Raw genomic sequence first — 72,089 nt, 5'->3', positions numbered from 1 at the left:
TTCATTTTAAAATATCTATACTGTATTTTAAAGTTCTACTCTACAGTTGGATTGATTATAATTTTTTGTAGCACCTATACATTCTCCCTGTCCTGTCTCCTCCTATCCTCCCTCACTCTGAATTATAAAACATCCCTGTTTTAAAAATCTGACAGAGCATCAAGCAGAACTCTTAACATGCAGTGTGCCTACAGGTTAGGAGCTGTGGTGTTACTGTCAAGCTAACTAAGCTATTAAACAGTGTCACGCTGAACAATTAAAGCAGCGTGGTGTAAAATGAAAAGGACTCATAACTAACAACTTACATTGTGATCTTGTGTTTGAAATGTCACTCTTTCTGATTAAGATGTCAAATCTATCCTCTGTGACAGCAATCCCTGCTATGTGCATTAAATTTAAGTCCGCCTTAGCTTGAAAAGTCAGGGGTGGATTGATATACGCACCTTTTTAACAGAATATAAGAAGTAACGATAAAATAAGCGCTCCTAGAATCCCAGTTTCAGCCCATCAACTTTTTTCAGAGTTTAATAAGATTGATAAGTGATGTTTATGTTACATTTTGTCATAAATAATAATGCATTATGTAAAAAGTTGCAGCGGCAGCACTCATCCATTTAGTGCACTACTTCTAAATAAATATAGGAGAAACACAGCACTGCAAACCAGAACACTAGGGATGTTCGGTCCCATTTGTCTAGCCATCACAATCTCACCACAGCAACTTTAAGAACAGACTGCTATCTGCCTCATATGACCCACACCTTAACAGGTACCATTATTATAGGATAATCAATGTTGCCGACTTCACCTGTTACTGGTTAATTTTGTGGCTTTATATTTTTGTGTTTGTCTATATCACAGTGTGCCAGTAGGCAAATGTCAATTCAATTGTGTTTGTACACGTGTCCTTGTCTGTGTGCTATATGTGCTAAAGAGACAATGAGTGAAAAAAAAAATCAAGAGACTAAACCTTGTTTGATGTGGAAATACAGAAGCTGTATTGATTATCCACTTTATGCTTTTAATGTCCAGAGCGCCTCCAGGAGCACTGAATGTCTTATTTGCCCTCCACGCAATGACACAAACGAGCCCACGCAGTGTTACATTTTTAAATGTAAAAACTATAACCACATCAAATTATTACCTTAATCCTTTATATTATAGTACTGAACAAAAAACAGCAACACAATAAATGCAGACACAGTAAGCAGCAAGCTTCTGTTTTATATTTGTAGCTTGATCAGTTTTTCCCCTTCTTCCTTGTTATCCACTTTTCAGTCACCCCTTTCTCCATCTCCACCCAAGCCAATGCCCTTATGACATAAAGACACACAGGTATGCACGTGCACACAGGCTTAAATTAATGTTGCATTGCCACTCCTCCCATGCACACAAAAACACACTTTTGCACAAACAATAGCATGCACTTGCTCGCCCACAACTATGAAGCCCAGCCTCTTTCACACACACACCCACATAACAACACATAGACACAGTGCTATAGGGCTATTCATCTGTCTGGAGCAGTGGCTTATAAAAGGTCACTCTTTGAGTTATGACAGAATCTCCTGGCCACAACAACCTAAGCATGGGTGGCAGAGCAGTGACACTCTGTGCATGTGTATGTGTTTGTGAGTGTGTTTGGTAAATGATTGTGTGTTTGACAGAGAGACAGAACAGGGGCAGACCTGTAATTAGTGTGTGGTCCTGTCACAGAGCAGGAAAGGGAGAAAATGAGCGCCGTGCAGGAGGAGTGGGTCTACAGAAACAGTTTACCTCAGTGCGCGTGATAGAAAGGACAGCTTAAAGAGAAGACAAATAGAGTGGAGAGCTGGAGAATTGAATATGATTCAGAAAGACATGCCTTATGAGAGACCGAGCTGTGGCAGAGATGGAAGAGGAGAGACAGAGAGGGTCAGCAGAGTGATAAAATGCCGGATGTGAGCCAGGAGAGTGGATGGACTGGCACTGGAGACATGGGGCTGGGGATAAATGAAAGATTGTGAATTATCTAGTGTGTATCGATGCATGTATGTCAAGCTGTGTGAGTGTTTATGCACATCCACGCATGAAAGAGTATGTGTGTGTGCATGTGCGCGTGTATGTCTTGGCAGCAGCGGAGGGGCAGATGCTGCCTGCGCTCCAGGCCTACTGCTTTACGGCCTTCTGAGGAAATGTTGCTGTGCCAACCTTAACATTCATCCGCAGCCAATCGCACGCCTGGGCACACGGTACAGCAGTGTTAATGCATACGCAAAGACACAAATTTATACATACATTAACAGGAACACACGCACACACACACACACACAAAAACTCAAAGTAAGACGTTCACTGAAATTCCATAATGAGAGACAAGGTTAATAAATGGAAAGTGTGTGTGTGTATCAGTGGTGGTTCTGTTCATTAATGTGCAGGGAACAGTATGTGCTTGTGATAAAAGGAGGCTTTTGAAACACGCACATACTGACTAGAAGGGATGCCTTAAGGGACATTTAAAGATGTTTTATGACAGGTAATTTAAAGCTGTTCTAACCTCTGAACTTTGCTGAGCGGTAGCAGCATTTTATGGGGAGAACTTTGCATATGAAATTGAACAAATCTACATCTTTTTAACTACACTGCCAGACTTTACTAAAATTCCTGTCCCCTCTCATCGCTGGAGAAGTGGAACCTGATTCTACATATCACTCCTGTTCAATATGAGGCTGTCGCTTGGCTGCTGCTGCCACCTCAGTCTGCTTCCAGAAGTCCAAGAGGAATTGGACATGAAGCACCATCATCCAAAAGTACTGTAATCCTTGTGATTCTAAAACACATTTTCTGCGTTGAATAAGCATCAACAAATGTATTTCCTTGAAATTGCGCCTCTGTCTTGTGCTGTATCGCATTTAGTTTTTGCACCTGATTCTTCAAATATAAATTATTTTTAAAAAAATGTCTGAGAGGTTAAAACAACCAGCATGAAGCAAGAGAATGAAAGTAAGAGAAAAACAAAAGGGGGGGGGGGGTTCAGAGAGAGAGATGCAGAGGGCAAAGAATGATGTCACAGAAGGAACAACAGTGAAGCAGTGAAGAAGAAGATTAAGAGAGAGCAACAGAGAGATCCAGATTTTTAAAAAATCCAAAGAAACGGAAAAAAATGATTCAAACAAAAGAGAGGTTGAAGAGGTTGTGAGGTAGACAGACAGATCATAGCCAGGCTGAGACTAGCCGACAGCTGTGAGAGCAGAATTTGATACTGCAGAACAGACACACAAACACAGAGGTGCACACACATATGCAGACGCAGACACGTGAATGTGTGTATGTACATGCGCACGCATAAACATAGGCTCACAGGGGCACATACACATGCTCACACTATCCAAAAGAGCCACATTACACATGAAATATTAATGGTGCAAAGCAATCAGCAAAAATGGAGATGGGGGAGACAGAAGCAAGGGGAGTAAGAAAGGGATACGGATGAAAGCAATATGTCTTTATTACCAAGCTGGAGTGGCATGTGGACAATCAGCAAAATGATATCTATTTTGAATCATCGACCAGGAGCATGATCAACCCACAGAAGCAACTTATTTTCATCCAAGGCGGTGTTGTATTTATTCCATCAACCAACAAAGCAAGGTCATCTTGAGTGCCAAAATGACCTAATGCAGATCCTCTAAGGCAACAATAAATATTTTTTAAAAATGCATATGTGTGCATGTTTGTGTTCATCAGTACTTAATGTGTTAGAAATTAATTTTGCTTCCCAAGCATGGCTGGCTCGTGTGAGTCTCAATAAATCATTAATGAATAATTTTCACAGGTGAGTGAGTGTGCGACAGAAGAAGTTGAAAACAAAATTGGGTGAGAACATACTGTCTTTCCTTGCTAAATGCTAATGTTTAAAAAGAAATTTGGAAATGTTGAATGTGTGCGTGTTACTTTGTGTGTGTCTGTCTGTATCGTGTGTGTGTGTCTGTTATTTCCTGATGATAAAGCACAAACAGTTAGGTGTGTTTGTTCTCTTAAGCACCTTTCTGTCCCTTAAAAGCTTCATGTAATAAAACCATCTATCACCAGCTAATATGAACATGTGTGTGTGTGTGTGTGTGTGTGTGTGTGTGTGTGTGTGTGTGTGTGTGTGTGTGTGTGTGTGTGTGTGTGTGTGTGTGTGTGTGTGTGAGACAGAAAGGTCAAAAACAGGAGGAGTTTGCAGAGACACAGGAGGTATCGCTTCACTGCAGGAGCTTAATCAGAAGGAAAAAATATGCCAGCTTGTACAGACACATAGGCAGACATTGAGCTACACACACAAACAGAAACAAGTGCCCAGGACATGAACATCAGCAGAGTACATGCATTAGTGCACAGCAGTAGCTCCTTACTAATGAAGAGGGGAAACATTGTGGAACGGCGTGTCTAGGCAGGTGTGAGGAGAAATAAACAAATAATTGGATCAACACTGCCAAGATTACAGCACATTCATTACAGCACTTAATCTGCTCCCTTCAACCACTGACTTCTTTATCAGACAAGATCATCTCTTTCTGGCATATGTACTAGGACTGCATCTCCCACATGTTTCATTAACTTCATATACTATAAAGCCGATGTTTATCATTACATCATTACCTCCAAGTGTCACGTGTTGTAGACCAGGAAGCAAAACCGATCACTGGGTGCAACAAGGAGTTTTTCTCAGAAAACTTTAAGATTTATGTATTTTGTTACAAAATCATGTGTACAGGGAGTTTTACTGCATGGCTTAATCCAAGACACACAGCTTGGTCTAGTCTTTATTGCAAAACATTTTAATAAGGTTCATACACTACTTGCGCAAATATGTAATGTTTGTTGCCCAGTGTACACTGTTTGCCCATGGCTCCAGTCCCAGTGCACAGGACATTTGCTAATAAAGAATAAGAGCCTTCTGATTATTTAATACTGACGGAAAAAGGATGCTGCAGGTTTTGTTTACAGCACACTGAAGTCATAAGAAAGAAAGAAATATTTACATATTTGCTCTAAGTTATATATGATAGTAGGGGCGGCTATAGCTCAGTTGGTAAAGGCAGTTGTTTACGGACCACAGGGTGAGTGGTTCGATCCCCGGCCCTGGCTATATGTCGAAGTGTCCCTGGGCAAGACCCTGAACCCCTAACAGCCCATTTCCCCTCCCCAGTGATGCAGTGCCAGTCCAAGCCTGGTAGAAATTGGGGAGGGTTGCGTCAGGAAGGGCATCCGGCGTAAAAACTGTGCCAAATCAACATGTGGACAATGATCCGCTGTGGCGACCCCGAACACACGGGATAAGCCGAAAGGAGAGTAGTAGCTCTAAGTTATATATGATAAACACCAAGTCAATGAAGAGGATTATCTTTTCAAAATGACAATGCTTGGATCAGACCAGGACATTTTTTGGACCATTTGCAACATCCACTATACTGAACTGTTACTCTAAAGCTACAGAGTGTATAATGTAGATATAAATCTGTGCAGAATAGCTTAAGACAGTCCACTGAGGTTAGAAATTGATGAGGTGGCCAAAACATTAGAACCACCTCTTCCATTCCAGTACAACTCTACTAACCACTTTGACCTCAATAATAAACACATGATCACCTTTCTGACTGAGAAATTATAAACTTGTAAAAGTGGAATTTATGGCACAACCAAAGTATTGGATTGTATTAAATTGCACAGGTGGTCTTAATGTTATGCCTGATCAGTGTATATAGTAACTAGAGTGTTATGTTGAGGAGGATTTTATCATCCAGCAACTTATACAAGAAGCAAAACTGTTTAGTACTTGCATCAATGAGTACTCATATGTAGCAAAAAGATAAAAAGGACCACTTTAATTTACAGTCTACACACTCTTTAGTTACTCTTTACGTATGTGGAACAATAAGGCACATTTAGTCAGTTTTACAGAGAAAACTATAGCAACAGTATTTTACTTTCTTTTACTTGAAACATGTAAAATGCTCATCCAATATCACAGTTTGCTGAAGAAGTGAGCAATCACATGCAACACAATTTATATGGTAGTCTATATGGTTATTTTGTAATAAAGCCATAACAAATTTCCACTTTTGTTAGAATTATTTATCCTGTACCCTGTAATTATAAAACAGTGACCCCATATTAAAAATAGCTACAGTGTAAGTTCTCATTATATTACCTGCATAATATAAATCACCTTGTTGCCAAGTCAATGGTAAGTATGTATTTTATATGTACTGTACAGGTACATCATTATTACAATAAAGTATGCTGCTTATTCAGTTTAATTGGAGGGTAAGTCATAGGCAGTAATCTAAAGTGGCACCAAATTTTGTTCTGGTCCTGCCTTTTATTTGCAGGAGGTCTGTAACTTTTTGACAGCTCGTGCTGTAGCAGTAAGTTTCCAGTGGGGTAAGCCTATGCTGTCTGTGCCAGCTTGCTTGTTATTCTGATGATGGAGAAAAAGGAGGGAAGGAGGAAAAGCTTCCTGATCTTCATTAAGAATGACTCAGCTGCTTTTTTCAGTCTGTCAGCATTTCTAAAGCTGAAGACGTTCCAGGGTCACTGCTGGGAGATCTTTTCAAGACAGGAATTCAGAGTTAAAGACTACCCTGCCACTTATTAAAATAAACTATTATTGGCAAGTATGAGAGACACTATATATTTTTACGATATTACGATATTAAGTAAGAGTGTGTGTGTGTGTGTGTGTGTGTGTGTGTGTGTGTGTGTGTGTGTGTGTGTGTGTGTGTGTGTGTGTGTGTGTGTGTGTGTCAAAGTTACATTCCCATAAGTGCTGCATATTAATATTTTCAAACTGATAAAGAATTCTAGAAAGTTGGGAAATAATTAAACTCTTATTCTCTGTAATATCCCAAGTTATGTTTTTTTAATTGCAGTTTTGTTTTTAAAAAGAATTTATAAAAATGCAAAAACTGCAGCACAAACAATGTTTTATTTATTAAAGGGAATCGGGTGCATAAACTCCACCTATGTTTTCTACTCAATTTTCTCTGTAGAGGTACAAAAGTTTGTTTAGTCTAAACTTTGGAGATCTGACACTTCTGGCAGCAAAGAAGACAACACATTTTGAATGCTGAATGCATGGGGCAAATTATATTGATGGAAATCAACCACAATGTGGGTATTTCTTCGAAGAAATAATTGTTAAACTTTTTTTTAAAGGTTTTTGACTGATGGTTATTTAGAGTGTTAACTAAATAATTAAATGTTAACTTGTTTATTTAGTTCGTTCAAGCAGATATATAAAACTAAACATAATTCAGAGACTCCAAGGCTGTAAATATAAAACACTATGATATAGTGGATTTTCACAACAATGCTGACAGGTTTGTTCAGCATTATGTATGCCTTTTTTGCTTTCCACTGCACCAAAGCTGGCTGAATTGCAAAGTAAATGGGCCACTCTGCTGGATCAAGAGGGGTTTCATATATTTATTTATTTATTTCAAAGAGACATTAAAGCTACAATTTCACTGTATATGCAAGCTTGAATGTAAAGAATGGAAGAAATATATGAATCAATTCCCAATAACTTGTCAAAAAAAAGAATGGAAAAAAGAATGTGAGACATCTTTATAGACAGCATAAGACAAGGTTAGGAGGGAGGCCTTGGAGAGGGATTCAGAAAGATGAAGGATCACTAGGAAATAAAGTAACAGACTTTAGTGTGTGTGTGTGTGTGTGTGTGTGTGTGTGTGTGTGTGTGTGTGTGTGTGTGTACCCCCGCTCATGCGTGTGAATGTGTATACTCACTGCACTGTCAAGACCTATCTGGTCTTATGCCTTTCTTCCAAACTTGGTGGGAAGTAAAAAGTAGAAAAGGAGGAGAGGAGGAGAGAATGTGTGTTTGTTTGCATGCATGTGTATGTGGTTGTGTGCATGCTTGCATGTCTGAAATAAGTAAGAGAGAAATAGAGAGATAAGATACTAAAAGGAAACAAGAATAGCATTTGTGCAATAATGTATGTTGTGGATCCATTTTTGAGACCAAGTTTGTTTTGTATGCGTGTAAGATGACTAGAATTTCCACTTTCTGTGTGTATGTGTGTATGTGTGGGTGGGTGTGTGGGTGGGCGTATGTGTGCAAGCATGGGGAGGTGAGAATGGCTGAGAAAGAGGGGAAAGAGTAAAACCAACTCTCGCTTCGTCTCTCACTTTAGAGTCACCTCTGAGATTTATCCCCTGCAACACTGCAACCACTTTCCCAGGTTCACCAAGCAACATTAGAATCCTAATAAACCTATGCTGCAATAACTTAAAATTCAAAAAAGCATATACTGCAATGAAATAATGAATTTGGTTTACAGGATTTCTGTCAAAAATCCCTACTGTGGATAAAAGAGTTAATTTGAAAACTTATGAAGAAGAATTTTGCATAAATAACTGCACTGAGTATTTGCTCCAATAAAGAAATATCCCTTCATAGGGATTCATCTTTATTGGAGCCTCTATAGGGATCTACAAAGCTATAAGTCCCATTAGGTCTAAAAGACCATTTACCTAAGGAATTAGAAAATTTAAATGTTGAAGATTATGTCTAAACACAAAGGCAAAGCAAGATTATTCAGCCCTTTGAAAACAAAATAATGTATACAATAGTGACATAAGATAGATGCATTGATGGTTGGACTTTTGTGTGGTTTTTGTGTATTTTTCTCGCAACTATTAAAGAACTTGCCAGTAATAATGTCAGCAATCCAATACAAGTTGAATCACAAGAGGTAATTTCTGTTTTTCTCACAACAAAATAATAATTCAGAAGTTACAGTATGTTTACAAGGCGCACGGCTATTTTTTCACCAGGAATCCTTTCTTTATGCCTTAAATAATTTCCTGACAAGAAATAAGAGTAGAGTGAGTAGGGCAACCACATGGAGCAAAACGACTAGTCCAAGAAAGGGGTTAAGTATAGAGAGGAACCTATATTGAATTACCACCTTAATCGAGATTTCTTCTCAGCTCTATGGATCACTATAGCAACTTTCATCTCCCTGCTTTGGTTTTGTTCCTGCTGCTCTCATGGCATTGTTTTTAGGTGTATCAGACCAGACTGTTTCAAAAGAAAAGCCATAAAGTGCACTTTAAGCTACCTACCCAGCATTTTAGTACACACAGACACAGTTACCGACTAGCCGGTTAACACAGTGGAGAACTGAGAACCTAAAGAGCCATGAATCAGAGATTGGTGGAAAACAAAAACAGAGTTAAGACTGTGAATACTGCACTAACATTGATAAGGAGGCCAAAAACATCAACTGCACACACTGTGCACAGAAAATTTCACTTGCAACAATGTGCATGTTATGTCAACACATACAACATATAAGCAGGATGGTTGCTGTGACAGCATTCGTTAACACAACAACAACTACGGACCCTGGTTAAAAAGAGAAGTGACCAGATGAAACTCAAACAGACAGACAAAAATAATGACCAAAGGTCATTAGAACCTGCAGACTTTATATTTGACACATGTTATGCTGTGATTTAAACAGACTGTGGTTTACCTATGTAGTAGACTAGTCAGTAGTGAGTAGCGAATGAATGATACAGATGGCACAAGCACAGCACACGGAGATATGTTTTTTTTTAAAATCCAGTATGTTTTAGACTTGTTTAACAATAGTATTGTAATCCAGCCTTTTTAAACAGGAGACGCAAACATTATCAGGCTGTGCAGTGGTGCTCAGTTTATGTGTGGGTGGCTTTTCTAAAGAGAAGATAAAAAATCTTGTCTAGAATTTGTCTTGAACTTCTTGATGCTGCTTGTTGATCAACTGTTAGTGTCATGGAGATTGACAGGTCAAGTTTACAGGGATGAGAACCTGTGTAGATACACCGAGATAGACTGGAGGCACTACATATCCCACCAGACATGGAAGTTCCCTTTGGGGATTGGTGGAATACATGCAGTTATTGCAGTGCTGAAAATAAACCCCAAAAGGGAAAATGCTCACAAACACTCACAGTGGTCACAGCCACCTCAGATTTGTTCTGCAGCCGAGTGTATATTGCTTCTGATTTTTCCACCGGGAGAAAAGAATATACAAAAAAAAAAAAACTCAAAAACTATTCTCCAAAAACACGAAGGGCAAAACAATGTGAACATACATGTATTTGAAGTTGCTAACTAGAAAGCTATTGCACATCTCCTTGGGGGCAAAGCCCGGGTCCACAGATAAGAATACAAATCAGAAAAAGAAAAGTAGCTTTGTTCTGCTCTGCCAAACTGTGTGGACAGCACTCCAAGTTCATTTGCTATGAACCTATGCGGTAATGCTATCTACAATCCCTTCACAGTGTTATTGAGTTGGTGACTGGTGACATACAAGAAAATACAGAGTGGGCTAGCCACCATCAATTTTAGAAGCACTTTGGACATCTGTCACTCATTCCTCTGTTGCACAGAAAAGACGCTTGTGTTTTAACAAATAGCCTATACTCACTGACTCAGACTGCACCCTCAACCAGTATAGTTGTTTCCACTGCTGGAACTTGAAGCATGTGAGTGAAGCATGGATATAGACAAGTGTTCAAATCACATGAATCCCCCACTGTTTATATGTTCACTACTTATCAACAATATCTGCATTGACTGATTGCAAGTGTCAGTACGAGATTTCCAGTCTCCCTGTTGGCATATTACCTCTACCTGCTACAGAGGGCAGGAAAATTAAAATCAATGAATCAGTAAATAAATAGAGAGTTTATTTCTTCCAGTGTAATTGTCAGGCAGCCTACGTAAAAATATATTACTCCAGTAAATGTCTCATATCCATCAGCCTGGTGAAGACAGTCTGTACCCAGAAGCTTACTGTAAAACAATATCTTTTATTATTTATTATTAGTAATATTTACGTCTCCATGTGTTGTTCCAAATATACAAAATCTGAAATTCAAACAACAAGCAACAACAAAACAACAAATCAGAAATCTCAGTTTGGTAAACATACTGTAATCCTGCATTACAATGTTCCACAAACACAAACATGTACCTAACTGCACAAACAAAATAAACTTAGCTATAGTTTAAATACCTGTGGGCTTTTCACTTATGTAAAAAAGTGCAAATACTAAATAAAAAATAACCCTCAAACCTAGTGACTCAGGTATGGCATAAACTACAACAAATATGAAGATGTCACAAGCCAAAATATTTGAGTATTCACCACCAGTCCGCCACCATCCTTGGTTTAAAGTCCATCAAAGCCGGGTCACTGGCATTTTTCCCTGAGTGACATTTACAGCTGCGAAAGTATTAACATAACATAACTTAACATAACACTTTCATGTCCGACAGGCCGCTTCTTTAGAGTTAGCACGGCTGTTAGCTTAGCTAATGTTAGCTATGAAACCCTAAACACGGGAAAAAAACAGGTTTGTTGTTTTTATTTCAATTTATTAAAAGAACTGCATTATTTTCAGTGAGCTACAGCTACATTCAGTAGGAGCTTTGCAAAGTGTTGCCTTATCTCTAAAACATCTATAAATTAAAGTATAGAAAATATCCCAATTATGGGTAACATAATCGAAAATCACAGTTAGAATCTCTTGGAATCCCTGTGCATACAGTATCAACAGAGGTTTTGCGTAATTTTGTGTAAATATAACTGTATAAAGAGCCATGGAAAAACATTTGCACCAGAGTAGTCATGAGCTAGTCAGCAGTCAACACACAACAATAAATGCAAAGTGGATGCAACAGTACAGTGAAGTTCAAATTAAATGGTTAGGAGAGGAGAGGAAGAGAGAGGATAGAAGTACCACAACCTATGATATAGTAGGATGCAATTAGAATGGGATTTTTTTATTTTTTTATTTTGTCCTTTCAGCTTATCTTGTGAGTTCAGCGTCCCCACAGCAGGTCCTTTGTCCGTATGTCAATTTAGCACAGTTTTTATGTCGGATGCCCTTCCTGATGCAATGCCCCCAATTTCTACCGGGCTTTATATTTGCCCAAATCAGCCTAAATCAGATAGAAACATCAAGCATTATTAATTTTATCAAGCTAATAAAAACTGCAACGTTCAGCCCTATTACGTTGCAGGAAATTTAACATCTGCCAGCTCCTTGTCCTTTAAATGTGTAAAAACCTTTTTGGTTAGTTTGAATGTTTCACTGCTGTTTGTCTTTGCCACTGCAGTTTGTCTTTGTTGACATGCTGTAACGGTCACAATTTCTGAGCTTCTTCTCCTGGACATCCTAAATGTTCTGAAAGTTTGTGACTACAATTACAGCACAAAATGATCTGGCCTCTTCAGAGCTTTGTTGCCGTAGCTGTTTTTTGTTGCTTGGAAAAGACATCAAACTACTGATTACCAGACTTAATTTAGCTGACAAAAGCTATTAATTGGTATCCCATCTAATATGACCCACCTCTGTAGCCATGTTGCAGCTGAGATTAAATTATTCCTGAGTCAAAATTGAATTTACTGAAGTTAACATTATTTATTACAACCCATGCATACATGTGTCCAGAGGTTTATACCAACATATAAATGAATTGTGTTAATATAGGATAAAAAAGACTTTTGGATGTTATGTGTAAATTAAGGTGCACATGTAAATTATTTATGTTATGGGTTCCTTAATATTCTGTTTGGCTTGACATTCACAGCAAAACAGAAAAGTGCACAGTTTATAAAAGACATGAATAATTATCCATGAAGGAAATGATAGAGTGGTAGCAGGAGTTGGAGTTGAAAAAAATATTACAGAACTAATGTGTGTGAACATGAAGGAAGACCCACATCGGTGCTGAAGGTGCTGCTTAGTTGATTCTAAATGACAGCAGGAACAGGGGTCATGCATGCAGCATAGATTCAATTCAGTCCTCATCCTACTCTCAGTGACTACCTGTAGTAAATCTGGAGTCAGGACTACAAAAGAGCTGCCATTCTTGACCGGTTTATTGAGCCATTCAGTTTTACCAACCTTGACGATGCCTCTCTAGCACATCATAAAAAAGTGCAGCAACCACTGAATGTCCTGTGTTAGGGTGTTGTGCCGATGAATGGCAGAGGCCTTTTCCCTACCCTGTGTTCTCTGTCTCTTGTACTTATAAATTGTACAGGACAATAAATCAGAACAGTTAAATTTTCAGTATAGCTGTCATGTAGAAATGGTGTCCCATATGACAACTTCACAATAAATTGGCAGTATTGTTCGCCATTCACTTCTAGGTAACAATTAATACATCTATCCAATGTTCTGGTGCTTTGGTGAAAAGGACAATTCATATGTGTCCTCAGGGCAAAATATCTACCATGCTTTATTTTGGGTTTCATTCTTTATAAATCTCCCAAATCCCATGCACTGTCTTTATTTCATTTCATACATCTTGCTCCTGTAGTCCTTTTATTTTCTTCTTATAGGAAATTTAGAAGCCTTGGCCTGGAGACTCCAATGGGAACCGTTGCCCCTACACTGAGTTATATCTCTCTGAGCCCATCACTGTCTGAACTCATAATCTCTATACCCCAGCTGCCATCCTTCAACACTTACATACTGCAATAAACATCCTACAACTTCTTTTTTTTCAATATAACAGCTTATATACAACCTATATAACAGCTAGCAGTAGTATAAGAATCAGAATTAATCTACTTTGCTTCATCCCACACTCTGCCATGTTTTGCTTGACATTTCATCATAATTAAATTACAATAAATGAGAATCCTTCTAATACTATGCACTTTGTTTACAGGACAGTCTCACAGATGAACAGATGCTGACTACTTTTACAGTTTGTGAAGCTTAAATACAACCACCACAACTAAAAACCAAACAAACTATTGTTAGGCTACGATCACATGCCACCACTTTTAATTTGTAATTTGATTTAGTGCACTTGTTCATAAATTGATTTAGTGCACATTTATAAATTAAAAAATGCAGTAAAGATGGATAAAATGATTCTGTTTTTTAAGAATGTTCCCATTCAGGTGCAGTCTGGTTATTAGTCGTTGGGAGTTTGTGTTTTTTTTTTCCCCAAACCCCTCTGGACATAATTTGATTATTCAGTATTCAACAGATGATCTAAGCTGCAGCAACACAGTGGGGACAGCCAGTAAAAGCAGTTATCTCCTTATCTTATACACATTTTAGGATCACTGAGTTTTAGAATATCAACTCCCCAACTCCATCTACTAAAGATAGACACGTTAAATAAGGCAATGCAGAGAGAGGAGACACAGACAAACTCAGGATGCATCCACAGGGACAGAAAGATCCATCCATTATGTTTAACCACTTATCCTGTTCAGGGTCGCGAGGAGTGGGAGCCTATCCCAGCTGTCATTAGGTGGGAGGCAGGTTGCCAATCTCAGGGCCAACACAGAGAGACATACACAGACAGACAACCATTCACACTCACATTCACACAGCCAATTTAGAGTCACCAATTAACATGTATGTCTTTGGACAGTGGGAGTAAACCAGATAACCCACAGGAAACATGCAAGCTCCACAGAAAGGCTGCAGCCGGTCAGTGGATTCAAAACAGGAACCTTTTGCTGTGAGGCGGCAGTGCTAACCACTGTGCTACCCAGGACAAAAACATGGATAAAAAACTAGTGTGCAAACAAAAGACATAAGAAAAAGATGGAGAAGGAAAAGACAGAGAAACTGATTCAGATAGTAGAGAAAAATGCGGAGTGCAAACTGTTCAAGTCCAGCATAATGATTTAAGACGTAATCTAAATCCAAATGCATTCAAAGCACAAGATTGTAATCTCTTGTAAAATATTTGATATACAGGGATAGAGTTATTTTATTGTGTTGTCAAAGGGTTATTTGCATTAATAAAGTTTATAGGAGGTGATAGTGTCACTTCAGCTGAGAAACAAAATTCAATTTGTAAACTTTATGAACAAAGGATTTCCACTATAATGACAGAATGATTTGGTGACAGCAATAGAGAGAATCAGAGCAGCTGAGCTGTGGAAACAATCCTCCGCAGCAGAGGACCGGGGGTGAATAAGACTACTTTCAGTTACATGTTGTTGCAAGCTCGACCATTATTTAATCTACATTTATATAAGCAACAGATTACCCTGTAGGATCCAAATCTGGAAATATAGATTCTAATTTAGCACTGTGTTTAAGTAGGGATATTTTGAATAATTGTTAAAAATAACAAAAGCAAACTTGTATTCCCATTACAATAATACATAAATACAGTTTATAAAGTGCTTTCTGTATGTGTAAATATAGTTAGGAAAGCTGTGTGTAATGAGGTCTGTCATTTAACATATACAGTCATGTTCAAATGATTTTATATTTCTTTTTCAGCTGTGAAAAGACATAATCATCTGATTCTAGCTGGTCTTAGTTATAGGCAAATACATCCTCAGATACCATGGCATTATTTTTGGGAATTCGCACAGTGTGCTTACGCTTCTGCAACAGCATTTCGATTGGGTGGAGGGCTGGACTTTGTCTAGGCCTTTCCAAACTTTTATCTTTCAGCTACTCTGATGTAGATTTAGTGTTGTGTTTCGAATCATTGTTCTGTGACATGTCCCAATTTCAACCAAGCTTTAGCTGTTGGACAGATGGCCTCACATTTACCTCTAGGCTACACTAGTACAGAGAGGAGTTTACTGTCGACTCATTGACTGCAGAGGTGCTCAAGACCTGTGGTGTTTCTGCTGTGCTTGATTTTAGCCAAACATGATGCTGGCCAAAGAACTCCGTAGGACATTGTTCCAGAAGTTCTCTGTTCCAGAATTCTTGTAGTTTGTTTATATGCGAACCCCAATTTTAACCAGCTTATGCTGTAAATGATGGTGCTGTGTGGTGTTGTAAAATATTTTTCTTTATTTTCCCACTTTGGAATTTTGAGCACCAATGTTGGGTTTGCCAAAGGTTTTTAACATTCTGTGGGTGAATAGACATTCCTGTAAATTCCCAACTCCGAGGACATCCCAATCTTAACACCCATACAGTTAATTTTTACCCACCCACAGAACCTTTTCCTAAAAGAGCGTCCCCATGTAGGGAGACAGAAGTCTGCTGGAAGTGCACCCCTTTTGGGTTACGTTACATTAGGTGTGATGTTTTTAAATGTCATGGTTTTGCTTCAGTATAAGGATTTGTCACATAAGGTATCAATGTATGGAATCATCTAATGTACATCATGGCTTACATAACATGACTTGTTACAACAAAGCAAAAAAAAGTTCACACTGGACTCAACAGTGTTCTCCTTAGTTGACTCACCTCTCCACCCCAACCTCATCCTAACAAACTTTTCTTTGGTAACTGTGTTGCTAATACCTTTATGCTGGCCATTTTCCCCTGCTTGTAAAAATGACCTACCTAGTCCTATTTTACAGGACAGTCTCGCCATACTGTTGCATAACTGACAAATGTAAAGGCTGAAAGAGGTTCGCTTGGTGGTGCAGAAGAAAAGCTGAAGAAAATGTGTGCAGACATTGTGAGGGTTCACCACAGCAAAATATCAGGGTATTGGATTTAATTGTGCCCGGCCTCATCAGAAAGCTGCTGATCCCCAGACAGGTGGAGGAAGGCATGGTGAGTTAGTGAACTTACTGTGAACCAGTTCATGGATCAAAGCAGTGAACACTGAGCTTAAATTCCTCCACCAAGATTGATCCTTCCACAGATCCCTGGACTTGTATCTGCTGGTCTGCAGAGGTTAACTCCAGAGAGTCCAGTAGGTGGTCTGCAATATGATTCAAGTGAGTTACCACAAGACCATCAAAAGGCTTCATGCCCACTGAGGTCATAGTGACAGGTTTGGATCAGTAGAAACTTTGATGCAGAGTTATGTGTAGCTATAGGACTAGTTGAAAGCACCTAATTAGACGCTCCATCATTACTGTTACTGCTCTAATGAGCAATTGTGCCGCAGGTACAATTAATGTTGTTACTTTCATCCCTCAAATCTAATCCACAATGGAATAGACATGTTGGTCATTCCTTCATGATAAGAGAAACATGGAATTAGTCTATCCTTTGTCTTTAGCTAGAAGCAACTTTACTTGCATACTGGAAATAACCCAGACTAGAAACTGATAGCAAGATCTAATGAGTTATTGTTACATGCTCAGTGGTCTTGTAAGTTAAATTATCAGTAGATTGAATTCAGAGTACCAAGGTGGATATTGCTAAAGAAAAGTTCTAATTATTTTTTGCTCTTCCAACCCTGAGTCAACAAAGACACTATGAATGGGCTTGTGAAAAATATGTTAGGAATATCTGGTAAATTTGGTCTCTGAATGATTAAGGTGCGGTTATAGCACAATTTTTTCACATTTCAATCTCGATGTGAAGTTGTGATCCTCTTTTGTGGTGGCCAAAATTAATATATTAGGACTTTGGGACGTCAACCCAGGTTATGCTTCTCCAACAAGCATCCGTCCTGTTTAACACACACACACACACACACACACACACACACACACACACACACACATACATGGTGTATGTGTGTGTGTGTGAGTGTGTGTGTGTGTGTGTGTGTGTGTGGGGGGGGGGGGGGTCACTTTTTATTCATTATGCAAATTGAAACTGCACTTCATTTGCTGATGAAAGAGGATTCATGCTCAATTATATCTTAATGGGTTGCATAAAACAGCAAGCAGGCAACAGATTTTTACTAGATTTTTTTTGCCATTGGGTCAAATCTGATCAATTGAAGTAAAGATGAACTGAATTGAGCCTAAACACGCACATATACTTCTCTCACTCAAACTTTCTCTTCCCCCTCTTGTTTAAATGCACATGCACGCACACACCACAGGGCGATTTCCACGATTGATTTTGAGGGAAATCAAAACGTGTGTGGGTCGAACAACAGAGGGCGTGGGTGCGCTTGGAGCAGGCGCGTGTCGATGCTTCAGAAATGTCAAACATACAGGCCCATAAACTGACGACACCCCCCCCCCCCTACCCAAAAAAAAAAAAAGAGAAACAAAATGAAGTAAAATTCCGCGACGGAGAGTTACGATGATGAGAGCTGAGAGAAGATGTGTTGCCTGCACTTTGCCGGTCTTTGTTTACTCTGCCAGCTATACACTGCTCACTAATAGCTGACACACAGAACTCTCTACCCCAGTCAATAACACTATGTTGGGGGAACTCCCACTTTTCCAGCCAGGCCGGGAACCACTGCACGGTCTGTCCTACAACCGACTGGCTTTGGAAATTGGAGATGCAGAATGGGTTTAGCAGAGCGGCGGCGTGCAAGTCCCCGGCACTGTTCAATAGCAGCAGAGCGATGCTGCATTGCGCTCCTCACCGAGCAGATCCGTCCTCTGAGAGAACATCTTCACAGCAACGTGTGCCTGTTTGTGTGCGGGTAACAGGAAGATGCTGCTGCACAGAGAAACTACAGAAAGCATGTCTGAAAAACCGTGAATTAGAGTCGTGTTGAAGTATTCAAATAGGAAATAGAGTTTAATACCAGCCTTTCTTTGTGTAAATGTGTTTGTTTGCCCCTTATTGGTTGCGGTCTACCGATGGTTACAGTTAGTTTCCTACTGAGTGTACCCTACCACTAAATTACAAGTTGTAAGCCGTGAATATCGGCCTATAATAATTTCCCATTAAGTCAGAGTCTGCGACTATTTCTGTCTCTTTCAGAAAAGAATGAATGAAGCCTTTTACGCTTGCCCCGGAAAAATTGCTGCTCCGGCAGAAAGATGACTGAATGCTGTGAGCTGACTTGTATTAAAGCCAGATCAGTCTCTTTTCTTTCCGTCTCTCTTTGTCCAACCTATGAATATGTGAATAAAGATATTTTCCCGCCAGGAGCTGTCAGCAGCCGGGACAGCAAGCCATTTAATCTTCCTTTATGACAGGAGGGGGGGGGGGGGGGGGGGGGGTCTGTCCCCGGTAACCGGTATACACACACGGCGACCCAACACCGCCTCTGCTGCCTCTGCCGTAACAGCTCAGCGATCGAGTTACGCGGCCGGGGAGAGAATGTTGCAGTAGTGAAGGGAGAGAAAGAGAGGAAGAGGGAGAGAGATAGAGAGAGTGAGAGAGAGACTGCAGCATCGCTGGAGACCGGCAGCAGCAGCAGCAGCAGTCCCAAGTAGTGCAGGTGAGAGGGGAAAAAGCCAGAGGAGGAGGAGGGGGAGGCGCATGTGGAGGAGAGAAAGAGAGGAGAGAGACACACAGAGAGACACACACAGAGAGAATGCGGGACTCCTAGAAAAAGACGCATCTATACTCGGTCCATCACCGAGACGTCCATTTCGAAGGCAGGTTGAACAGGATTACGCTAAATTGATACTGATGTCGGGATCTCCCCTCTAGTCCGTCAAGAGAGGCTCTAATTTTTGTGCTCTGTGGGACAAAAAGATATAATATGAAACTCGCTCTGAAACGCACTCTTGCCTCCCCACAACTTGCGTAAAGGAATCCGACGGGTTGGCACGTTGCTCCACTGCGGGGGGGGGAGGGGGCAAAGGAGGAAAACGCAACTAGGTCCGAAGGTAAGAAAAGATCCAGAAGCAGCATCTCATATACTTTTTTCATCTTCTTATAACTGATTTTCATTTCTCTTCGGGGATGTGAGTTAAAATTCGGCGGCGTCCGGAGAGCCGAGCAGTGTGTTGTTTTTTTTTTCCCTTTTGTATAGTGGTGCTGCATTGCAGTTTCTAACTGTGAAAAACGCGAGAAAAGCCGCTGTCCCAAATGTGACTGGAATAAAAAAAGAACTTACAAATGGCGTTATGAACTGATAAGCGTCCTCCTGAAGGGGTAGTTTACGGAAAGAAAGGACTGAGGAGGAGTAAAGTGGATTAATCAAAGGCTGATGAATTACTTTTTGTTTTTATTTCTTCGCAGCAGGATGGATTGTTTAAAACCTTTTTGGCACGAACAGCGTATCAATGCAGCGGATTTATTATTAAAAAAGTTGAAATATCACTAGTGAGTATAAGAGGAGAATAAAAGAAAGGAGCCCGAAGTGAAGTAGAGAGTGCAGAAGCTTTTCCCCCAGACCTCGGGCGGCAGTCCGCAGAGAGCGATAGGACGAAGAAAGGATAAATCAAAACACCCACGCGGTGAGAGTTACACCAGAACACAAAACACCAATAAAGAAGAGACGAACCGCAGCCCGGAGGCAAAAAGAGCGGAAAGGAGATAAGCGAGTGGACGAAGGAGCCATGCAAAGACTTGGTGCAGTGCGCTCCTCCGCGGCGCAGGCTCTCAGCCTCGTGGTGTTAGTGCTGCAGCTGCTGACTCAGCTACCGGGTGCAGACTCAGCTCTCCGGTTCCGGGTGGCAGAGGAGGGTCCACCTGACGTCAAGATTGGCAACGTGGCCGCGGACCTGGGCCTCAAAGCAGGTACGGGCAGCGGCGACGTCACCTTCGCCCTGGAGAGCGGCTCAGAGTACTTCAAGATTGATAACGTGACAGGTGAGCTGACAACAGGCCCACGGCGCATCGACAGAGAGAAGCTCCCACAGTGCCAAATGATATTTGATGAAAACGAGTGTTTCTTGGACTTTGAAGTGTCAGTGATAGGGCCACTGCAGAGCTGGGTAGACCTGTTTGAAGGTCGTGTGGTCATAACAGACATCAATGACAACACGCCGTCATTTCCCTCACCTGTACTCCAGCTCTCAGTTGAGGAGAATCGACCAATAGGAACCCTGTACCTGCTGCCCACAGCCACAGACAGGGATTTCGGGCGAAATGGCATTGACCGCTATGAGCTGATCCAGGATGGCGGAGCTGGGTCCACTTCAACAAGACGCACAGCAGGAGGAAACCCCATCACCAGGCTAGATGGACTGGGAGACCGGCGGGGTAGAAGTGGAGATAACGGGGGAGGAGCCAGGAGCACTGTGTTCGAGCTCCAAGTTGCAGATATACCAGATGGTGAAAAACAACCACAGCTCATTGTGAAAGGCACATTGGATCGCGAGCAAAAAGACTCATATGAGCTCATACTCCGGGTCAGAGATGGAGGAAACCCACCGCGCTCCTCCCAGGCCCTGCTCCGTGTGTCCATTACTGATGTAAATGATAACAGTCCACAGTTTGAGAGATCCACGTATGAGGCCGAAATGGCGGAAAACGCTCCTCCAGGTACACCTGTCCTCCAGGTCCGAGCTTCAGACCGTGACATTGGAGTCAACGGGCAGGTGGAGTACGTCTTTGGAGTTGCCACTGAATCTGTCAGGCGACTCCTGAGGTTGGACGAGGCAACCGGATGGCTGAGCGTTCTTCACAGGATTGACAGGGAAGATGTGGCCCAGCTCAGGTTCACGGTCATGGCAAGGGACAGAGGTCAGCCTCCTCGCACTGACCGAACAACTGTAGTTTTGTCGGTCCGGGATGAAAATGACAATGTCCCGGTAGTAGAGATACGAAAGATTGGACGTATCCCTGTGCGAGATGGCGCAGCATTGGTGCCTGAGAATGTTCTGGTGGACACGCCAGTAGCTCTGGTGCAGGTGTCTGACCGAGACCAGGGAGAAAATGGGGCTGTGACCTGCACAGTCGTAGGAGATGTCCCATTCACCCTGAAGCCAGCTGGTGAAACGGTACTGCCACCCCTACCTGCGGATGAAGCCTTTGACAGGTAAGACAAGACAAAAGAAACAGTCACTTTAGTCAAATCCTGAAAACGAACGAGTCAGAAACTAACTGTGTAGTCATAAGTGATGTCTGGAGGGACAAGAAAAATGCTGATGCAAGGGGTAAACATGAAGATAAGAGCTCAGTATGATGCTCAACTTTACGGGGGTGGGGTGGGGGGGTAAGTAAATAATTTAACTAAATAATAATGTGCCCTTGAGCACTTGATGCAAAGTTAGAAGAAATTATTAATTAACTAATTCAAACCTTTATATGTCACAAAAATGTCCACATCTATCAAGCTCTTTGTTAACATGTTATTTAACATTCTGTGGGGGAGTAGTTTAACTTTGGATGTATATGTATTTGGATTTTTGTAAAGTGTTACCATTTTGTAAACATACATTTTTCATAGGTGTTTGTCTTGTTTTGTGTTTACAGTATTTATTTATTTGTTTGTTTCTAACCTTGACCAGCAGGCACTTTCTATTCATCTCACCCACACTGCTGCTCCAGGTTCCTTTTTCCACAGAGGACTCAGAGAAGAGTGATTCAAGCGTCGTTGCATGCAAATTCCATTTAAGCTTGGTTCAAGTGCCGTTGCTCATTCATAAAGGCTACAGAGTAGTTAGGATGTCATACAATCGGTAAAACAATCAGAGCATAAATATTAATTGACATCAAGGCTTTTAGAGTTTTTGTATTATTCCAGCAGTGCAGCATGCAACAGTAAAATGCTTTTATTGCAAGCCAGCTGTAAAGATATTTTTGGAGCTATTGTATAGATTGTTGCTAAAGAAATTCTCAGTTAAAATAAAAATAATCATGAGAGGTTTTCAGGAAATCAATTCTTTTAATTCAGTCATTTAATCAAACAGTCACAGTTCTCCAGGATTGTGTACATGACCAAAGTCCTGCAGGGTGCTAATCCAGGTTGTTTTTAAAGCATCTTGGAGCTGAAATGATTAGTTTAATAATCTATGAGTGGTCACGTATTTAAACAATCGATTTATTGTGTCAGGCATTTTTAACAGCAACAAGAAAAAGGTTCTCTGTTTTCAGCTTTGTAAAATGTGAGGATTTGCTGCTTTTCTTTTGTTGTAAAGCTGTAGTCGTGTTTTCAATAGATTCTGATAACACCCATGAAAAGAACAACACAGTGATTACTGACAAAAGATTTCTTTTTTTTTGTAATCTAAAACCCTGATGACTGATAAGTCAACTCATTGACTCACAGGGAGCAGAACTGTTCTTTTGTTACGTATTTGAGGATAGACAATCTGAAGTATTTACATGTGAAGTGGCAACTTCTTTCATGAAAATGATCTCCTTATTATTTTGACAGGAACAAGAAAAAATACTTCTTACATACTTCTGCCTTGCTGGACTATGAGGCCACCAAAGAGTACAGTGTTACCATCGTGGCAGTTGATTCTGGAAGCCCCAGTCTATCCAGTAACAGCTCACTGATGGTGCGAGTGGTTGATATCAATGACCATGCTCCAACCTTTGTCCAGAGTGTTGTGGAGGTCCATTTTGCTGAGAACAACTCACCTGGTGAAAGGGTAGTCACTGTGGTAGCGACAGATGCAGATAGTGGCAAGAATGCAGAAATTGTCTACTCCTTGGACCCTGGTGGTAACGGGCCATTTTACATAGATGCGGATAATGGAGATATCCGCGCCACTGGGGTTTTGGACCGCGAGCAGCGAGAGAGATATGAACTCAGGGTTATTGCCAAGGACAAGGGCACACCATCTCTGCAAGGCTCTGCGACTGTTGTTGTTCAGGTGACTGACCGAAATGACAATGCCCCAAAGTTTGTTCAGGAAATCTTTACATTCTATGTGAAAGAGAACCTGCTCGCCAACAGCCCAGTTGGCATGGTCACTGCGACGGACGCTGACCAAGGCGAGAATGCAGAACTTAGTCTGTTTGTAGAGGTGGATGGAGCTGATGAGAAAAAGGCAGGAGAGAAGCTGGAGGGGGAGAAAGATGGAGAGAAAGAACGAGGTGACGAGGTGTTTTCTATTGAGAATAACACGGGAACAATTTTCTCTTCTGCATCGTTTGACCGTGAGAAGCTTTCGACCTACACCTTCCGTGTACGAGCTGTGGATGGAGGGGAGCCGCGCAAAACTGCCACTGCCACCGTCTCACTCTTTGTGACAGATGAAAATGACAATGCCCCCTCAATCACCTCTCCATCCAATGAGTCCTACACCCTTCTTCCACCTGCCAGCAGTGCCCGTACCATAGTCAGAACTGTTACAGCCATAGACTCAGACACAGGCCCCAATGCAGACCTTCGCTATGCTTTAGTAGGAGGAAATCCCTTCAGACTCTTTGAGATTGGCCACACCAATGGAGTGATCACCCTGGCAGAACCACTGGAGCGGCGCCACAGAGGTCTGCATCGCCTGGTGGTCCGGGTCAATGACAGCGGGGTCCCATCTCTCTGTGCCACTGCCCTGGTTCATGTCTTCATCAATGAGAGCCTGGCCAATGCCACCCTGGTGGATGCACAGGTAATCTTTCTGTAAAAACATAAGGTTTATGAAACTGATTTCAGCAGCAAGCAAAGTAAATGATAATGCATGTCATTGAATGAAAGATATGGATTGAGAGGTGTTGGAACCCAGTGTCCTGTATTGGTGTGTGCAAATTTCTATTGTTCCACAGAGTTGGCAGTGATAACCAGTAATGACAGTGCTGATACTGGCCTTTGATCCATTCAAATAACAGCCGCAGTGATAATGCCTTACATTGGAGGAGGCTGGTAATGACAGCTGATTGTAGCTCTTTAAACTAAACTGGTAAGAAGATTATTTTCTTGATAGAATGAGATAAATGCATAATGTCTACAGACAGCGTGGTGTTCAAATTTTCTGCCCATTTTTGAGGAAATAATTGTGTCTATATTTGTCTCAGATAAAGAACTCCGTTTCTCCTTTGAAGGCTATTGGCAATGCCTACTGCTTTGTAGTTTGAATCCTACCGGAGTGCGTTCTTTGTCCAGCATGTATTCTTATAATGACTGAGTGGTTAAACTAACTGTTATTACTAAAGTAGTTCTTCTTTTATGGTGCAGTCAACTCAAAGCTGAGAGCATTAGGTGTGTATGCATGTGTGTGTTGGTTTTTGAGAGAGAGAAAGAGATCTGTCCCAGTTTTGGCCTTGTAATACAGAGGAGGTTGAGGCACTTTAATTTGAATAGAAGTTGTATTTTCACAGTGTCTCTTCACTATAGGCCTGAATATTGATGAGGCTTTGCCGTTTGCGTTGTGTCGTGCAGCACATTCTGAGCGGAATAGAAGTGGTCAGACGTAAAGAGGAAACTAAAAACCACTACAAATGGTAAATAAATACATTTTAGAGGGGAGACTAAAAAGGGAATATGAAGTACGTGTGTACTAATACATCTGCTGTTATAAATCTGTGGGGTCTTTTTGAACTCAGGACTCCAAATCAAGATTAAAGCTGGTTTGAAATATCCACATTGAGGTGCAGAGGTATTAGACTAGACGCAAAGACATGACTTGGGTACCCGAAATAACTACAAGAGTTTAAATTTAGCTTATGCTACGCTGGGGGGAAATCTGTCTTTCTAACCTGTTCTCATATTAATCAAATGAACTTCTCATTATGCTTTAAAAAGTAAGTCAATGAAGTTAGAAATAATTGCAGGTAATAATTACTTAAAGTTTGTCTCTGGTGTGGATTATTAATTTGTATTGACTAATAATCAAAACGTCTCAGTGGCTTTGTGGTTACAGTGTTTGTTCGGAGACTAACAGCTTGTGGTTTTAAGCCCCTCTTGTGTAACGTGACTTAAACAGTGCAACAGTAAAATAGCTCTGAGATGTTTGAGAGGAAAGAACAGTCTACAAAAATGTGTTAAAGCACTGACTTGGTTGGTATCCCAAAATACCACGCCATCCCTTATAGGCATAATTCTTGACTGAGCTGTTCTGTGTCAGAACAATCCATAAAAAGTGCTTTATTGCACGCTGTATAAGCTCTGTGAAAAGAAAGAGCTACAGATGGTGATATCTTGGGAAAACACCTCACATTGCAGCAAATGCTCCTCTACTGCATGCGATGCTGGTTGGTGGTGCTTCCATGCATGTGTCAACAGGTGTCAAACAGAGATGAAAAAACAGATGCACCGTCAGGTAATATATGAGATTTCCAAGGGAACCTTAGGTGATTTCTGATTTTCATTTATGTTACGGAAAAACTATTCTGTTTTACAGTTGCATAGCAACTAAAATAACAATGTGCTTTTTGTGCCCCCCGAGTTTTTGGTGTCCTTGTTTTGAACATCACTTAAAGGTAAATCTTGTGCTTTGGCAGGGGAAAAAAACATGTCCTGTATAATCACAGTCTGTGCGTTTTGAGTCACCTCAAAATATTGTGTTTCATGGCACCTTTTTTTTTTTTAAGAAAGATGAACAACTGAGTACTGGTAGAAGGTGCAGCATTTGAGCACTAGCCAGCGAGTGGTCAGACCTCTTGAATGTAACAGCGTCACTTAAGAGTAGAATGAAAAATACAAATTGAACAATCAAGGGGGTAAAGATTAGAACAGAACACTAGGTAACAGTGGAACAATAGTGTCGACAGGTGAAATTAACTCCAATGTGCCTAAATGACCGGGTCCATTGAACTGAACAATAGGGTGTAATATGTCCAAGCTGACATAAAAGCTGTCTTTGATTACAATATGCATAGTTTAGTTTGATTGTAGGGAGGAACTTGGCGGAGTAATTGAGTAGAAGTCATTGAAGAGAGGATACCTCCATCTCATAATGAAGTCAAACCGAGTGGTGGATGGAAGCCAGATGTAATTAGAGAAGGAAAACAGCAACCACTGCTGCAGCACCGCGACAGAAAATGATTCCAGTCTTTTCTATCAAATAATACTGGGTGAACCACATGTTGGGTAATTATGTACAATATGATGCTGCAGAGTTTCAGCAGGAAGAAGAAGGAATTTAGTTGTGATGGTTTAGACATGGTTTTCATTTGGGAAAGTTTAAAGTGCTTTGTACATTTTTATGTACACTGTACTGTGAAGCCAGTGAAGGCTTTTAGTTATAATATTTTCACATTCTTACAATTTGTATTTTATGTCAGATCAAGAGGAGTTGTTTGTTTTTTTTTTTTGAAAAATAGCGATTTTGCCATGTTTCCATCTCCAGGCCATAATACAAAGTTACTGATAATTACAAAAGTACAACTTTCTGTTTTGATGTTGAGCTGGAACTAAGTTAGGCAGTTTCTAAGCTTGGGTCAGTAATCATCATAATCAGGGGAAAACTACTTGTCTTGGTCACGGCATCAGCAGGTGCGGTGACATGCATGTTAACAAAAGCAGCAGAGAGTGGAACACGTCCAGCCAGAACAAAGCTCATGCAGCAGAATGCAAGAGTCCACTGGGAGGTTAGGAATGCATCAGAGAGATGCACTTCAACAGGGCGACAAAGGTGGTTGCTGCATTTATCCTACTTAATCATCCTGTGTGTTATCATACACACATACACACTATGTAATACACACATGCACTTGGATGGCTGTAGTTACATACACACTGATTTTGCATTCACAGGGATATATATATTTCGAATCTGCATGTACTTTCTCGAGCTTTTTTCTGTCACGTGTGAGTGCGTACACACTCTGAAACACACTCAAACCTGGCTGTTGCACCATCATATAGTACATGCACAGATGGCACTGCATCACAATTTTCACTCTGTTTTTGCCACACACAATACAGCAGACAGTGCAGGGATGCGCAAAGCCAGAGAGATGCCCAGCAGAATGAAAATGGAAAGGAATACTGCAGGCAAAAAGAAGAACAATGGGGCTGAGGGGAGAGCAGAGCCTGGTAGTGAGGCCCTCTGCTATGGAAGGAGAATAATGGAATGGAACCAGCAGAACTTGCTCAAAAACAATGACACTTAACTCGGAGATAGATGGTGATAAAACAATGAAATATAGCACAGTCCCTTTCTTAGCTTGGGGGTAACATGAAGTGAGAGTGAATAATGTGCCTGAATATGAGTAAGCCTAATATGGCTTGGATAATCATGTTACATCGTGCAGTGTGAGCAGCACTCTGCAGTATTGCCAATACTGCAGGTTCGACTGTAGTTATTTTATTTAGTTATCACAAACCATGGGGGCTCAAATTGAACTTCTCTCTCTCTCTCTTTTCTGCAGTCTGTCTCTCTCCCGTTCATTTCTGCAAGTCTTATTACCCAACATTTTTAAGGTAGCAGGGATTACATGAGTGTATAATTTTCAGCCTTGACAGGTCAAAGGAATTGTCATATGAGCTCTGAGATGAGGTGTCAGGGCTGCAGAATGAGTTGTCTCACTAACGGACAGCTTACAGTCAGTGCGGGCTCGTGTAGGTGCATGCCTGCATCTCAGTGTGTGTGTGTGTGTGCGCCTGCGTGCGTGTGTTGCTTTATTGTGTGTTGTCTCAGCACAGTGATTCTCCCAACATAGTTGTATTGATTAGCTATATTCAGATACATGGCCGCGCCCCATATTACCAGCAGGGCTCTGCAGACCAGAACTCCACAGTCTCGTTGTCAAGCAAAGCTCCATAACCAGTAATGGCTGTGTTTGTGATCAGCATAGCCCACTTTATTGTAACGATCCTTTTATTAGTGTACAAGCTCAGAGCGTGTGTGTGTGTTCATAATGGAATATCATTCGTATCCACTGTCTTATACACAAATCAAGATATTATGTAAGTGTAATATATACCAACATAGATTAATATGAGTTTGCTTTGCAATGAAAAAACTAAATTTGTAAAAGAACAACAAACTGAAGACCCTGAAGAGACAAAAAGAAAATGGCTCCAAAAATATTCCACAGGGCACATATATTTACAATAGCCTTCTACAGTAACTCTCTATCCAATTGTCAGTGCAAAACATTGTGATAGCAAATCCTTAACAAACTCACGCCTACGCTATCATTTACAATAGGGACATTGTTCATTGATGAGACAGAAGAAGTGTTTGTGTTCTGGGGATGTAGCCATACATGTTTCTTGCCTTTATTTGCACATTTATTGACTGCCTCTTCTACTTTTCCTCTTCTAACTCTCCCTGACCTCAATGTCTAAAGTTTCTTTTTATTCTTGTAATCAGCTTTTAACAGTATAATCCCAGGCATTTCCTGTAACACTGCAGATGACTACAGTGCACAAGTGGAGAATTACAGGCACAATGTGAAATGTTGCAACAGAGAAGCAAGAGCAATTATATGTTTAGTGACACTCTGTGTCTGGGAATAATGGGGAACCTCCCCCACTAAAATGATGAGTTTAATTAAGTTGAAGATGCTGTTTGATGTTTCTTCGTGGCTCACACCCACTGTGTCATCGTTTACAGTTGCTGTTTCGGACTTTTTCTCATTAATTGTTATATTTATTTGTTTCTCTTCCTCCTGTGCTCTGCCTATCTCTCTCTTGTTATTCTTCTCTATACCTCTCAACATAGGTGGCCCGAAGTCTAATGGCTCCACTATCACTGGACATTGCAGGGGACCCAGACAGTGATCGTGCATTAGGGAAACAACGGCTCAGTGTAGCTATTGGTGTCCTGGCGGGTGCTGCAGCTGTCATCCTTGTGATTCTACTGGTAGTCACAGCTCGACAGTGTGGGGCTCAGGGCAAGAATGGTTACGAGGCCGGTAAGAAGGAGCCAGAGGAAGACTTCTTTAGTCCTCCAGGGGCTCAACCACAGGCCAGTCGTGGCGGAGGATCAGACCGTGGACGCAAACCTCGACGGGACAAACGCAATGGAAGTGGTGGCAGTGCAGCTGCAGGTGGAGGGAAGTCGGACAGATCACTGTACAGTGGCATCGTCACAGTCAATGGACTGCGTCGCCATGCCAATGATGACGATGAGGAGGATCTGAGTAGTGCCAGTGAGCGCCTGGCAGCCCGCTACTGTGCTATGGACAGTGACCCTGGCAGCCCACGGATGAGCGGTGGCAGAAGGCACCAGTCGAGCCCAGATCTGGCCAGGCACTACAAATCCAGCTCACCTCTCCCAGCAGTTAATCTACAGCCCCACTCCCCCCCTGCTGAAGGAAAGAAGCACCAGGCAGTCCAGGAGCTGCCGCCCTCCAACACCTTTGTGGGCAGTGGAGGTTGTGTGGGGAGTGCCGGTTCGAGCAGCAGCAGCAGTGGGGGCAGTGGCAATGCAGATGCCATGTCCCTGGGATCAGATCAGTGCTCCGAGTATGGCTGCCAAACTGGGAACAAGTACAGCAAACAGGTAGGAGCTTTGGGATGGGACTGGGATGATGTAGTTGCCGTGGATCTTCTCTTTTGCTTTCTTCTCTCTTTTATTTATTTGAATTTTTAAAAATCACAGTCAGCTCATTCTGTCACTCTCTGACTACTGATCTCTGTCTCCCTCTCTTCCTTGCTGCCTTTATTTCTTCTTATTCACGCAGATGCTGACATACAGTACCATGCACCCCATTGCCAACATCTAAACACGATTTTATGTCCACAGAATAGCTGCCAGTATGTGCGCACACTCATAAGCTCATAAGCTTTGTGTCTGTGTCAGCATCCTATGCCTGTGACCACGGTGATGGTACCCTGCTGTCACAGTGTGTGTGTACTTCGTGTCAAACATCAGCCTTCTGTTTAACAGGATCTAATGCAGGGGACATGAGTCAACCCCCTACTGGAGGCAAAAATATGTGAATGTGCATCTGTGTATACATGCATGACTCAGTGTGTGTGCTTGTGTGTGAGACCATGTGTACAAACCCCCAAAGAGTTCAGCTGGAGTAAGGAATGGGCAAATAGTTGCTTCCAACTGTGTAATTGGTCATTTTTGTGTTTTTGTATCTTTTATCAAGCTGTTCTCTTTCTTTCATTTGGCACATATGTTTTTCTATAGACTATATCAGTTGCATAGATAATGAATGCACTGGCTTTGGCGTTTCCTTAGGAATCTGCAGTTAAAAGCTGAGGTCCTGCTGACAAATAAATACTGATTAGAGATGGTCACTCACCCCTCTACCCCCCTCTTCCCTTCACACACACACACAGACACACACACACACATATGAACCATCTATCATCGCGGACACACTGACACAGCAGGGTCTCCCTAGTCCATGGGTAGTACTCCCAAGAGTGATGTTTGAGTGACAGCTAACCCTTCTTAAAGGGGCGTTGTCTCATTTCCTTGATGGACAGCCCTACATTTATCCTCTGCGTGGTGAAAAAGTGCTGATGTGGTCATTAAAAGGGAAGGAGAGGAGCTTCTTAGACTAATCAATTCATACAGGGTCTCTCCCATCCTGTTGAACACACATGCACACACTTGAACACGGACACATCGGCACATATACTCCAGAGGTTAATCCATTACGGAGTCAATCCTCTTAATCTGCCGTTCCCAGGAAAAGAAAATGCTTACTGAGACAGTTTGATGCTCATGCTTATGTGCACTCAAAACATGCCACCACACGTATGGAGACAGGCAGACAGCATAATGAATTATTGATTGTATGGGGTAATTAACTGCAGTGAAGTGTGCCACCCCGCCTCCAAAACATCCAACAGCCTTTGCTGGGTGTGTGTGTGTTTGTCTGTGCATGTAAGACGTTAGGTGCTCGTGCATGGCTGCATTCGTGTATGTGTCAGAATTTGTTAACTCGATCAGTGTCGCAGCATGAGCAGGTTTGAGTTGGTGGTTGCCTGTCACTGAGCTTGAGGGACTGCTTATTTCATGAAGGCATATGCATTTTATATGTGAGTGGAAGTGAGAGATAGACTCAGGAAGTAATAGGTGGCAAGTATGTGCCAAATGTAGGAACTGAGACGCTGACAGAATTTGGAATAGCATTAGATCACGAGTGGGAGAGAATTATAGGAGGTCAGGATGGGAGGAAGATGGAGTAAACTAGATCGGGAAATAACTTTGAAATTCAAAGATATTTTACTGGGTCAGTGAAAACCCCTAAAAACCTTTCAGTACAAGTCAGTACATCATCCAACCAACTAGAGTGCTCCACATACGAAGAGACAAATGAAAAAGGCAAGTAATAAAAACTGGGCATCATAGATGAAGGGAAAATTGCATCAAAAAGGCAACACAGATGATAAAACAGCTCAGTCAACCGTGTTGAATCTCTTTCAATCTAAAGTGTTCACACGGGAAAGGGAAACAAAATGTAAGAGCAAGGATATCTATACCAATGGGCATGAATAAACACAAAAATGATCAGGAGGAGAGGGGAACAGAGTGGGTAATAGGGCTGTATATCCAGGAGAGACAGAACTGAGAGAGTTTAGGTGAAGGAGTGGAGAGTGATGAAGTTGTTTGCAACAGTGGGGGCAAAAAAAGACATTGGAAGTGGAAAAAGGAGGTGATAATGGCTTGTGTGTTTTGGATGTTATTTAGGGCTTGATATGATATCTAAGTTTAAAATAAGAGAAACAATAATAAGAGATTTAATAATCAGTGGCTCAAACACATTTTAGCTTATAACTGAAAGTTATTGGAGGAAGTGTAACGGAGAAGGTTGGAGTATATGAGGGGCAGGGTGAGAGAGACAGAGACAGAGAGAGGCCGGGTTTGGGTAGCAGCCAGAGAGGGAGAGTGGACTGCCGAGATGTGGGTCATCAGGATACCCGTTGGCATCAGGACGCATTAATGATCACAGCGGTCACATGGTACTGCAGTCAATATGGGCAAAGTGGCCTCGTTCTGCCCTCTAACCACTACCACACACACACAAGACACACTCTACCACAAAAAAGCTTTTCCTGTCTGCTGTCCCCAATCAACCACAACAAAGATAGTAGAGGTTGTTTGAACTCAATACTTTTTTTGGCTTCTCTTGTTTTTTTGTGTGTTTTTCTACTTTTTGAAAATGTATTACAGTGTGAAACTTATCCCAATGACCACTTTGCACTCCTTTGCAATTCTTTTACATCTCTTTTTGACTCTCACCTTTTGTTCCTCTCTGTCCATCTCCCACTTTATTTGCTACATGTGTGGCCATAAATCTACACCACACCATTGCTACCTTTGCATCTTCCAGTGCACCACACCGACCTCTGAGAATGAATCGACTCAGCGATTTTCACTAGTGTGACTTCTTCTTTTACTGTAGTGAGCACTTTCTGTCTCTGGGCCCAGCGAGTGTGTGTGGGTGGGTGAGAGCGTGGTGCCACGAAGGCTGAATCGAACCAGACACATACACATGCGCTTACGCACACATACACACATCCAAAGTGTAATCAATGCTCTGTTAACAAGGCCAAGACTGCAGTAGAAACAGGTGGGTTGATATTGCAGTTCTTGTGTGTGGAAGAGCTCTTTAATACTTGGTGAAGGTCAGTGCTAGGCTTTCACAAGGCGAGGTGCCACAGCATTTGACACAGTGAGGACAGGCTATGGAGATGAGTTTGTGGAGAGTAGGACTCATCTGGCCACTCTTGTTCATCTAATTGGACTGTATGGACCAGCGCAGGCGGAGAGATTAGGTCTACTGGATTATAAAATTGAAAAGCAGCTTTTCATTTCAGTAAAATCCCTCCAGGATTAAATATGATGAGCGTCTGTCAAAAACTCACACACTGATCCTCACACACTACATGACTGCATCCACACATACCCAGCCTGTGATAACACGCAGCGTGCATTAGGGTCATCAAGGTGAAGGCACTGTCATCCACTAACACACACATACAACACACATACACACTCTGCCCTCCCTCTTCTTTTTTGTTACACATGCACACATTGTAACCGACCCGTGACCCCTGTCACAATGATACCCCAGCGCACTGATGTATTTATTAAGGCCACCGTGAGTTCAGCCCATGCAGCATATGCTCATGGGCTGAGGACATGGGGACCTAAGGAAGTAGGGGTAAGCGAGAGGTGAGAAGGACCAGGTAACCAAAGCAGGGATCACCAAACCAGCCAGACTGAAAACTGATCTACTGACCAGGAGACAAAGAGTGAGGGGAGAGGGGTAGGGAGGAGGCGAGAGTCAGTGGGCATCAGAGAGGGAACATGACCCAGACGGAAAGAAGTGAGAGAGAGAGAGCGAGAGAGATGTAGATGGTGAGAAGGGAAAGAAAGGTTCAAACATTATGGGAAATGGAGACTGATGCGTGTTTGTGTTACATGCTCAGCTGTAAAGGTAGAACACATGCATACACTGTAAACATTGATTTTCTACTTGACTACGATCACGTGGAGTCCCAACAAGCATGCTGTGTTTAAAGGTGCTTCCACACTTTGTTGAGTTGAGTGGAATTCCTTCGGTCCTGAAGAAAGATAAACATTAAAGGATAAGGTTGGTCAGTGTTTTCTAGTATATAATATTATATTTTGGAAAAATCCTTAAACGGAGACTGAAACCAACATGAATTTGCTCCATATTAGCTTATTAGTGTGTGTTGTAAACCTCTCTTGTTGTTAAAAAAATGATAATAATAAACCACAAAGACACACTGCTCTACTGGGTGACATGTTTATTCATTACAAAGGGATGGGACTCTAATTAATTTTTTAAAATTTAGCCAAAAAGTTCCAAACAAGCAATGATTTTCACGGTGTATGAAGTAAGGAAGAGTCAGGATCTTAGTGCGAGGTGTAAACAAAGCCGAGATGTTCTGTGCCTTTTGGTTACAATCTATTCACTTATTGTATTACAAACAAACTGAGAATTGCAGACGCTGTGTAGTCTTCTGTCACGTGATAGCAGGCAATTGTAGTATGCGGAAGTAGGTGAGATTGTAACCCTCTCATTTTACTACCAGATTTCATTTAAACTGCACAAATGTGGTACATTTGAGAAACACCCTACAAACACCTTTACCAACAACTTTTTGTGTACATGCTGCTGCAGTGAGAGTCAGAGTAGATGAGGTGTGTGCTTATCCTCTATAGGGCAAAGACAGACTTTAAAATTGAAACTTTGGTCATCTAAAACATAAGGCGAATCAGAGAGTTACAGTTTTTTGGCTCATATAACAAACGTCTCCTCACATTAAATCAAAGATGTGTGTGTCTTTGCGTGTGTGAGCTCAGGACAGCAGAACAATGACAGAAAGACAAAGCGATGAGAGAATCAGAGGGAGCGTGATTGCGTGAGGCAGAGTGAGAAACATTCTGTTTCCTCACACATCAAGGTCACCCAGAGCTGGAATGTGATTGGAAGTTCCCTGTCTGTCTTGGCTGTTCACCACACGAGATAATACAGACAGGCTGTTCAGCTGATAATGTTACTGTGTTACCAACTCCTCCTTTCAGCTTTTGTTTCAAGCTTTCTGTGAAATGGCAGGAATGTTGGAATGTCATTACCACACACACACACAGGCAAGCTGAGGCAGGGACACACACGCACCCCACGCCATCAGACGTGTGATTTTGACACGCACAAACTTGCCCACTGATATACCCTCTTGCGTGTATGTAATAGCACATAATTACATACTCTCCCAAATCCTTATGAATATACACTTTTCACCACAAGCAGACGAAGTCTGATAAGAATATGATGACACACACAAGCTGAGACGAAGGTTTTCCATCTCTTACATCAGTTCTTCTTCCACTCCCTCTGGATCGAATCACAAGCCCAGACACACTCTGTCTACTAGAATCACACACTTCCACAGAGGCTTACAAACACACACTCTCTGTCTTAACTCCCTGACACACACTCACACACACACACACTGGAGCATAGACATAGACGTAGATGCTTCCTTTTATTGGCTCCTTTAAGACTCTGCTCTGTATTGTACAACTCTGCATTCAGCTCATCTGCCTTCCAGCATTACCTTAATGGCTGTCTTTCCGTTGGGCAATTTTACCCAATATTGCTAAACAAAAGTGCCTCTTCTCACACTAGACAAGGATTCTAGACAGCTTAGTACCCCTGTGACTGGTTTTATCCACCCACACAAAAGAATCTTCAGTGCATTAAGTGGTATTGAGTTGTGCTGAATTAAATTGAGTTGAATGGATTTTGAATTGAACTGAATTGGACTGAACCCTACTCAGCTCAATGGAATAATTCAAATTGTATGAAAACGAGTCATATTGAGTCAATTATAACTGGATAAAACCAAACTGAAGTGAGTAGAAGTTATCTAAATTCATTTACCTTGCTAGTGCATGTTGCAGGTGTCAGCTCAGTGGGCAGCGTGTGAGTGATTTTTATTACATAAAGTAGCAAAATATTATGAGATTCTTTTTATTGAAGATGTGCTGAAAATACAGTTTTGAACTTTATCCCAGTTCACCTCTGTTTTGTAGCTGAGTGTACACTGAAGTTCGAAGCTGTGTACAAATTTGTGCTTACAGGCTTCAGTACATTTTATTTTTTCTGTTTTTGAACTATCATGTGAGTTTGTACATTCAGCTCCAAGCTTAAAAGCTGAGCGGTAATTACTCAAGTGCTTTGTCCACCTCTAAAGAGTTCTTTAAGCTGCAAGCAAACGTGTTGTCGGACCACTTCTTAAAAAACAAATAATTTATACTTGAATGCATCACACGTTCCCCCATGCCACTTCAAGAACTCTTTATACATTTACATAATGAATCATAACAATGAGGACAGCTTCTGCTCAAAGGTATTTTTGATGTTGCACCGATTTATACCCACAAAGCGTTAGTGCCACGGCAGCGTGAGGATACGAAAGAATCGAGTGCAGGAGTTGATGTGCTGCAGTAATCTACTACCACCACCCACTTTTCCAGTTGGTGCAAAAAGGTGTCCTGATTGTGTGGTTTGGAAGTTTTTGCACTTTTCTGAAAATCACTTTGTTTTAAGCATACTGTGCTCTAACCCCATTACAGGTTATATGGAGATTTATAATCGCATTCTGCTGTGCTCTTAATTAAATCATTAGGTCTTTTACCTGATTCTGTGACATCATTAGTTAGACATCTGTCTGGGATTGATTAACAACAGCTGTCTGTGTATCGTGTTTAGCCGACTGACGATTGCGTTTTCAGTTGTTCTGCAGCTCTAAGCAAGCTGTTAAATGTCCTCCTCTCTCACTTTATGGACCCTCTGTTGTCCAAACCTCATCATGCAGTAAACCTGTCGGAAGTCTGTGAGCACGCAGACAGACACCTGCCCCATTATTATTTTATCTCACAGCTTCTATGGTTGAAACTGAAAGCCACGCAATTGAATGCACAAAATTTGCAAAAGAGCATACTGGCAGCAACCAAATGGTCTGTCTTTAAACATCAAGCCCCACCTGTATGTTCACACTTCCTAAACAGAGTTTACAGGTACGAACTTGAAGTATACAAACTTCTAAAACACAGTTAACAAGATCAAAATCTATTTTCAAGCTCATCGTTATGAAAGATTGAATATTCCTTGGCCTGTCTGCTTCTGGAGTCAATGCTATATAATTCATCCAATAAATAATTGTCTCTTTCCAAACCTCTATCCCCAATGTCTGTCTGCCTCTCCAACCAACCCCCCCCCCCCCCACACACACACACACACACACACACACCCTCCTCCGTCTGTCTTCCCTTTGATTGATCTCTCTGTTCTCCCTAAGTGGTTTCATCTCTTTTCATCACTCTCCATCTGGATCCATCTTTTCAAAACGTGTTTTTTAATGGCTCCAAACTTTTTTTTAATAACACTTAATAGTTTCTTTGAATTTTACAAATGGCTTATAACAACCTTCTCCATTTTCTCCCCACCTCGTTTTCTGTTTTGAGACTGTAGTTAAAAGTCAGCTTTAATCTTTGCTTTTCATTTTTCTGACTGAATAAAATTAAGCATGCTACCAAGGAACAAGCCTTAAGGTGTGAATAACTGCACTGTGCAATATGGGTTATGCATTTTTGCTACTGGCGATTCAGTGCACATTTTTCGCCAGATATCAGCTCATTAGATCTTGCATGAATGCAAAAGACTGGCCCTGGAAGCTCTGTAGTCCAAAGCCAGTGTTTTTGCCCTGGGCTAAGTGTAGCCATCTGTTTTAGGATTGTTTGGTAGAAGATAGCTAAATCAAAAGATCAAGATGTAGATAGAGGAAGAAAAAGATGGGGAGGAGGAGGAAGAAAATTAGTGGAAGGGGAGAAAAGATTTTCTTGGTCAGTACCCATCGCGTAGGGATGAGGGGATAGTGGTGGTGGAGGAGGGGATAGTGGTGGTGGTGGAGGAGGAGGGGCTGGGGATAGAGGAGTTGGAGAGAAATAAGGCAACTGGGAGAAAAGGTGATGCAGTGACTGGTGAGGGGAGCTGTGAAGCTACAAAATGAGAATGCGTTCTTAGGTCTAGCCTAGGGGTGAGAGGCTGATGTAGAGAGTGTGGTGAAAGGAGGAGATGGTATGAAAAAGATAGGAATGAGGTATATGGGTCTTGAGTTAGCCGAAGACAGGAGAGGAAAGTATGGGAGGGAGCCCAACTCAGAGTCTTCAGGCTATTTTGGTGTGAGAGTTTGAGTGTGTAAATGTGTCTGTCTGTGTGTGTGAGAGTGAGAGAGAGAGAGAATAGGAGCATGCTACCTGTCCTATCAAAGAAGTTACACAAATATGAGTGGGCAGGCCTCTGCTTGCAGTGATACTCCATATTATACCACTGACCCAAACCTCACTCATTGTATGTGCTCACGTATGTGTGATTTTATATGTGCATTTTTTGTTTTTTCATACTTCAGTTCAGCTTTACTTGCCCGTACATGTTGGAAATACACCAGATAAAAGACTACTAAACAGAGTAGCTGGTCAGGCCGTCAGAGAGAAATCCCCCTGGTGCTTTCAAACAGAGGTATTAAAATAGTTTGACCTGTTTGACACACACATGTACTCATGAAGACTGCATAATCAGACACTCACACCGCACCACTTTAAACTCTCTCCTGTGGGCATTACAAATTATGAGTTTCAACTACCACCATCAGCCATAATCTGTAAGCCAACATGTTATTTTCTCTCTACATACAAACTCTCTCCAATCAAAACAAACTAACCTTTGATGAATCCAACTGACTTGAAATCCATGGCTTGCTCTCAATACAGCACAGTAATTGCACAGCATTACCGTAACACTGATTCTTAATGGGTCGACATTGCACAGGTATACATCAGACTTGCATTATTTAAAAGGCTCCATTCTCCTGTTTCACAAATACAGAGATTTTATGAAGATGGCAGTGTACAGCACTTGAGAAAGAAGGAAATGAAACAGACAAAAACAAAACAAGGCGCTCTTTTTGAGTATCAGTAAGATCCACAGAAGTACGCACCAACTTAGACACAAGCACACCAAAAAATTGCAATCAAAGTCATGCAAATCTATCTGCCAATTAAGGCCCCAAACAGGTTTCCATGGGGATGAAATGGCAACCTCTAATTGGCTGGATAAAAGAATGCTCACATCTGAGCCGACAACCTGAGATGGTTTGGAAAGTATACATGCGCGCGTGCATACATACACACAAACACACAGGCACACACAGTTTAAGTGGCGATCACAGACAATTTATGCACGGTTGGGGGAGTCACAAACAGTGTTGCTGGTAAGATGAGAAGCGAGGATAGAGTGTGTTGACACGGATACGGTGTATTGTCAGGCGCAGGCACCCACACACTGACCGGTCAGTCTCTTTTTAAAGGCATGAATAAAGCTTTGGTCGCAGTGTTGTGTTAACATGAAAGCTTTAACGGCTGTTAAAAAGAGCAGGCTTTGATTAGAATTTGATGTGTGAGAGCGTTTCTTAATGCTGGCCTTTGCTGACGACAGCCCTTTTAAATCCGGCAGAGCCGTTGCAGGGAGCCTTCCGTCAGAAATATGTTGAATCGACGATTTCACCTCAACATGCTCTCCGTGTTTTTTATTTTTTTCTTCTTTTACTTTTTTCCTGTTTTTTTCTGAGCTTTCTAAAAGGCAGGAGTCAAGCGTGCTCACCATGCTTGGCCACATTTTAAGTGGATCTCAACCACAGAGCAGCAGCATTAGCAGCAGTTTAGTTTCGAGGGTGATCAAACGTTGAATTTCAAATTATCGACTAAACTACTAAATGAATATCAAAGAAGCTGGTTATTTTCATGTGTGTGTTGAATCACTGCTGCAGGAAACTTTTACAAAGCTGTGTTATTCCCAGATGATTTAATAATTAACTTCCTCCTCCCATATCGGCCTTTATGCACAAGTCTGAACTCTGGATTGGTAGGAAACCAATTTACACTAAGCACATCCTGGTTTGTGTAGACATTAAATACTTCACACCTATCTACAAAGTGCACATAATTAAGGTATGCATATATGTATATATATATATATATATATATATATATATATATATATATATATATATATATCAGAGGTCTTGTTGCTGTCTTATCAAACCAATAGAGTTTGTGGATAATTAATTTGTTAAAAAGTTTACTTATTATAATAAATCTAATGAAAAAGTTGGATACTGTAGAGATAGATGCATAGTTTTCACAATGGAGCAGTAGCTGTTTAAGTGTTTATTTAAATAAAATGCAAAAACTTCTTGACATGACTATGACATAAAACCCACTAATCAAGTGGTTTAATTAGTTTAAAATTAAGGATTGCTGGTTGTTGTCTAAGCTAATTTTTTAACATGTATAACCAAAATGTATAGAAATTCATACACTGAATGTTGCAGCATGAGCTAAAATAAATTATAAAGATTGTAAACATTGACATAGTTACACCTCTCTCCCAAAATGATTCTGTTATAAAGCTTGGCTATGACCTGAAGTTGACATACTGTACATTAAAATGTTGTTAAGTAAGAATATACATTTATACATAATGTGGCTTTAGTATGAAACTAACATTATGTTTTTGGCTTCAGCTTAAATATTTTACTGCAGTAGCTGTGGAATAATTAGCATTTTGAAACCTTTCTAATGCCAAGAGTCACATAATAATCAGGCCAACTGCTTAGCAAAGGCTCACCTCTCTGGACCTCTGAATATGAGTTCACTGAAGTCATTTCTTAAAGCTAAGGCGGAACCATAATTTTCAAAGTGAACTGCAAAAATGGAGCCAGTGTACATATATTCTTGAAGTGTGGTGTGAGGTTATCCACGGGACTGCGATGGATTCTTCCCTGCTTTCTCATTACCTCTCCTCTTTCCTTCTCCATCCGTTCAATGGCCTGACTCTGCACTCATTCTCTGGTGTATCGAACAGGGGGCACACACACACACACACACACACACACACAGACACATACACACTCACAGACAGTCTCTCACATGCAAGTATTCTGTTTGCATACCAAAAGCATACTTCTTAGCTCAAAAATAAAAAAAATGAAAGCTATATTAATTATACAGTCACGCACGTTTGCACACGCACGCAGGAAAAAGAGTGAGGGAGCAGTTGTTTTATGTTTTTCCTCTGCGTCAAACGAGATAGAGTGTGAGAATGATTGAGTCCCCCTGCGTCAGGGAGAGAGGGAATGAGAAATAGCGCAGAAGGAGAGAAAGAGCGCACTGTCTTCCCTCTTTAATGTCTTTGTGTCTGCTTGTGTGTGTGTGTGTGTGTGCGTGCGTATCGTCTACCCAGTATAACGCCCCCTCTGTGTCCCCGAGCCACTCTCTGTCACTCACACACACTGAGGCTATTGTCAAGTCATGGTGCGAGGCGCTCCAAGACATTTCTGTGGCACTGTGTCTGTTAAGGGGGTGATAGGGCTGAGCTGGGGTTCACTCATGCACACATACTCATATATTAATAGCTATTAACATTTTAGGTCATATTTATATGTTCATGGGAGAGTTCTCCTAGAGTGCAGCATGCATGTGCTGAGTGCTTGTATGCCATTAAGAAGCATTTTCTAGCTTATTTATGTGATTGTGAATGTTCTCCAAGGCCTTTGTGGTGTGCATGTTTTGTTTGTTTTTGACAGCAAATTAGGCAAAGCTATCTTTAACCTTGCAAAGTGAGTGACACTGATTCTAAACTGTCAGGATGGATTTCAGTTTGTTGTGGCGCTCCGCCGTGTCAGCCTCTGTCAGCTCAGCCCATCCGCCCATTTTACAAAAGACAGGAGCACAACAAAGGAGACAGAGTACATGGGAGAGAGAGGGGACAGAGACAACGTGAGTGAAGATGACATAAATAGAGAGATATAGGTCAGATATGGCAAATAATGTTTGAAAACTGGAGGAGAAAGAGTGCATGGATAGAGAGAAAACAGAATGAAAAAAAAGGATGTAGAAAAAAGGAGAAAGTGATCAAGATGCTGAGAAAGAGAAACTATGGGGGAGGAAACTGTGGTGGAGGGGGGAGGTGGGAGACAGTGGAGGGATAGATACCTTGCTCTTGTATCCGGATGTCTCTCAGGTCCTGTATTGACTCTGGCTATTGTTCACAGCAGCACTCCTAATCACTCTCAACAGGGCGGTGTGTGTGTGTGTGTGTGTGTGTGTGTGTGCGACCTTCCACCAGTCTTGTGTATATGACCACGTATCTTTAGCTTCAAGCTCACTTATACTGTTTCATACACCGGCCCCCACAGTGAAGCTATTGTTCACTCTCCTCTGGTCAACCTTAATGGACAATAGCAGTGGGTGGGAAAAGCCTGTTCCTAACACGCATACTATTAGTGTAATGGTTCACACACACATACACACACAGAATGGGCAGTAAATGCCAGCAAGCATACATATGTATGGTCTCTCTTACTCACACACACACACAAACACACAGACATACACAGACACACACAGAAGCCCAATTGTACAGCACCATCCTGTTTGCATCTTTCTTCACAATGACTGCTATCATAGATATTATAAGAGATGACTGTTTTAGTGACTAGCTGTGGAAAGTGATGAGCATCACCAGCACGCACACAAACGCACCAACAAAGGAGCTAATCTGAATCATGGGCATTTGTCCGGTAAGCCTTGCCTTACATCTCACTCTGTAAGCTTTTGTTTTGTTTTTGTTTTCCCCCTATAGACAGCCACGGCTGCACAAAAGGATGAACGTTTCAAAGGCCTATTGCTGTGAATAGAGTCAGTGATTTTCCGTGTGTATCTGCAGTGTGGAGAGCCCAGATGGAGACAGGGAGTGGGGAGAAAGCTCAATGCCAGAGTGGACAGCTTGGTGGTACAGTAACAAAGCTGTGGTGGATGGTGATGCACCACACTCACCGCATGCACACGGTGAAGCAGGTTTTCTTTCTGTCTCTCTCTGCACAAAATGCACCTACAAACAATATACACACACCTAGAGCAACTAGTTGGGGCTAGTTATAGCCCTATATAACTATAGTTAGATATAACAATGTGAATTGTCCACAGGCTTGCTCCCAATAAGAGGTAGTGACTTGTGTCCAGCATGCTCCATCAGATTCCATTCATACATTGTACGAGGCAAAAACTGTTTGATGGGACACGCGTGCTGGTAGGCAGCGTGGATGGCAGTTCCAGTAGTGGCCACAGGGGGGGCTGGCAGCAGACTGCTGCAGTGTGAAGGGGAGTGTGGGGGGGAAGGGGGGAACCGCATAGTGCTGATCAGATGACCTCGCTGCTGCAGTTAATGTTCTCTGGCACTCAGACACAAGGCTAAGGCTCTCGCTCGTACCGTGGGGCTGCTGTAAAACAAGCTATTGTGGTGGTAGAGCCGGTGTTGTTGGAGGTGTGTGGACAAGTCTGTTTGCAGGAAAGGAAAGATGGGGAGAGTGAAGGAAAGAGTGAGTGATCATGACACAGAAGAAGTATATGTTGCTAAAGCTGTGATTTGCTTTTCTTTCTTTTTTTCTGTCCTGTGTTACTCTTTGTCTTTTTCTCCCTCATTCTCTTTGTCCCACTGTCATTCCCTCCTCCTCTAATGCTCCCCCCTCCCCTCTATATTTTGCCCCATCTTTTCTTCTGCCGCACTTGCCCCCCTTTCTCTCTACCCCATGCCCCTTTCCCTCCTCCTTCTCTCCCCCGTCTCTCCCTCGCTCTTCTCTTCTTTTTCTCGCTGCAGTGCAGCACAGTGATTATCATTCCTCTCACAGAGTCAGGCCTGATAGTCAGATACTGCTGAGCACCCTTCTACATCACCTGCTTCTAGAGAGAGCAATGGGGAGAGAAAAACTGAGACAGAGGAAAGAGAGAAGGGGCAGGGGGGATAAGGGGACCGGTAGACTGCAGAAGAAGAGGGATGGAAGGGGAAAGAGGAGAAGGAAGAGTGAACAAAAAATGAGAGGGGGAAGAGGTTATGGGAAGGAAAAAATAGAGGAAAGCAGAAGGGTGGAAAAGGGAGGATTACTCTTACTGCAGAGGTGGTCCCACTGCAACATACATGCTGCATAGTTATAAGTGAGTGAGTAAGTAAATGAGTGAGTGAGTGTACGTGCATGCCTGCAAGTTTGAGCATAAGCAGGCAGGTGTGCTCAAGGTGTGGATTTACGTATGTGGATAAAAGCTGGTGAGTGTTGGTGTGTGTTGTGGTAACAAAGCTCCTGGCTCATTAACATCTGCATGTCAGACAGCTGAAGAAATGCCACTCATGTTGTTTCATCGCTCACAGAGCTGAGTTTTAACCTGCTCCAAACCATTTTCCACATTCTGCAAATACCACAACAATCAACGGTCTCTTCCCTCTAAATTGCATTCTTTGTCTCTTCCTTTCTAATTTGGATTGTTTGGTGAGTTTTTTTCTGGGTTGTCTCCTTTTATACATTTTAACCTGCCACGCATAGTGATTAACAGCCCTGTGGTCTTTCTTTGTCTTTTCTTTTTTGCTCATTCATTTGATTTATGAGTTGTTTTATTAATCATACAGTATGTGGCTGCTTTACGCCCACACGGTCTCTCGACACTTGTCTTTACCTGTCTGCTTGACCTAATGGCTGCTCTGCCCAAATAGGACTGCCGCTTTCAGCATAGCCTCAGGAACCTGCATGCCAACACCGCACATGTCACTCCATTACAGCACAGGGTCTTGAATACAGCTTTAGATCAGTTCTATATTTAAATAACCAGTGTAAATATATCATTGTCAAATGAATTGTTAACACATCTGTCCTGTTCACACAGCCCCTGCGAGATGCTTTCTGTCAGCATATTTCACAGATTCTCCTCCTCACTGCCTTTGATGCATAACTTAACAGCCGACAGCAAAAGGTTTCAAGATTTTCTGGCAAACATTTCAGAGAATTTTAGCAAATGTAACCCAAGAAGAAAAAGTTGACCACCTGACCTAATCTCACTGTTTTTCGGCCTGATTGGCATAGTGAGACACACTAATGAAAAGGAATAGAGAAAGGGAAACAACGCTAAAAAACCGATGGACTTTGGAGTAGAAATGATAAAACACTGGAAATATGTAAATCTAAAGGGATCCCACTTCATTGTTGTTAAGCTGGCTCGTCATTAATTTACACAGAACAAATAGAAGCTGGCCTAAAGCCGCCTCAATGCTCATTTTAGGAAGAGCTGAGGCGTCGAATTTGTGCAGTACTTCCACTTTGAATGGGCATTGAGAAAGTGGGTGAAATGGTACCATCATTGAAATAGTTACAAATATTGGTATAATTAGATGAATTAAATGAATTATTAATTAAATTAAAAGGAAGTAATAAAAAAAAAACTCACTCCATAAAGAAAAAGATGATTGTGTTAGTGTCTCAGTACAAAGGCTCTTTACATGACTGTTTAATCAGGCGACTAAACAGTCATGTGTTTAAACAGTAATAACTAAAGCACAATAATCAATGCAAACTCATTATTATCAATAATCTGAACTGTATTCAACTTCAAATTACTTAGTTCACTTGTTCATTCCAACACTCACTCCACTCTCAAAACATGAGCACACACACGTGCTGGCTACATTGGCGCAATGTGATTTTTAAACGGAGGCAAAACAAGAGAGCAGAAGCAAAGGTCATTTTGACTGACAAGCATTCGAGATATGAAGCCTGACTATACCCATGTGGTGTCAACAGAAGCATATTAGTTTTTACTGTGTGTTATGGTAACATAGTGCAGTATCACCTTACAAATCCTTTGAAACTGTGAGATGCAGAAGAGTGACCTTTTACCAGTTAAATTGAAAGATGATTAGCTGGCATAATTTAATGATTAGACTGTTATGTTGATTTTACATTGAGTATCAGATGTTCTTATAATTGATTTCCTAAAAGCTGCATCCAAATAATATGTATGTTTTTTGTAAACCAGTGATTCCACTGACATTTTTTTAATGGCAGCGTTTTCTAACCATTCACTAAAGCATTCTGCCCATTACAGCTGCAAGGCCACTCTAAGAAATCCATAAATGTGATTTTTTTAATTAAGACTTTCAGTATCGGTTGAGGGTCAGGCAATTGTATTTAGGGCATTTCAATAGTCGCATTTAAAAATATTGATGCTTGGCGAGAAATATCATGAAATGACTACATACTGAAATCTCTAGTCAAAGAAACTTGCCAGGAAAATTAACATGCAAAACTGTACCCATCAGTCAAAGCTTGGAAAATTTCAGGTGCCTGGAGGGAGTGATTACAAATGGGATGTCAGGTGTCTGCCTGATTGACATTTGACTCATAAAACTGTCTGACGTTTGCCCATTTCAACACAAAAAGCCAGCCCTCACAAAGGAAAAAAGTAAATTTCCTTTAGACTAGCTAAGACTGTCATAACTGATGAACATTTGTGAAATATTATAAAATAGCAGCCTGGCTTCTAAGTGATTAAAACATAAATTCCTCCTGCCACAGTCTGTTACATTTTTAATAAACAAAAGCAAGCAGGCAAGAAAAACTGATCTTTTATGTAATTAAAATTCGTTGTGTCCAAATGTAATTATTAAACAGCTTCTGTTTGGCTATGTCCCCTCATGGATATTGATCTTTAAAACTGTTGGTATCAGCCTTAAGTAAGCCATATTAGTCAAATTCCAATTATATTTTGGTACAGAAATCATTACAGCACCGCATATGTTGTTGTATATCCAAAATAGGATATGCATTATTGCTGTGCACTTTGGTCAGGCATCGATAATTCATGACAGCCTGGCTTTCCTTACATGCAATGTGACTTAGAGTTTACTCAATGGGTGAACAAATGTGTGGCTACAGTGGGAATCCCACCTCTAATCTGGGTGTTGTTATACAAAAAGTTTTTGTTACGTATGAAAGAAGGACTAAGCTTATACAGTGAGTATGATAAAATGATAAATTGAGCTGTTACACGGTGGCTCTCCTCCTTAGCTAGGTGATGTCAAACAGAAATGGGAATGAGCAGAAAGCCAAAGGGAAATGTGGCCCCAGTCCTACATCCATATTTGTAGTTTTGGTTTATGCATAAGCCACATCCTGTCACTCCTTTATGCAGACCAGAGAGTAACAGGGCATAGACAAACACAAACACACACTCGCATCCAAACACACTCACACATGCGCAAACACTCCAATGTGCAGATGTTGCAAAAAAGCACACAAACACACATGTGTTGAATATGCAGACACATGTAACGAGAAGAGAGGGAGACTGTTAATTAACTAGAGCTCGTTAATTCTCTTTGAACCGACAGCGAGGAGGCTTACACACTAATTACCTTGATGACTGAGCCAACCTGTGCACGCACAGTCTCACATGCCCCTACTCACAAGACAAACACGCCCGTGTGCACACACACACACACACACACACATATTCTCAGAGGCTGACATAACACATCTTGCAGGCTTTGAAAGTCTCATACAGACCTACAACACAAACATAAAGGTGTGAAGTCTCACTCATAAGCATGAGCATATGCTCGCACACGTGCACCGCAACACTCTCTTGCCCTGAAATGAAAGCTATATTAGGAACCGTTTTTTTTACAGGTTCTTTAGAGCTGCAAGGTTCAGGTGGTTAGGTTTATTCTGAGTTCAGTCCCATCGTGCTTCTTTTTGATTCACACTGATCTGCCAGAAATAACTTCATAATATCTCCTATTCTGTATCAGGGTACTCACATGTTTGTACAATACAGTCGCATTACCCACATACACAAACACACACACACACACAAACACACTCTCACAAACACACTCACCATGCCGCGCAAATGAGCGAAGCTCCCATGTCAGTATTGAACTCTAATGGCCCGTGTCAGAAGGAAGGTTTTTTTATGTCCTCCGTCAAACTCAATTAATATTCCATCAGGCATAAATTCATAGGCCACACTGGACTTTAGCCAATTCATCCGTATGTGTCTGCATGTGTATATGTGTGTGTGTGTGTGTCTGCTTTCATGTTTGAAAGTGTGTTAACAGTCAGTGGATACTTGGAATATTTAGGAATCAGCTTTTTTTTCCAATTGCTCAACCAAATTATAGAACACATTCACACAAACATGCTTTGTGCCTTGTGAGACAGATTGAAAGAATAGAAAAGTTTTGGACAGAATGGTAGAACCCGAAAAAGGTAAAAACAAAAATAGATACATTTAGTGTGTGTGTAAATACCTTAAAATGCGTGCATTGAAAGAAAATTGTTGGTATTATTATGGAAAAGCAGAAGATAAATAGAGTATAAAGCCCAGTTTAGAAAAAAGGTTGAGACAACAATAATGGCATGAAGGCAGATTGTGCACACTCTACAATAAGTAGAATTTAATTACTAAAAGATGCCAAAATATAGGATTTGGCAAACATATAGAAAGCACATTTGTCAATAAGCAAAAGACTTTGAGGTACAGAAGAGAGGATAAGAGAAAAAAGGGGAAAGGGGGTTACGGAGTGTCAAGGAGTTATGGGTCAATAAAGCTTGCTGTGGGGAGATGAGAGGGACTCATAATGAGGTCAAGGACACATCATCGACCGCAACATCGTAAAGCTGACTGGCAAAGGGAAGAAAGGGTGGAGAAGGAGGCAGGGTGAGAGGAGGAACAGAGAAAAGAGGGAGCTGTGAAAAGCAGAGTTGACTACAGGATCAGCCGAAGGAAGGACGGATGGAGGAGAGAAATAGAAAATAAAATTATCAGGATGAGGGATTGAAAGGGGGCAGCTCTGACGAGAAAGAGGGTTAGAGGGAAATTGAATTAGATGGAATCTCTGCTGAACAGATGAATTCTGTAATAACACACACATACACAGAGCAACCAGTATGAGGCCTCTGATAGTAGTAAATTACTCTTTGTCTGTCAATCAAGTCCTGCCCTGTGGCATACGATTTCTTCAGTTTCTAAAGTAACTCCAGCTCGAGTTTGTGCCTCTCATGTATTGCCGTTACATTTGAGTAGCGGCCGACCGATTGTTGTTCAGTACAGCACAGACATTCAAGATGGAGTCAGCAGGTTGAACTTTTTTGGCTTTTAGTGAAATATGTTGACAACAGTTGCATGAATTGCTTTGAATTTTTGTGACCCCCTTAAATTTCAGCACCACCATTAGGTCACCATTCAGTTGGTGTTTTATGACCATATACCTGCAAAATATTGATCCCCTCCACAGCCTCAGCTATCAAATGTAATGCTTGGTGCTAATAAGGAAATACTACCATGCTGAACTTAGACGGTGAACATGATAAATATCCTACCTGCTTAGCATCACCACGTTAGCATTCTTGTTGGTTCAAAGCACCACTGTGCCTGAGGACAGCTGAGCATAAGCTGCTATATTAAACATTCAGTAAAGTGAGCTTTTGTTTTTTTCAAAGATGCGGAGAATTATCAAGGAATTATCATATGACATTGTAATTATCATGAAATGATTTTTTCTGTGATTGTCGAAACACGTTTTGTACTTAATAATATTATTCTTCTATGATCATAGCAAAACAGTTTTGACAAATTATTAAATCAAGAATAGAGGATTCATTTGTGATGTCGACTTCACTGATTTAAAAAAACAGACCTATTATTGTGAGATCACACAAATAACTTTTCTTTTCATTGCAAGAAAACGATATTGTCGTTACCCCTTGCTCTCTGTGGCTGTTTATACTCAGCTGCTCACTTTCACCCACTTTTCCCTCTCTGTGCCATCGCTCCTGGTCTGAACAAGTGGAAAGGAGGTTGGACTGCTTCATCTATGCTAATGCTCTAAAAATACTTTGCTCTCTCTGTGGAGAGTGAAGATGAAGCCACTGATATTCCAAGAACGGTTTCTTTTCCATTAGACTCTAATATCTTTTCTTCTTTCTCACTGTTGCATGTGCCTCACCATCCCAGCTGTCTGATTTACTTTCTCTCATCCCTCTTTCATCTAAACATCGTTAAGAAATGGCAGAATAAAAAACAAGTGCTCCGTTAATTTCCTCCTTCTGCTTAATTAATTTTGTTGCCTTCCTCTCTCCTCTTGTCTTGCGTGTTTATTAGGTGAAATGTTCCCATGCTTCTTTCGCTTTGGATGTTGGACAGAAAAGATTTGGTGCAGTTTTAGCTTTCATCCCAGCTGTCCATCAGTTTCCCTCTAGATTATCGTAAGGCGACACTCCGAGCTGAAGTTTTTCCACCCTAATCTTCGTCTTTCCTCTGTTCCCTCACTTCCACTCAATACGGCGCATGTTACAAAGCAGATCTAAATTGAAAGGGTCATAAGTTTGTGAGCAGATAAATGAATATGAGAGGCAATAGGAGGGGTGATGTATAGAAATGGGCTTCCTGGTGCAGAGTGATCCCTCCAGGCCAGACAGAGTGATTTAACTCTCTCTGATAGTCTTCACCATGGAGTTATTAAAGTCTTTTTTTTTTTCTTCTCTAAAGTGAATACTGCTGTGCTAACTAGACAGAGGTGATTTGTGTTGAAATTGCAGCAGGTGTGTTGCTCAGTGTGAGTGAAAGACGTGATTCGTTACAGACTCACTTCCACTGAAGGATTGAAAGATTCGTCACTATTTGTGGGTGGCCCAGTGGTTTGTTCGCAGTGGTTGGTGCATTTCAAGCTCTGACAAATAGAAGGTGCAGTTCTTAATTTATTTGTATGGACATCCCAATTAGCTTCTGCACAGGTATTAGTTGTATTCACTGAGTCCACTCCGGTAAAATAAAAAAAAATGAAAACATGAATAGAACAAGAGAAGACAGGACCCTGAAAAAAAGGTTTAAATATTACCTAAACTGAAAGCATCTCTCAGTAGTTTCCCAATATCTGCCCTGTCTGTTACACCCAGCCCAAAACCAATTTGCTCCTTCAGAAGAAGTAACTCTGTAAAAATGTACGGTACCAATGTGCAGTATAGTTTCATTGTGATAAGAACAACATTAAGAACAACATAGAAAATCACAAGGGCTGAAAGTAAATGTTTCAGAGTGTGGACTCAACATTAACCAGCTGCTACTACTGGGCACCGTCCCAGATGAAAAATACGTGTCTCCGGGCAGCCCAGAGGTTTGTAAACATCAGCCTCGTCCAGAAGCACTAATCTAAACTGGGATTAGAGCCCAACACAAAACTTTTGGGGCCACAGTGATTGGTTGATGACTATTACCCTGCATTGTAGCAGCTAAGCCCATAATCAAGGCGAACACGATCAGATAATCTCAATATGTCTTTGCAGACCCCTGCCCACCAGCCTAATTCCCAGATTTAGAATCTCAGATTAGGAATCCTGGATGATTAACTCCATATTGTGGGTGTATGTTCCCTGTAGGGGACCCTTCGCCGTGTGACCTTCTCGGTAGTCAGCCAGCCGCAGGATGGTGGTTGCTATGACAGCGGCCTGGAGGATTCAGAGACGCCGAGCAGCAAGAGTTCATCAGGGCCGCGGCTGGGAGCCCTGACGCTGCCTGAAGAAGGCTACGAGCGAACCACACCAGAGGGCAGCGTGGGGGAGGAGGAACATGTGGAGAATGGTCAGAGCCACCACACATACACACACAGTTTAATTCATTAAACTCATTCAGCATTGCAGTTAAGAAGCTTGCAGATATATTTATTGGCATATTTATCCCACAAGGCTATGTGTACTGTATGCTGTGAAAGGCTTAGATGTGTTTTGATTATATGCACACTATCAATCAGACACACACACACACACACACACACACACACACACACACACACACACACACATAAAGACAGACAACACTTTCATTGAAACCTTGACTTGCTGTCAAGGTCTCAGGAGTCTTTTCTGTTCTCACGTGATGAGAATGTTGAATAAAGCAGTTGTCCTGTGTATGTGCTGCACATATGTGTTTGTGAAGCCTGCTGTGTGTCATGTGAAGAGCTTTTTAGAGAAGTTAATGTGTGGCAGTCTGTTGTACCAGAAGCTCATCCGTGGCCTTGCTGTCATTCAGTGGTCCAAATCTTCCTTTTCACCAACAAAATTGTGTTTTTACCTTTTTTCTCCTGGGTTTTTGTCAAGGATAGAGAAAGGCAAAAAAAGGTTTTTATTTTATCTTATTTTCCCCCCTTTTCATCTGTATGTGCTCATGCCAGAGCTGGAACAGTTACAACACAACCAAGGTCACTATGACCTTGGTGAATGGCTGTACTTCTGGGGCTCTAAATCTACTTCCAGTTAAATGGCGCTTTTTCCCCGATGTGTGAAATCTTGAGGATTTTGTGGAGTTTAATAAGTTTTCTTCACGGTCAGGTGGAGAGAGGAATTAAAGAGAGAATTCATTGTGTTAGTTATAATTATACTGTATAATTATGTGGCTGTTTGGATTCCCATGAATTTACTGTTGCTGTTGGCTGTGTGTAGACAGCAATTCATCTTCAGAATAAGAGAGAAATGTCTCATTTCTTTTGTTAATTTAAAGTTAGACCAAATTTTAAAAAATCAAAAAGGGAATAGATCTGTTGTTTTCAGTTGCTTTTTAGATGTGCGTGGAAAGTCATTTACCTCCTTTATCACCATTTAAGTTACTGCCTCCACCTGCCTGTGTTGATTCATAAATGACTGGTTTGTTTAGATAACACCATAATCTTTGACACTAGACCCTGTAGCAATCAATCGTCTCACTAACCTTTTGAACAAACACTCATGGGATGCAATAGGGCCAATATGCAACCTATTACTTTCTTCACATGAGAAGAAGTTTAGTTTATCCCACTGCAAACCATAAAATTGCTGCATCCCCAGTTGAAGTGTGTAATATTCTTCCCATATGTTCTGTCTGTGTCTCTATCTAAAAGGTTTAAATAAAGGCTTTATTGTATCTATTTTTTTAACCTTTTTTGTCATTCATCCTGTATCCAGATGCCAGACAGCTGCCAGATGTTGCTCTGACAGGAAAATGTACCAGGGAGTGTGATGAATTCGGGCACTCTGACACTTGTTGGATGCCGGTCCGCCCTTCGCCTCGCCAGCGCCAGCGTCACGGCAGCGACCCCCCACGGCTCTCCACCTTCGCTCCAGGAGATGATAACAACAATCTCCGTGGTAATGACCATGAGAGTGACAGCGAGAGCGCTGGCAGCGCAGGGAGCTCAGAACCCGTTGTGGTTGTCAGCGGAGAAGGTCAGAGATTACCCTTAGCCAACGGGGATCCTCTTGGCACCCTGGGTAGTGGAGACCGCAACAGAAACATGGGTGATCACAACCGTAACCTTCTGAACCGTAAGATGACTTCAGCATCCTATGACACATTTAGCAGTGCAGGCTTTGGGAGGCACCAGCCAGAGCAGGATGGAGGAGAAGGCCAGAACCCACCGGAAGTCATACCACTGACGCGAACAGGAGGGGACTACAAGACCACGTCCTGCCTCACATTGTCCCGCCGCGAGGTCTACCTGTGACAGCTTTGCAATGGATCAGTTATCACAACAGCCCTCCCTTTTCTTAAAGAAGACAAAGGGTTAAGACATTACTGAGAAGTCATCTGTATGGAGGACCTTTAAAACCTGTGAAGATGTGAAAACGTCAGGAAATTAGTCACCCAAAAGCTAGCAAAATTGAACCTTTTGGATCCTGACAAATATTTATAGGCACTTAAGATAATGATGGATCAACTCTTTGAAGAGCTCTGGTCATAAATACTTTCAAAACATTTTTGAGCTACTAGTGAAAGTTGCCTACAGGCAAAAGTCTTATTATGTCCATGTGGAGGAGGACAACACATGTTCTATTCTTTTTACCTGAACCCAATGCATGCCTGACCCTCTGCCACATGGGGATGTATGTGAAGAAGAGAGAGATTGATGCTATACATGCCTCATATACAAACTTTCACTGAGGCTACAGCAGGCCACATTTGGACTAAACTGGGAAACTACTGCGGTCCTCCCCAGTCTAAATAGATGAAAAGAAGCAGCAGTGCTGTGATAGAGTTATTTGGATCTAATTCAAACCAATCAAACTTTTTAATGTCTACTTAACTCTATTGTAAGTCAGATGGGAATATTAACCAAGCCAACTGCTAATTCAGAGAATCTCAAGTCATAAACAGAGCATCAAAGTACTAAGGAAAATGTGGTCACTGTACAGTTACATGGTAGAAAAAAATGTGCCGATCGAAATAAAAATCAGGTAATGTCCATAAAAACGGAAACAATTCAGAACAAACTGCAACAATATGAAAAGAACAGACTTTTTCTACAGTAATCCAATGTAATCATTCAGAATTCGAGGTTCTCATTATGTCAGTAGTGCCACAGTATTCTGGCGTGTGTGAAAATGTGTGTTTATTACTTGCCTTCACACCCAGTCTGTATGTATATATTGTATGTGTGTATTTGATAAAACCAGTTTTATCTGTCTCCGTTGCAGAGTAGACTGAGGTGCTGAGCTCACTACACACTGATAGTATCCTAACAGGGTTCATGTATCATAAATATCTACTACACATGGACTTACATTCAGTAGCACTTTGGAATTTGTGAATTCTGCATAAATATGACCTAAAGGTAAAGCAATTTCCATACAGGTCCTAAAACTAGATAAAAGGATGCAGTTAAACAAATGAGACAAAATGTAAACCTATTTATTTATTGCTGTAAGTGATTACCTATTTTAGTAAGTAAATACATTCAAATACATAAATATAGTACATGTAATCGTTACATGATTACATATTTGTATGTGTCAAAAATATGTGAATCCTCTAGGATTATCAGTTTATTTCAAGAGGAAATTAGATTTTTTTTGTGTTAGTGTTTGAATCTTTGGGATGACTCAGGCATGAGCCTCAAAGACCCCGTCTTATTTAAACACATCTGGGTCTTCACTATCAAAGTCTGATCTTGGAAACACAAGATTGTAGAAGTGTGTCATGGCTCAAACAAAAGAGATTTCTGAAACCCTTAAAGGAAAATTTTATTGATGCTCACCAAGCTGGAAAAGGTTATAAAAGAATTTCTAAAGTGTTTGGATCACGTACAAATTTACAACATTCACCGGCAACATTAGCCTCCCCAGGAGTGGTCAACCAACAAAGAACACACAGAGAGCAAGACGCGTATATTCCAGGAGGTCACAAGGAACCCAGAGTTAATGTCGAGTAAAATAAAGGCCTGTCTTGCAGTGACTAATATCAGTGTTGATAAGTCCACCCTCAGGAGAACATTGAACAACAATGGTGTGCATGGTAGAGTTTTAAGGGGAAAGCCCCTCCTTCCCCAGAAAACATTGCTGCCCATCTACAATTTGCTCAGGGCCATGTGATTCGACCAAAGTAGAACTTTTTGGATTACACTTGAAGCAATATGTTTGACGAATACCAAAACTGCATTTCAGCATAAGAACCTAATTCAATCGGTGAAACATGGTGGTGGCTTTATCATGATTGGGGGCAGAACAGGAAAGCTTGCCATTATTGAGGGAGCTATGAATTCTGGGCTGTACCAATAAATTCTACAGAGAAATCTTGAAGTATCATTTCAGTGAACTGAAGCTTGACAGAGAGTAAATCATGCAGCCAAACAATAACAACCTTATACATACAACTACTTTAACTATCTCCTAAAGAAAAGCTGTTGAAGGATGTGAAGGCACTTTATGTAAAGAAACGACCAACCTCCCAGAGTTGAAACTGTTCTGAGGAGAAATGTGTTAAAATTCAATCAAGCTGATGTACAAGGCTAACAATCATTTAAACCTGAAACGTTTAGTTGTAGTTGTTGCTGAAAAATACAGGCAAACTAGTTACTGAAGTTACAGGTTCCTACACAAATATTTAAATCAGGTCATTTTCCACAATAAAGAAATAAATATATGTAAAGTCAGTTGTATTTGTTTAAATGAGTTTGCTTGATTGTTAGGTCATTTTTATGCAGACATAGAGAAAATGCTAAAGGGTTCACAAATTTTCAGGCGCCACTGCGTGCATGCACACACTTGACACACACAGACCTTAGCATGTGAACACAAACTCATACAGTGCATTTACGAATGTGAACATGCGTAAGGCCACACTTTATGACATGATTCAGTGGCTGTGTAAGATAAAGTATATAATAACTTGCATTAATTTTCATACAGAAAACATTAAGCACACACACAAACATACAGCATTTTAAAACCTACCTACAGACAGGCCCGTATTCAGAATGTGCGTAGTGCACAATTCATATGGGCTAAGTGTGTATGTGCTCTTAGTCATAATTTTTTAACATATTGACTCTCATTGAACTAGCTGTAGCATTTTGCCTGCTGCCCTGCAGCCAGTATTTAAACATGAAACATATTTAAATAATTACTCATCTCTGACTGATGTGTGGGGCATTAAAGGGAATTTCAATGACATCTACTGTATGTAATGATAGACAATGTGAGAATATGAGGTATTCTGCATACTGTAAGTAGGAATCATAGAAAAACCAAAATCTCTGTAATTTCTGTAAGAAAAGAGGAAAAGAAAAAGATCTGCATGAAGGAAAAATAATGCTAACTTTTTTTCTCTCTTTTTTAAGCCACATGCCTTTTTGGATACCACGCCTATTTAGATACATCTGTAGTAAATGTGTGTGCTCACGGGGAAATGGAGATAATGGTGTAAGGGAGTAAGAAAGGGAGTAAGAGTTAGTTGATTAAACTGTTCCGTCTTTATTGTGGAGGAAGTTTGGGCTAACCTCAAGCCTTTCCATGGCCTGGAGTTGGCACAAAAGGTCCCACAGGCTGCAACAGAAAAGAACACAATGTGGTGGGATCACAGAATTTCGCTGCAACCCTTTTTTACTGCACAGTGCCGACCTGAACACGCCCATACTGCTGTGCTGAAGCACACAGATAACAGACTCCTTCACATTTGTCCTTCCCAGAAGCTACTGCACGACTCCCGGCACACACTGCTGCACTGGGCTGAAGAGTGGGTGTAGATCGAGGCCAGCACATCTTAATTCTCATCATCAGTGTGTGGTTCAGTGGTGTGATAGGGATAATAGGGTTAGGTCGTCCCTGTGGTCTTAATGAGTTTCCTTTCTCCTCTCTTCTCCTACCTTGATCTGCACTGATCTCATTCATGTCTGGATGTGCGAATGTAACACTGCTGGAAAATGCCAGTAACTGTGTCTCTTCATTTTTTCTGGTTGTTTTGGATCAGATGAGGTGAATGAGACATGCTTGTTAGGGATGTACTGCAATTTAGTTCTTAGGTCCTTGTTGATCTTTAAGTCGTAAACCAGAGCACTCAAAACAGTGTTCAAACTCTTAACTACTGTACTTGTGGCTTTGGCCACACACAAAGACACACACACTGTTGCTGCTTGACAGTCCCCTCAATCAAAGATTACACAACACTTGGAAACAGTAAAGTAGTAAGTATCATGATTCCTTCTTAGATGTTTAAATGGTAGTCAGGCTGATACATGGGTGTGTTCTACTGTATGTGTGTGGTTTGTATACAGTTTGTATACTTGTGAATACCCTCAACTACACAACTCTGCAAACAAAACCTGTAACTCGTTGTAGGCCACTGATGCACTTACCCCTTAAGCCTTCACTAACCTCACTGAACTGTCCTACATCATAGTGAGCTCTGTGACTGATGGACTTTGCAGAGGATGTAATGAAACTCAAAGATACTGTTGGAACGTTGGAAAGGAACTGATGAAAATAATCATCCTGAAAGGGACCTACACTGAGACAGACGGACATCTGAAATGAGCCTCAGTTCTTTTGGACGGCATAAAGGTGCTGAGGACCTAACATCCAGTTTGTGAGTTTTGGAAGGAGACTCTTGACACGGCTCTGCCTCATCAACGAGGCAGATATTTATTTAAACTGCTGTTTTATGGCAGTTCCATAATGGCACCTTCTTTCAAACCCAGATTTAAAGGAACTTGCTGTACATGAATCTGTGTGGATGTATCTTTTTTTTTATACTGCACGTTTAAACATGAATATGTTTCAGTCTACTGCAAAACAGAGAGGGGAGACAGAGTGTACCATCCGAGATCAATCAACCACTAATTGAGACATTTTTTAAAAAGGACACTTCAGTGGACATCATGTACCTGTCATCTCCCTCGTGCTGTTATCCTTATAGCCATGTACAGATGAAACTACACTGTAGAACAGACAACTGGAATCCATAACAGACAATGGCATGCTTAACGTCTTCAAATCTGCACTTGAGAAAAAAAAAAATGAGAAAAAAAAATGTTATTTTTATTTTCCTCTTCATTGATTTATTTTCTTATGGGGACTGGCTCTGTTTTTGCTGCTCCTGTCCTGTAATTATATAATGAACTAATTGCATTTGCTATGACGAGGAAGAAGAGGAGCTGTCGACGAATGGTTTGGTATGAAGATGAATCATGTAAAAGTTTGACTTTGACATTAAAAATTTCAAACACTTGCTTGTCTGTTAACTTTTTGAGGTTTTATTTTCTATATTTATCTATATTTTCTTTGGGTTTACACACAAAACTAGTTTCTGATTAGGCATAAATATTGCTTTTACTTGTTAGACCTTTAAGAGTTTAGAAACTTCATATTATCCCAATACCTTTATAAAGTGTTCATAAACTGCAGTTAATGGCTTAAATAATAGTTGAAAACATACCAATGCCATATAAGCAATTTATGTAAACACCATTTAGGGAGCCAGGTTGTAGAAAAATCTGCTTCAGTATGAAACTAGTTTTGGCTTTTGGCTAGCTTTTTATTTCATCTGAAGATCCCTTTTAATGGGGTGTGTTAAACTTTAGTGTCTAAAAAAACAGCAATTGGACCAAAATCTCTTTACGGTGTGGTAGAATTTGCCAAAGGTTTATTAGAAAGTGAGAAACTTATGAAACTATATTATTTTAGCTACGATGACCTTTGTTTTTTTAATAGCTTCAACGTACTCTACATAAACATTATAAACGTTATACAATGGTTTATTAACTATTCATAAAGTCATTAAACATGGCTTGTAAGCCTTTTAAAATAGGTTTCTTATTTGAATGTTATCAAATTGGTTAACTATCAAAGTGCACTTGTTCAGGAGCTTTTGAGTGAATGTGTTCATGACAAAGAATCTAATTTCATCTGCTGATGTAGAAAATGTGGCGAAGTCGAAAGTTCCTGACCCAATACATAAATGGAGACAGTTTAGTTATCTGCTCTTTTCAAGGTCAAACTGTCGAGTGTGATTTTAAAGGTATTTTCATTTGCAACCAACAGAACCCAAATCCTTCTATTTAGAAGAACAACACATCGATACTCATTTTTAATGTGCATTGTGTCCATTTGCACCTCGCTGTCACTGAAATGTATTTCTGAAACATATCTAAAATGTGGCAGAGTCCATCAACTTAATCTTTGAAAGGTGAATTTTCTGAACCAAGACCCGCTGCAGAAAACATTTAAAATGCAGAGGGCAATTTGGACTTAGACTTATCAGAAAACTGCTACAGAGGTGTTAACTGCTGCGAAGATTAGTGTGGAGGACTCAAAATGTCACAAAAGCCCCGCAATCTGTATTTCATTTCATCCAGTATTCAACACTGACACCATGTGGTTAAGAATCAGCATTACTTTAAATTACGAACCGTTCCTAATTCCTTTTGGTCATTGTGAAGGACAATTCAATTTGTAGCTGAGAAGAGGCCCCTTGTGCTTATTCTGTTGTAAAAGGCTGGAAAGAGTTCAATATGACACCATGTACAAAATGCTTATGCGTGAGTGGAGGCTCATATTTCATAGTCCATGTTAAAGTGAGATATAAAAATTGATAATATGTGGATAATGGTGGGTGTAATTGAGAACTATAGATCAGAGAAAATTCGAGGGCCATAATTTAGCAACTACATACAAATGTGTTGAAGATTAGAACATCTTTCCACATAAATTAATACGAATCTATGTTAATCATTCATTATATGTGCAGCAAAGACATCATCGAAGATAAAAGCATCAAATCGAATCATTTTCCATTTTAACGGGTCAGGACGGTGGGTCGTTCCTGGCAAAAGTCACATGCCCCCCACTCAGTGCACATCCACTCCAGCCTACTAATTTGATTTTTCGAACAATTACATCTTTATATTCACATCACAGGTGGGACGAATTATGCTGTTTGAGGAAAGGATTGAAACGGTTTCTCAGTTAATTGTGTTTTTCCAAGCTGATGGCTTATAGCGATCTCACATTTGATTTATGGTTTAGTAGAAATGTCAATTCATGGATTCATGGAGGCCATATAATTTTGTGTCCTCATTATCTGCAATAAGAATAATCGCTTGTATTAAAATGACAGCATGTGTCCCATCCAATAAAAATCAGTTTTCAACAAAAACATTAATGAATTACTGACCACGCTTTTAAGACTTCAGGAAAGAACAGTCTAGACATTGCCATCCCCTACGGACCGATTGTTCTTCGGCCTGCAATAATGTCGTAAAAACACACATTAAAGAGAAATCATTAAGCCACACTGTAAAAGTTATTAAAGATCTTTGAAATATTAGGTATCTTATCAACTTGAGTCATCGTACATAATTGGTGACTGTAAAAGGTTTTGTAAATAAATCACATTGTTTCACCAGATAGATGGACGAAGGGTTGTCTGCACTGCAAAAAAAGGACACAAGTTTCTTTGAATTCTTAATTAAATTCCAGCGATAGACCCAGTGGATGTGCATTTTATTGATTTTATAACCAACGGAGGAAAAGGTTGCGAAGGAGGTGTCTGATGAAGTAACCCTGAGAATGTTAACCTCATCTCACAGTGTTCACTATATCAAATGGTCTTTAGAAGTGCCAGACACTTGTAGAGGTTTCTGTTTAGCTGAGTGGAAGTGAGCTGGACTGAATTGGATTCGAAATTGCATTTACATACAGAGAGAAAGAACCTTGGGCTCGTGGCTTCAAAGTGAAAAGATGCACCCATGTAATGTGTGTAAATTCCCTCATCTTCCTCATTCGCGCTCATCCTGTCATGAGGAAATGTTTTTTTTCTGATGTCCAGTCAGTTAACAGGGTGCTACAATCCTCCAACACCAAAGAAACATTCGGCGTCAGTGTAACTCAGCATAACGCATCACAGGTGTGATAAATTGGGTCAGAGTGCTGTGTTCCTCTGTTCAACACAGCCTGCCAGCAGAACTGCAAACATTCTTTCTTGCTGATACGCCAGGTGGTTGATGTAAGATTTGATCCTCCCCGTCTTCCTCCGTAGGCTGTCATTTATGTCTCTTCATCTTTTCATGGGCACATCAGCCTGAACTCATCAAAGCTTTGCCATCAGCATTCTTGGTAGAATAGCGAAAAATAACACATATACAACATGATCCTATGTGAAGGCATATCCTTCAGCAGGATGGGAAATATACCCAGGCTGCTTTCAGCTACACAAAGCCAGGAACTTTAGGAAGTAATACTATTACATTTTAAATAAAGGGATTTAGAAATCATTTTTAGCCTTTTTGTGCATTACAATTCCCAAGCTGCATTATTTATTAGTAAAGTAGTTCATAAATGAAGTGTTTACAAAACCTTAAGTCATGCTGCAGTTGCTGATGCATTTACCTGTGAGCTGGGACTGTGGTGTTTGTAGATCTTATTAACATTTGTTTAATCTTCATTAAACTAAGCCTTACAATACAGGCTAACAACAAAGCTCAGAGATCTCACTCACACACTTTAATTTGTCAGATTGTAATATTATTTGTTCACATCCCGTAGATCCTGTACACACAGTTGTGATTAATGTGTGTGTAACTATAGGGGAAAACTGGGTCAATTAAGTGTCACACTTTAAAGTTAAGTTAGTACTAGTATAAGAGCCACTCTCTGTATTATCTAAGGGCTGATGTCAACTTAACATTCTTTCAGGATTTAATTGTAGAAAGGATAAATAAATTACTACCTCAGAACTGGGTTTTGTTCAGATTTCACCTAAAATGTTTCTGCGTTCAGAAAAGAAATATATCTGATTTGTTGCACAGTAGCTGAATGCAACTCAGATATGCACAGCAGAGACCTGAGGGACCATCACTGCTAGAACATCACAACTGGCTCAGTAATTTGCATGGATGCATTCGACTCCATGTTATCCCCAAACAGCAGCCTGAACCCTTTTAAGAGAAGTCTCAGCCTTGTTATGGCCCCTGTTCAGACGTACGCACGCAGGCACGCACACACACACACACACACACACACACACAGAGCCTCTGTTTTCCATTTCTGTGATTTCATGACCTGCAGAAAATGGGAAACTTGCATAATTTCAGTCTCACAGGCTCAATATTACCTCCTATCAGTTTGCTCCCAGAGCAGATGGCAGCAGCAGCAGGCAGGTCTCTGTTGGTCTCTGTGAAGGTGATGCTGTCTGGAATCAGTTCATCCTCAGTACAAGAAGAAAATACACTCTGTATGTTATAAATGTTGAATATTTGAAGCTAGAAGACTCGTGGGAAGATCACATAACCTCAACCAAACTGTGAGATTAGTCTGCTTTGTATGAGCATGTTAACATTTCACTATGCTAAAACACAATCTGCCAAACATGATAAGATTTAAAATTCTCTTATATACAACTTAGTCTCAATAATTAGACCAGAAACAAGACCAAACAGAACATCATGTGTGATACTTGTGGGATATGCAATGCCTTTCATCACATTTATTTGTCACATGAGGGGTGTAAATTAAAATAATACCAGCTTTTTCTTTGAGAAAACTTTTTAAAACAAGTGCTAATCTCAACCTGATTAAATCTGAAAATTACTGTAAGAGAAGTAAATTATCAGTTTTTATCTGTTCTATTCGCTTGGTTGTCTGAAGCATGGACAGGCAGAGCAAACCTATTGGTAATTCAGCAGGAATATTTTAAATGCCTTGTCATGGACCAAAGTGCTCATTAAAGGCAAAGCTTGAGAGTGGTACAGTTTCATCATGGTACTACTACATACACAAAAAGTCTGAAGATTGAATTAACTTTCATCCATCAAATAGTCACAGTGCCATTTTTTATGAAGCAAGAACATCACTGGCGGTCTCCCAGGCAGTTTGTGGAGTCATCTTTCTGTCACAAATATAACTTAGTTCTAAACCATCTGCAGTCTGACTTGACAAAATTCAGCAGAAAAAGTTGCGTCAAGGGAATAACTTAAATTATCTGAGTCACAATCAAAGCCAGAGCAAGTCAGTATTAAACTCTCAGCAATGTCTCATTGTTTTTGACAACAGTCAAGTCTTTATTAATCATTAGCGATTGGAGACACCAGACAACAGCAACAAAAGCAGAGCGGCACAGAAACACTAAATGTACCAAGACGACATCCAGGAAATCAATAAAGTAAAAAATAAAAACAGCTTAAAAAGATTCTCAGTAAAGTTTGAAGGAGCAGTGGTGGAAGCTGAAGCCCTTTTATAGCTTTGAGTTGAGCATGTAATTACAAACGAAGACCTATTTCTGGCACGAGTGATTGGCAGAAAACTAGCAAACACACCATAACGTCTGAGATTCCTTTCTGTAGTTACAGCAATCTAAAAATTCACCTGGCTGTTTGTGTATTTGTTTGTGCTGCTCGACTACTTTCACACTTCACAGAAGAGCAATGATACATTTGCATATAGTATCTGATGGCAAAGAGGAAGTTGCATTGCTTTCAGTGACGTTCACATTAATAAAATGAATGAATGAGTTATGAAACTGTTAACAGCCGGCCACAGTGAATTTCATTACGAGTTCAAAGCATACATTTACCCATACAAGAATAGCTTGTGCTATTGACTACAATTTACCATAAGTGTTCCTGCATTGTAACAATATACCACAAGTAGTGCAACATTCAAAGACGTGTCCATGCAATATGTATAACTGAGCAAATATTGCCATTGTGTTGAAAACCAGATGTAAGAGAAAACTATTAATTCTACAGCTGTCCACCAGATGGGTGGAAAGGAGCACCATGTCTGAGCAGACCCACACTTTAAGACGTGGGATGTGAGGAAGATTAAGGAGGAAGACATGCTCACAGGAAAGAAGATACCGAGATCATTACATAACAAGGGAGTCACATTTAAGTGCTTGGAGGGGGCCCGAAACCAGATCTGTGAATGTGTGAGTGTGTGAGTGTGTGCCCCGATCGTGAGTGTGCAAGTTTTTCGTATTTTTGATTGGCTGATTGTAAATCACACTTTTCTTTTACTGGAAGTACAAATGTGCTTCTTTTAAGTGACAATGAACTCAAGGCAAAGTGATAAAGTCATAATGGTCTAAAAACATTGTGTCACCATTGAACCTAAATTACTAAGGTATTCATTCATGCCAGTGTGCTCACACTCTCAGTCACACATATACACGCACAAACAGTCAAGAGGTGAAACCCCACAACAACCACACTTTGTTACACAGGCAAGTGTTCAGCCAAGGCTGGTGATGTTGGAGCGACCACCAGGGGGTGCTACAATACGGTGGCCAGACCGACGTGGGACGTTGTCATCAGTCTGTGCCCCTGATAAATAAAGGAATTTTAAAAAAGGCAGAAGAAACACATTTACTTACTTACATTAAGCATTCTTCTATCTGGATATTTATGTTGTATCTAAAACATTAAAAGCATCAATGAAATCACTTGATCTTTAAGCTAAATAACTTAAACATTCATATTACCTGATAGGCTGAAGTTGGACTGGTGAAGATTGCGTATTGGTGGAGGTTGATGAGAGGCGGGTGAAGTTTTAGCTGATGGAGCAGGAGTAATATATTTGGGGGTGGGAGCAACATCATACACAGGGCCATCATATATCCCACGAGTAACGCCCTGCATGGCCTTCATCTGGAGAGAGGTACCAAAGACAAAGTCTATTGTTCATTCTTCAGAAACAGTATAACATGTTGCCTGAACGAATTGCTGCAAAATACATAAAATCACCACGATGGATGGACAGCACAGTATGTCATTCTCATAATTACCAATGACCTATGTTTTCTACCTGTTTATGTTCTGATTATTTTTACTGTATCTGCTTCCTGAAAAATGTATCAGGATTCACTTTGCTAGCAGCATAATCATATATTCTAATATTTCTTTAAACAGTGAATGTCTGTTTTTATCTTGCATCAACTTTGGTGGAATTAAAGGAGTGTGGAAACAGGTCCAGGAAATGATGCGACTATATGATGTGAGGCCTAACATAGGTAGGTACAGTATTATATTTTACAGTTATATTTGAAAGTTACCAGAAAAATAAATTAACAAACCATTTCTTTCATTTTTATTATTAAATTATTATAAGTGTATTTGAAAAAAGTGCAACTATAGGGAAACTACCACTAGAAGCTGACAATGTACAATGTAGTATGTTTTGTACCTGGCTCCTAAACTTAATACGCTGGTAAACAAAGTCTGGGAAGGGCTTGCGGGGAATAAATCGACCAGTGCCCTGCTGAGCCTGCAGCTTGCCATCTTCAAAAACCACTCGACCTTGACTCAACACCAGCGCTGGGCCTCCATGACACTCCAGACCCTCAAAGATGTTGTACTCTATAGCCTGTGTAGAGAGGGATACCAAATAGTCTTTCAGCCAAAGAACACTGAAAAAGGGGAATTAAACTGAGGGACAAAATGGAGATTTTTCATTTTCCCTCCCCATTTAGGACATAGCTACCCTACACTATGTAGGACCATTTCTCCAGTGCAGACAGCATTGTATTAGTCTGATGGGTTTAATGCATGCAGATAAATGTTGCAGCTGAGAAGATGGGGGATGAATAAGTGAGGGGCTCGGGGCAAACAGTAGAGTGGGAGCTACATTGTCTGTACAGGGGGATGGGTAGAAAAATGGAAGCACAGAATGGGTGAGGGGTGAGGAGGGATTATAACCCAAAGCCTGTCTGGATTAGAGCCTTTGAGAGTGGCAGAGCAGACTGAATAGATTAACCAGTGTCTAATACTGTATTGTGTCACAACGCTCAAGGCAAATTGTCACCTTTGAGGTCAGCCTCTTGAGCTTAAACACAGTATTTAATCGTGACATTTAAAGGGTCCGTTTATTAAAATAGGAAAATGACACTGTTTCTCATTTATATGTAGCATTACTGCTGTCCACATCATTTTGGTTTCATTTGACAGTGTTATCTCTGAGATTTTCTCTGCCATCCCTATAGAGTTTCATTCAGTGTGCTCAAAGGACTATAAACAACTGCATCCCGATCAAAACAACTCTGGTCTGATCAGCTACATCCACTATACAATACTGTCATCCCGAAAAATTTGATTCAGTTTCATTTTTACAGAGCGGAAAAATGTAGAAAATGTAGTAGCTCACACTATTTCAAACCAGAGCATTTTTTCTGAATTTGGGTAAATTAACCCTTTAATGATAAACCACATACACATGGCAAATAGTACTTCAACTTTCTTTACAGACAAATCTTTATAATGCACGTTCTTCTGGTCCCAATGCAGCTGTTCAATTTGGCATCATATATCCCACACTAAGGCCAGGATGTACTGAGTATGTTCATTTCAGATTTCTCTTTGTCACCCGGGATTTTTTTCATGGTTTTTAATCCTATTTCCCACTCTGGAGTCTCACATACATCTCCTGCCCTCTGGTATTTATGGCTTCTGATGTCCCCATTCTCCCTTTGTTCTCATCATCTTTTCTTTCCCTCTGCTCTATTTTTTTTCCTTCTCTCACCGACTGCTGCAGTTTGGCAGTGATGGTTTTGACGCTATTAGGATCCCAGATGATAATGTCAGCATCAGAGCCCACCGCTATCCGACCTTTACGTGGGTACAGATTGAAGATTTTAGCAGCGTTGGTAGATGTGACTGCCACAAACTGATTCTCATCCATCTTCCCCATGGCCTAAGAAAGAGATAAATGGTTGCTTAAAGTGGATAATAGTCACAGTGTCAGCTACACAGAAGACACACACACACATATCGCTCACCACAGCCCTGTCCCAAACGAAACTCATTCTCTCCTCCACTCCATTGGTTCCCTCTGGGATGAGGGTGAAGTCATCTTTACCAATTGCTTTCTGGGAGATGCTGTAAGCACAGTGAGCGCTGCCCACCACCTGCAGGTCCCCACTGTATAAAGACAGCAAAATGTTACATCACATTATCAGCATATCCACCATAAAAATTCAGTGATTACTCTGCTAAATGTAACAATGTTTGAAGATGTCTAGATATATTTAAAACACGTAGCAAAGGATTTGTGACCGGTTGATCGGCTAAAGGATATTTGACTATAGTGCTGTAAAGCAAGTATATTTACTTACGTATCGTACTTACAGTAAGTAACATTTTTAGGTATTTTACTTAACTATATCCATTTACTCCTGTTATACTTTGACTTCACTGTGTTTCAGAGGCAAATGTTTTATTTTTACTCCCAACATAATTAAAATTTTAATTATTTGATTCAGAGCATATGATTGTTACCGCACAGCTGCTACATTTAGTGATGAATAGTTTAATGGATTATTTTATAGAATCCAATTATACAATGATGGGAAATGAAACATTCTGCATAAGGAGTAATTTTTAGTATTTAGTAAAGTATTTTTTAGCTAATATTTTAAAACTATTACTTAACTTGCATTTTGAAGGCAGAACTTGTATTTATGCATTTCTACACTGTGGTAATGTGGTAACTACTTCTATCACTTTTTTCCCTGTGAAAATGAATGAAAACAAATTTTCACATTCTAGCATTACTGACAAAATTATCCACCAGATGTCCTCACTGAGCATTTGAGTTAATGTGTCCTGGAGCAGAGAAACAGCCAACTGAACCAGTCGGAATGGGTCAATGCAGCTGCTGTGCTAATCGCTGAAGTATTAGCTGGACCACATAAGAATACAGTGTATTATCAAAAAGCCATCAACACATACTTTGTATTCACTTTTTTATCACCTCTTAATATAAAGAAGGCTGGATTTTACTACTTAATTCCCCATCTAAAGTCTTTTATTCTTTGTTAATTACAGTTATTACTCCATGATAGTGAGCTGTGATATCATCGCCCCAATGCCAAACCTGTGCTTATTAAGGAAACACAAATGACATTCTTTTGTTTGCATCTCTGAAAAGGAAACTAAAAATACACCCTGTCACTTCAGCAGAAGCTCAACTACAGCAGTATCGCACCACCAGCGTGACAGCATGGACCCGCCTGGAGAAGCAGGAGCTGCAGAGTAGTGGAGAAGCAGAGAGGAAGAGGAGGAGAAGGGAGGCACTGGGTAGCCAAGGCAACAAATGATGAAGGCTTCTAGTTGTTGTTCTATTTCTGGAATCGGGAACAGTCAAAAGTGTACAGCAGGATATTATGTGCATTGTATGCACATGTATGAGGTGAGACGTGAGCTGGGATGAGTTTGGTAGATTTTATGCCCGTATGTGATGCACATTAGGGGTTTACAGGTTCACTTCCATTATCATGTACTTAATACTGTATATGGTTAAAGGTAATCCAAAATGATTTTCAATTATCCATTACTGAGTCTTTCTTTCTACCCCCTTTTCCTATTGTGTCTTCATATCACCTTCTCTTTCTGTTTTACTTTTTCTCTAAATCTAGTCTGTGCCCTACACTAAGAGTTGTTAGTGACATGAATACCAAACATATTTCTTAATGGCAAACACGAACAGATAGATCCTTGCAACTGTCTCCTTTGATGTCATTAAGCGGATTTGCATTTCACTTTGTGCAGAGGTTACAGCTTCATTAGCACTTTGACGTCACTGTGCATTGTTCTTTTCTAAAATATACTGTAGACAGCCACATTGGGACTTTGTTTTACATCAAAATGGCACATTAATGCATTTATTAGTCTGCATTATGTTGTATGTTCATTCATAGATGAGAAAGATTAAGACATACCAAGCCAGTAGTGTGTGGAGATGATCTGGAGTTGAGTGATCGGGACTCAAAGGTGGAGAAGTCACGTAAGCAGCTGCTTTGGCCCAATTCTTGCTCCAGTAGTGAGACCCATCAGTGGCCAGACTAGCTGTAATTGGCTCCCCAAAAACTACAGCACCTGGATCCGAAGATGGGACAACATAGTTCAGACTGTGGACATGTCAGTAAACACAGGAAGAGTCAATACAATAGGATCAAATGCATGAAATGGTTAAATCCGTTGGAAAGAGTAAGAGGCTGACCTTTCCTTCGAGCCTGGGTGATAGTGTCAGCTGCACTCTTGCTCATCACCTTGGTGATGTAGACAGGACAGTTCACACGGTTACCAAGAGTGATGGCACGAAAGACCGCCTCTGCCTCAAGCTGTACAGAAAGGAAGTAAGGTAGTGTTAAAGCTTACACAATGATGAATGGACAGACGGAGAGCCAAAAATAAAATGAATAAAAATCACCTCTTCGGGACGACTTAGAGGATGGCCTTCAGGCCCAGTGATTCCCATTCTGAGGATTTTTCTCTGCTCCTAAACACAAATTAAACTGTTTCAGAAACATGTTATATGCTACATTACATACAAGATGTGTAAAGTCATGTTTTACCTAAGACTCACATACCTTTGTTTGTATACATGGTACACATGGCTATAAATCTCACGTGTGTGTTGTTATGCATGCATTGAACTGTCGGAAGCACAGCAAAATTAAAGCCAGACCCCCCCCCCACCCCTCCATTATTTGGTTTCATCACTTTTATTAGAAGACGTTAGTACTACTAGCGGTTTTTCATCCCCCACCTCCCTATTTCTATTACAGTTAGCTTAACAAGCATGTCATTATCATTATCAGTTCTACCATTATAATTACTTGCCCTCATTTATCTATCTCATTTCATACATCATGGTTTTCATTCTAATTGTCCTCTTAATCTGGACTATCATCTCAATGACCATGACTACCTCTTTTCATCACTGCTATCAGCACTAGCAGCACCTTCACCATCTTAATCACCATTACATCATCATTACTAGTGTAATAATGGTAATGGTGGCCTAAGATAAACCTGCCATCCTTAGCTGCTGCTGCTGCAGGATTAATCTTTTCTCTCTCTACATGATGGAGAGTTATGTAACATGAAATTCTTTCAACTGCACCAGAGCCAGCAGATAACTGTATAGGTAGAAGATGGGCTATGTTGTAGTTTAGACATTATATGTTCTTTGTTTAATGCAGCTGTATTTGGATGCTGAGTATATACAGTAAACTGTGCAAAGATTGGTCACCAATTGCAGCTAGAGGGAAAAAAAATAAGTTATTTTGCACTTACCAGAGCAATCAGGTCCCCGTTTTCAGCATGAACTAACACCACAGCACCCAACTTCTTCAGGAAGGAGAAAGCTTCATACAGCTGAAATACAGATGTGTTAAAAAAACAAAACAAAAGAGCAACAATAGTTTAAGGGAAGAGCATAAAGTCACATAAAATATTTACATACGGTAATTACTAATTACAAAACATACCTGAGAATCTGTCATCTGGTACACGTCCTTATACGCCATGTACACTTGGAATGAGTTGACACCTGATGACAGTGAGAATAAAAGACTGTATTCACAACAACATGGGAATTCAGAAGCAAGACTAATTCACAACAGACAGTCAAGATGAGGGCAAAACCTCAAGTTGCCGAATACAGAAACTAATGAAACTGGTCACACAAGCAGCTTTACTCGTGCTATTACTGCATTATTTTGCAGCTGCCCCAAAAGAAAAGTGATTTGTTGTACTTAAAACAGATTACAAGCTAAATTCATACACTGCCACCATGATAGTGACTTTCTGCTGGCCCTTCAATAAAAGGGGATTCAGCACTGGACCAAATTCCTTTTGAATTGGTTTCAATTGTCCTTGTGAAATGTGTCCAAAATACAGATGAACATGCAACTGAGAGCAGATTTACAGCAATCACTATAGCTCTGAATCATTATGCAGTAGAACAGCTAAAAATCGAGGGACCTTTCTCTTGCACAAGCAGCTCCAACTCATCCTTAACAATCTCATTCCACTGGGGGATATCAACGTGAAGGGAGTAGTCACAGCATGCCTTCTTGTCGGCAGCCTCCTGCCAGTGCTCAAATGCCTCCAGCAAGCTGTCCCCAGGCTGGGGGGTCACATGGTCAACTGAGAGTAGAGAGGGGTCAAATGTTACCAACTTTCTAAAATATTCACGAGCCGTATGATGCCTGCATCTGGGGAACCACACTCACTGATCATGGTAGTGCCCCCAGCAAGTGCGGCCTTGGTGCCCTGGAGGAAGTCATCGACAGGCAGTGTGCCCAGGTAGGGCTTCATCAGGCAAGTGTTGACATCTATTCCGCCTGGTATCACCATGCGGCCATTAGCCTCTATCACCCTGACGCCCCCTGGAACCACCAGATTCTCCCCCACCTGCCTGCCAGGCATCAAATTCATGTAGAGTGAGGATATGGTAAGGAAAGGTGTGGTGCAGAAAATATATATTGGTGTGGATCAAAAGGAGTTTTAGAGGATAAGGAGATGGAGCATAAAAAAAAATAAAAAAGTGACATCATCACTGAAAGGTTTCCACAGAAACAATATTTTATGCCTTTGCAGTTATTAAACCTAATGAGCTTCATGCATACAATACGCACTTAATGAGCCCGTCCTCTATGTAAACATCTGAATAGAAAGACTGGTCATCATTGACCACACGCCCTCCTTTGATCAGCAGCCTCTCAGTCTGCAGAGAGAGAGAGAGAGAGAGAGAGAGAGAGAGAGTACATGAGGGAGTTTTTACTGAAGGGATTTAATTCAATCGTAACTTTTTGATACATTGCACAATCTATTATGCAATCCATTACCTTATAGCAGTATTATGAAAATGCATAGCATAGAAATGCACAGTCACACAAGTGCTGTGCACGGACTCGTTCTCTTAACAGCTAATACTTATGGAATTTGACTTATTATACCATTTGCATTTGCTGAATAGGGTCAGATTATCAACTGAATCAAACACTGAATATCTGAAAGCACTGTGTTAAAAAAAAGCACATTTTTGTACAAGTACAGTGTGTGTCCACACCCTTAACTAGTATGGAGGATGCCTAGCAACAGCATTAGGAAGAAGATGTTATGTCTCCATGGTAACCAGTGACCATCCATGGTTCGAGATGACGGTGACAGCTCTGCTGAAATCTCAGCATCTAAACCCAGTAAAGGAGTTTGGAAAAGAATAAACGTAGTTAGCATTT

General features: G+C 40.8%; 2 protein-coding genes across 5 annotated transcripts in view; one reads left to right on the top strand and one right to left on the bottom strand.

Moving 5' to 3' along the window:
- Positions 1 to 18,957: 18,957 nt before the first annotated feature.
- Positions 18,958 to 58,301, top strand: pcdh7a (protocadherin 7a). 3 transcript variants are annotated; one of them, XM_067497149.1, is made up of 6 exons: positions 18,967 to 19,487; positions 19,843 to 21,586; positions 22,928 to 24,110; positions 29,109 to 29,891; positions 51,209 to 51,410; positions 52,766 to 58,301. In XM_067497149.1, exons 2-6 carry the CDS (start codon positions 20,163 to 20,165, stop codon positions 53,302 to 53,304), a joined length of 4,131 nt encoding a protein of 1,376 aa, XP_067353250.1. In that variant the 5' UTR covers positions 18,967 to 19,487; positions 19,843 to 20,162; the 3' UTR covers positions 53,305 to 58,301. The 3 variants fall into 3 exon arrangements, with proteins under 3 accessions (XP_067353251.1, XP_067353252.1, XP_067353250.1); XM_067497150.1 differs by lacking the exon at positions 52,766 to 58,301 and adding an exon at positions 49,935 to 50,038 and having other exon boundaries at positions 18,958 to 21,586; positions 51,209 to 51,373; XM_067497151.1 differs by lacking the exons at positions 51,209 to 51,410; positions 52,766 to 58,301 and adding an exon at positions 42,592 to 42,740 and having other exon boundaries at positions 18,959 to 21,586.
- A 4,804-nt stretch (positions 58,302 to 63,105) lies between these two features.
- Positions 63,106 to 72,089, bottom strand: part of crmp1 (collapsin response mediator protein 1) — a 10,777-nt gene continuing 1,793 nt past the window's right edge. For both annotated transcript variants that reach the window (XM_067497155.1, XM_067497156.1), the window contains exons 2-14: positions 71,487 to 71,575; positions 71,082 to 71,266; positions 70,831 to 70,995; positions 70,335 to 70,396; positions 70,141 to 70,221; positions 69,272 to 69,340; positions 69,062 to 69,182; positions 68,781 to 68,937; positions 66,840 to 66,981; positions 66,584 to 66,754; positions 65,252 to 65,431; positions 64,551 to 64,716; positions 63,106 to 64,392 (exon numbers count right to left, since the gene is read on the bottom strand). In XM_067497155.1, the coding sequence (XP_067353256.1) occupies positions 64,301 to 64,392; positions 64,551 to 64,716; positions 65,252 to 65,431; positions 66,584 to 66,754; positions 66,840 to 66,981; positions 68,781 to 68,937; positions 69,062 to 69,182; positions 69,272 to 69,340; positions 70,141 to 70,221; positions 70,335 to 70,396; positions 70,831 to 70,995; positions 71,082 to 71,266; positions 71,487 to 71,575 (1,680 nt within the window). In that variant the 3' untranslated portion in view covers positions 63,106 to 64,300. The remainder of the gene's footprint in view (positions 64,393 to 64,550; positions 64,717 to 65,251; positions 65,432 to 66,583; positions 66,755 to 66,839; positions 66,982 to 68,780; positions 68,938 to 69,061; positions 69,183 to 69,271; positions 69,341 to 70,140; positions 70,222 to 70,334; positions 70,397 to 70,830; positions 70,996 to 71,081; positions 71,267 to 71,486; positions 71,576 to 72,089) is intronic.

Source organism: Channa argus, chromosome 3 (genome assembly GCF_033026475.1).
Source record: "Channa argus isolate prfri chromosome 3, Channa argus male v1.0, whole genome shotgun sequence".
NCBI lineage: Eukaryota > Metazoa > Chordata > Actinopteri > Anabantiformes > Channidae > Channa > Channa argus.
This window is presented reverse-complemented; position numbering and strand designations above follow the sequence as displayed.

Bases quoted from the DNA above. Each gene is read 5' to 3' on its own strand.
- pcdh7a (XM_067497149.1), top strand. From the start codon at position 20,163: ATGCAAAGACTTGGTGCAGTGCGCTCCTCCGCGGCGCAGGCTCTCAGC. The intron at 29,892-51,208 runs GTAGGAGCTTTG...TGTTCCCTGTAG, and splicing joins GGAACAAGTACAGCAAACAG to GGGACCCTTCGCCGTGTGAC. The intron at 51,411-52,765 runs GTCAGAGCCACC...TCCTGTATCCAG, and splicing joins GGAGGAACATGTGGAGAATG to ATGCCAGACAGCTGCCAGAT.